Here is a 70,289-nt window from a genome sequence, read left to right on the forward strand (position 1 = left end):
AGCTTGATCTTAAAAGGATCCAGCAATAAAGTTGCTCATTACACAACCAGCCTCCAGTGGTGAAGTAAATTTCAAATTGCACGTCTACGTGTTGAAACTGTATTTGTGAGCTTTGTGGATATAATGTGCTGACAGATGCAAATACTCTTGACGTGCTTTGACTAATGAAAACAACCTGAGCAGAAACAAGAATGAATAATGTTAGTGTGTTTCAATGTGGGAAGCTGTGGAGGAAGAGAAATAAATGTGGCTTTGTCAAGGAGAGGGGTTCATTTTAAAACTGGTGGATCTAGAGGTAGCTGAGCACCACCTGGATTGTCAGTTTTTGCTGCTTTGAGATAGAGGGGAGACATTTGTTCAAAGCCTTTGTGATTTCCAGTCACTGGTCTGTGGTCATTTGTGTCGAGCATCTAGTCAACAGTTACTGCAGTTTCTTCTCTTTCAAAGCAAAGATGCTGTGGACTCTGCTGTTCTTCTGTTTGATTGGTAAGTTGCTCCTTTGATTCACGGATGCACAGAGTCAAATGTGAACGTGAGAAAGTAAATGATTGACAAAATAATACGATTAGCATGTACGTGACAAGAATGATAAAAGAAATTCTGATGTAATTCTCTGACACTTCACATTTCACAGGGAGGTCTGCTCAGGACCAAGGAGGTAGAGTTAAATGCATTTCTTTGCTCTACTCTGTTTGATCTCTCTTGAGTCATGTCATAAAGTATAACAGCATTGCTGCTGAAGATGTATATGGGTCAATATCATGAAGTGAACTATTTTCTGTTTTCTGCTACAGCTAGCTGCAAAACAGGAGAACTGATACAGGGAGGAAAAACAAATCAGTCTTCAACCTACACCCATCTCAATTCTGACAGAGCTATTGATGGGATATATGATAATTGTTCTCACACCGAAAACCAGACCAACTCCTGGTGGACAATGGATTTACTGGGTCTATATGAAATTTCCTGTATCAACATCAACAACACTATTCATCACAATATTGACCTAACGAATGCTTGGATCCTCATTGGGAACTCATCTGATGGAATTTTTTCCCACCACAAAGTGTAATGCCTTCACTCTACTATGAACCATAGTACAGCCTTTTACGATAGTCTAGTGCTGCTTGTGATTTATCCTTTATTTATTTCTGAGATTATAATTTGTAAAAACAAACGATTACAATACGTCCTGTATTAATTATATTCAGTAAGATAAGACATTCTGATATGAGTGTGATATGTGGTAATAAGGGAGAAGGATATATACAGGCAGACAGTACTCAGGAGAACTGCATTCAGTACCACTAAATATCAGTTTTAAACTTTTTTTAAAAGTCTGCTCTCAGACAGTTGCAGCTAACTTTACTCAACAACATTATGCTGTATTTGTGGGTGTGGGGAATTCTGTCTTCTATTGATACTTAATCAAACAGAGCTGGAAACAGAACTATTTCTCACAGTCCAATCTGTTTCTCTCTCTTTCTTTCACCCATCCAGGTGTACAACTATTAAAGACAACACCAAAGGACAAAATCTAACATTTACATGTGACAATGGACCAATATCTGGGCGCTATGTGACCGTACACTTAGAAAGAAAAGATTTTGTAGTGTTGTGTGAGGTGAAGATCCACGGTACAAAAAAAACAAATGGTAAGATAAAATGTTCTCAGGTAACTGGTCAGTTAATAAACAAACTTGCAGAAAATGTCTCTATTGCAGATTACAGTCCACCGTATGTTTAAAAGCAGTTAATAGTTAACTACAGAGTCTAATCTATGGTTGCCACGTATAATTTGAACACTTTAAGTTCATATTTGGGCTGGAGCTAAGCACAGCCTTTCTGACACATTGCATTCACTGAGCTGATAGTTGTAGGAAACAAGGAAAAAGATAAATGTAGCTTTGAATAAATGTTAAATATTAGAGCAGAATGTCGTATTCAGTTTGCAGTTGGACAGATCCACTTTAACTTGTATTAATAATCAACCAGAGAAAAAGCTAAATCTAATCTAACTACTAATGAGCGTTCCCTCCAGCACTGAACCTAGCTTGGATATCATCAGAGCTTCCATTTACACCTTGAACCAGTTCTACTGCTCTGCATAGTGTGATATCAGTGAGACACTGTGTGTGTTTATGAATTAATACAACATGTTAGACGACGACACTCATAGAGGAGCAAACATTCACACTGACAACTCTTTATTACTTTTCCTCCCCAAATGGCCACGAGGTTTTATACATGATTTGATTCATGATCGATTATTTTTTCTATTCTCTAAAACCTTAGGACTAGAACGTATGTTTGAGGAATCTTGCAAATTATACACCATATAATCGCGTGTAGTTTTAAAATTTATTTTTCTACTTAATTGTCAATGTTCATCTTATTAGATGTCTCTCTTTACTCAAGGCTTGATGCTGGTCAAAGAGAACAGAACCTGGGAAGAAGCCCTGTACTACTGCAGAGACTCAAACATGGATCTGGTGTCCATCCTCGATGAAGAGACCCAGGGCTGGGTTGAGTTGGAGGCCAGAAATGCTGACAGTCCCTTTGTATGGCTGGGTCTTCACTACACCTGCACCCTAGATTTCTGGTTCTGGGTCGATGATCATGTTGTATCATTTAAACACTGGGGTCCAGGAGAGAAAGAAATAGAAGACTGTGACATGAGTGTTGTCATGGACACAAACGAAAATCACCATTGGTTCAAGAAGTCTGACTATGATTCATATAATTTCATCTGTGCAGAGTAAAAGGCTTGTCTGGCTTTGCTTACTGAGAAGTGGACTTCCCTCTAATATACTATATATCATATGTGAGGGGTCCAGGCCCAGAGTAGCAGCTTTTTTAAATGTAGTAAATGCTGGCGAAATTAAATTAGTTTTTGTTTGTTTCTAACAGGTTGTAGTTTTTTTCTTTGTTGCAGTTACTTCACTCACTGATACTAATGCATTATGATGGTTGTGTGACATGAATTATTTACTTTGTGCTGATGTGTTTTTGCTGCATATTCATTTCAATTATTTTGTTGAAATTGTATTCTTGGCTGTTGGCTGTGTTTTTATTTTGGTTTATTTTAATTCTGCTATCAAAAACAAAACTCTCTCTCTGATAATACAGAAATAGTTGTAATTTGTTTAAAATTTTAATGAATTCAGGATGCAGTGTCATTTGGTTTAAATACAAAACAGTTATATTTTCATCCTTCAACGTGTTTAGCTTGAATGGGATTTGAGTGTGTTATTTAGGACTTATATGGAAAAGTATGGAGATATATGTAAATGCTACTTATTCGTGTATTGGTTCTTATCGAGTCCAAATAAAAGCTAAGATGTGTTTGAACAGTTTATTGTCGTTATATTAATGAAGGTGACACACGAAGTTGTGTCGCATCAATATCTCTCCCTTCGTCTGTCGGAAACTATCTGTCCGGAACGATAGTTATTGGACGCTGCATTAGTCGCGCAGTTTACACTGAAGGACCGAGAGACCACGAGGATGTAAACAAACAAGTGGAGCTGGAGTTGTGTAGTCCGTTTGGAAACTGTGGAGTTCAGGATTAATTTTCGCGAATAAATGTTGAACTAATTATATATTTTTTTTTTCCGGTTCCGGATGGAGATATTAGGTAGCACGTTTGACGACTCCGTGTTTTCGGAGGCCAGAGACCGAGTGTGTGTGTCTCTGTCCTCTTACAACGCCAAAGTGTGTGAACCTGAGGTAAATCTCTTACTTACAGAGGTGGATTGTGTCACGGGAAAACGCTGCAAATGTGACAGTCTGAAAGGTTGTTTCACGGTAAAAAAGCTAGTGAAATAAAGACGCCGTTATCTTTAGCTAGCAAGCTAGTTACCGCTAATTGTATTTCTCTTGAACTACAAATACAAACAGTAGTTATGTTCATATGTTTTTAGACACTGACGCATGTTTAAAAACAATCTCAAGTTGCATTTATATAATAAATACAAACTCGTCTTTAAACTGAGGGCAAGGTGCTTCATGGTTAGGTGTGAGATATTCCTTCATTATTTATTTATCCATTAAGCAGGTTAGAGTTTAGCCTGCCCCAAAAATAATCTAAAACAAAGTCAGACCTGTTCTGCAACGACATTATCTGATCAGATGAAACTGAGATCAACCACAATAACAGAGGAGGAAAAAGTATGGAGAGGTCTTGGAACAGCTCTTGATCTGACACATACATCATTATCTGAAAAACATGGTTAGGTAGTGTGATGCATGTCTAACTTCTACTGAATCTGGGTCACTAGTGTTTATACAATGTTTTCACAACGTGTGGAGAAACGCTGTCTAGATGAGCATATTTAAGGACATCCATGTAAATAAATAGTGTACAAGTGAAGAAATGTCAGCTGGCTGAAGCTGCTCCGTGATGTGTTTCTGTCTGCAGTGGTTTTGTGAGAGTGCTGCTCTGGATACTGACGATTCTTTGGAGAAGCAGAAAGTCTACAAGTTTAGAGGAGACTTGGCCGTTAGACAAGGGAACTATCAGGTAATTAAAGTCATTCAGCTCAGTCTTTCTAAGTCCAGTCAGCAGGTATTACTGAAAAATCACCAGCAACGTTGGAGGCATTCCACAGAAACACTCTGAGTTCATGGCCTTCAGGAATTTACATTTTCCCAGTCTGTTTATTCACTGCTATATTTCCCTGTATTTGAATGTTTCTATGTTGTTAACAACAAATACAGGTAGTGTTTCAGTAGCCTTGTTGCTATAATGCACCATTTCATCATCTTCAAAACAACAAGTCATGGTGTTAAACAGGAAAGTAGTTTAGTCTATATATTTCATCCAAAAGAACACAAATATAATTTAAGTTAACTTTAATTAGCAGCATGTTGCTCAACAGTAACATTTCCCTGACTGCTTTAAAAAAAACTTCTGAGCAGACATTTAAACACATTTATAGACTTGAGGGAACCAGACTGAAGGAATGAAATCCCAAATCTGCTTTATTTTGACAGCCCACCTTCTACTCTCATGATTTGAAAGCGTCTGTTTCTGTTCTTGTGGTGTGTGTGGTTCAGAAAGCCTTGGAGGCGTACAGCAGCTGCCTGCAGTGGATCGCCGACAACAACCTGAGCATCAGACGAGATGTACTGGAGGGAATGGCCCGATGCTGCACCAAACTGGGACAGAGAGACAGGGCACTGGACTTGACTGATTTGCTGGTAACTGTTTCCCTGATTTCAAATTCAGTGCTGAACAGTGACCCATACAAGTGATACAACTACCTGGAGCTGTCATATTCTTTATACTGTATGTCACATTGATTCAGTAAGACATTTTACAAGTTCTTACTTTAAATAATTTTGGTAAAGAAAATCACTAGTATACAGTAGCTGGATAAGTTTTAATTTCTTTGAAACTTATGAGCTAACAAAGGGAAATTTGTAGAATTTTTTGGATTTTAAAATAAACTAAAGCGATGTAAAGACATCAGTCTAAAAGCTTAAATTGATAACATCTGCATAATCTTTTTTTCCAGAGCAAAGAAGCCTCCAACACCGGTCACCTGACCAGCCTCCTGCTGCTTAAGGTCAGCGTTAGCCAGAACACACAAGGATGAAGTCATTCTGTTGTATTCAAACTGATTTAAACTTCTCCTAAAGGTCAGCATCTACGAGCATTTTGGAGCCGCAGGATCGAAGACGTGGTGTCTGCAGCAGCTGTGTAGCCTGCTACCGTTCAACCCCTGGCACTGGTTCAGCCTGGGACAGACGTGTTTGCAGCTGCTGGAGAATGACAGGACCTCAGGTAACGTTAACTTCACTTCCTGTCTCACTTAACACCCATAGCTGCTCTAAAGATGTTAATTATGCAGGTGAATTGTTGATCTTTGTTTTATTTTTGTTTCACTGCCGTGTTTAATTAACTCTGGTATGTTATTAGGATCCTGTTCTGCCACGAGATGTAAAACAGATCAGGAGGATGGGGCGAATGAGGAGCAGCAGGAGGAGGCAGCAGAGCTCAGTGAGGACAGGATTCATCTCAAAGCTTGCGCCTGTTTCATCAGGACGAGGTACAGCCACTGTGTTTGGATACTGTTGACCAGTTTCCTAGAAGCAGTTGGATTAAAATCTCATGCACATCCACAGGCCTACACTTAGTAAATCATTATGTCCTCATGCCTCCTCGTCTCTTTTTCTTCCCACAGACTCCTGGTGAGAATCTTTCGGCAGCAGCAGTCCTCCTTTGTGTTGCAGCGCAGTGAAAGCGTACTACAGATGTCAGAAGATGCGCTGCAGCGGCTAAATCCCAAAGAAACAACGCTGCAGGCTCTCACTGAGGTGAGGTAACACACTCACACACTTGTTCAGTGCAGACATGCTGCTCCTAGACCTGAATTACAGGTAGTTACATGTGGATGCAGAGTTAAAGTGTAATATTGTTACACACTCCCCTCCCTCTTCTCAGGTGATGTCCGAGGACTTGATCCCAGAGAAGATGAGGGAGGACTACCAGGACGGAGAGAGTCTGACCAGTGTGTGTTTGCAGAGCTTCAGAGAGCGCTGGTGGAACAAGATCTTACTGACAGACATGTTGGAGACTGACGGGACACACAGATACAAGTCCTGATGCTCCTCTGTTGAATGTTCAGTGACCTAAGTGTATGCTTTACCTTAATAAATGTTCTTTTAGCCATTTTAAAAGATCACTCCTGATTTTAACTGACATATACGTGGTTTTTAGATCCACATTTTTTAAAGCATAAACTGTGAACTCAGTCTGTTAAATCTACCATAATCCGGTACCCCTTACCCAGACTGACCACTAGATGGAGTTCTGGGAGTAAAACTGACTGACCTGTGTTTTTTTTTTTTTTTTTGTTTATACAGTGGCTCTAGTCAAAAATGACAGTCCCAACCTGTGTTATTCTTTGTCTGTGAAACCTCAGCTGTTATTGAGGCTGTGGCTTGATTTCTCGCTTGATCTTGGAAAGATTTATATTTTATACTAGGGACAAGGGAACTATCAGGTATTTAAAGTCATTCAGCTCAGTCTTTCTAAGTCCAGTCACCAGGTATTACTGAAAAATCACCAGCAACGTTGGAGGCATTCCACAGAAACACTCGATTCATGGCCTTCAGGAAATTAAAATGAAAAATTTTCCCAGTCTGTTTATTCACTGCTTTACTTCCCTGTATTTGAATGTTTCTATGTTGTTAACAGCAAATATAGAGAGTGTATCAGTAGCCTTATTTCCATAATGCACCATTTCATCATCTTCAAAACAAGTCATGGAATTAAACAGAACAGTAGTTTAGTCTATACACTATTGGTCAAAAGTTTGGACACATCTTCTCATTTACTGGTTTTTCTTTATTTTCATGATTATTTACATTTACTGAAGGCGATACTGGCAAGGAAAACTCCCTTTTAACAGGAAGACACCTTGAGCAGAACCCAGCTCATATGGAGGGACCCATCTGCCAAAGGCCAGTCGGGTAGAGACAGAAAAGAGAGCAGAGAACCGCAGGAAATCAAGATAAACATACGTCTGTCTAAAGCGTACATGTAGAATCTGATGATGATACAAATACAACACATAGCTGATGATGTTACATGACAGGTTAAGAATATAAGAGGAATCATAGGCAGGTTGGAGAATTGTTCATTCAGGTAGGAGTGGATAACTGCAGGAGGCCATGAAGACTGGGCAGGTTGATGAGATCATGACAACAGATGTAGTATGGAGCTCCAAAGGAAACACACAAATCCAGGCCAGAGACATTCACAAGAATCCCAAAGAAACAACACTGCAGGCTCTCACTGAGGTGAGGTAACACACTCACAAAGTTGTTTAGTTTCATACTTCTTTCAGGAGGAAACCCAACAAACTTTGATCGGAAGATGTTCACTTGTGAGAGGCATTTTACATGTTTTGCTTTAAATAAACCTTACTTTATATTTGACTCAGTTTTATTTAACAACGTAGCTACTTATTAGTTATTTAATGAATGATTACTCTGTTGGCTTTGAAACATACTTACTGGAATTGTTATTTTTATTCCTTCAGTCTAACAAATGTCTGTCTTTTGAACTTCTCACTAAAAACATAAAAACAACAGTAGTTTATTCAGGGGCTGGGACGATGTTCCACAATAAAATGGCTCATTACACAACCAGCCTCCAGTTGGTGATGCAAATTTCAAATATAAATATATCAAATATACTTATATGTGTTGAAACTGTATTTGTGAGCTTTGTGGATATAACGTGCTGACAGATGCAAATACTCTTGAGCTGCTTTGACTAATGAAAAGAACCTGAGCAGAAACAAGAATGAATAACGTTAGTGTGTTTCAATGTGGGAAGCTGTGGAGGAAGGGAAATAAATGTGGCTTTGTCAAGGAGAGGGGTTCATTTTAAAACTGGTGGATCTAGAGGTAGCTGAGCACCACCTGGATTGTCAGTTTTTGGTGCTTTGAGATAGAGGGGAGACATTTGTTCAAAGCCTTTCTGATTTCCAGTCATTGGTCTGTGGTCATTTGTGTCGAGCATCTAGTCAACAGTTACTGCAGTTTCTTCTCTTTCAAAGCAAAGATGCTGTGGACTCTGCTGTTCTTCTGTTTGATTGGTAAGTTGCTCCTTTGATTCACGGATGCACAGAGTCAAATGTGAATGTGAGAAAGTAAATGATTGACAAAATAATACGATTAGCATGTATGTGACAAGAATGATAAAAGAAATTCTGATGTAATTCTCTGACACTTCACATTTCACAGGGAGGTCTGCTCAGGACCAAGGAGGTAGAGTTAAATGCATTTATTTGCTCTACTCTGTTTCATCTCTCTTGAGTCATGTCATAAAGTATAACAGCATTGCTGCTGAAGATGTATATGGGTCAATATTATGAAGTGAACTATTTTCTGTTTTCTGCTACAGCTAGCTGCAAAGCAGGAAAACTGATACAGGGAGGAAAAACAAATCAGTCTTCAACCTATCTCAATTCTGACAGAGCTATTGATGGGATATATGATAATTGTTCTCACACTGAAAAGAAGCCCAACTCCTGGTGGACAATGGATTTACTGGGTCTATATGAAATTTCCTGTATCAACATCAACAACACTAATCATCACAATATTGACCTAACGAATGCTCGGATCCTCATTGGGAACTCATCTGATGGAAATTTTTCCCACCACAAAGTGTAATGCCTTCACTCTACTATGAACCATAGTACAACCTTTTATGATAGTCTAGTGCTGCTTTGTGATTTATCCTTTATTTATTTATAGGATTATTATTTGTAAAAACAAACAAACTATTATAATACGTCCTGTATTAATTATATTCAGTAAGATAAGACATTCTGATATGAGTGTGATATGTGGTAATAAGGGAGAAGGATATATATAGGCAGACAGTACTCAGGAGACCTGCATTCAGTACCACTAAATATCAGTTTTAAACTTTTTTTAAAAGTCTGCTCTCAGACAGTTGCAGCTAACTTTACTCAACAACATTATGCTGTATTTGTGGGTGTGGGGAATTCTGTCTTCTGTTGATACTTAATCAAACAGAGCTGGAAACAGAACTATTTCTCACAGTCCAATCTGTTTCTCTCTCTTTCTTCTGTCCAGGTGTACAACTATTACTGAGACCACCAGCGGAAAAAATCTAACATTTAAATGTGACAATGGACCAATATCTGGGCGCTATGTGACCGTACGCTTAGAAAGAACTTTTTTTGTAATTTTGTGTGAGGTGAAGATCTACGGTACACAAAAATCAAATGGTAAGATAAAATGTTCTCAGGTAACTGGTCAGTTCATAAACAAATTTACAGAAAATGTCTCTATTGCAGATTACAATCCACCGTATGTTTAATAGCAGATGTGCTTTATTAATACAACATGTTAGACGACGCCACTCATAGAGGAGCAAATATTCACACTGACAACTCTTTATTATTTTTCATCACCAAATGGTCACAATGTTTTATACATGATTTGATTCATGATCAATTCTTTTTTTATTCTCTAAAACCTTAGGACTAGAACGTATGTTTGAGGAATCTTGCAAATTATACACCATATAATCAGGTGTAGTTTTAAAATGTATTTTTCGAAGTAATTGTCAATGTTCAGCTTATTAGATGTCTCTCTTTACTCAAGGCTTGATGCTGGTCAAAGAGAACAGAACCTGGGAAGAAGCCCTGTACTACTGCAGAGACTTAAACATGGATCTGGTGTCCATCCTCGATGAAGAGACCCAGGGCTGGGTTGAGTTGGAGGCCAGAAAGGCTGACAGTCCCTTTGTATGGCTGGGTCTTCACTACAGCTGCATCCTGGATTTGTGGTTCTGGGTCGATGATCATGTTGTATCATTTGAATGCTGGGGCCCAGGAGAGAAAGAAATAGAAGACTGTGACATGAGTGCTGTCATGGACACAGAAGAAAATCACTACTGGTACAAGAAGTCTGACTATGAAACGTATAATTTCATCTGTGCAGAGTAAAAGGCTTGTTTAGCTTTGCTCATTGAGTAGTGGACTTCTCTCTAATATACTATATATCATATGTGAGGGGTCCTGGCTCAAAGTAGCAGCTTTTTTAAATGTAGTAAATGCTGGTGAAAGTAAATTAGTTTTTGTTTGTTTTAAACACATATTTTTTTCTTTGTTGCAGTTACTTCACTCACTGATAATAATGTATTATGATGGTTATATGACATGAATTATTTACCTTTCGCTGATGTGTTTTTGCTGCATATTAATTAAACTAAATTTTTTTATTTTTTATTTTTTTTTTAAAGTGTATACATTGCTGTTGGCTGTGGATTTAACAAAACAATCTTATTGATAATACAGAAATAATTGTAATTTGTTTGAAAGTTCAATGAATCAAGAGTGTAGTGTCAGTTAAAAAGACATTTCTTTGCCCATGTGTATCTTCTACTTATTTGTTTATACAAAACTGTCATATTTGCATCCTTCAGTGTGTATATTAGCTTGAATGGGATTTACAGAGTATGTTACTTCTCACATAGACCATTAGGACTTGGATATGCTACTTATTCGTGTATGGGTTCTTATTGAGTCTAAATAAAAACTAAGATGTCTTTGAACAGTTTATTGTCGTTATATTAATGAAGGTGACACACGAGGTTGTGTTGGAACCTGAAGAAGATGCTTCAATCAAATGTGAAAGTGTTAATCCCAGTGTCACACAATTTAAAATGTTTGTGTCTCGGTTCAACTGAAGAACTGCTCTGGTTTGCAGTAAACAGGAAACAAAGACAGTCCATTTTTTTAATGTTCTACCTAAAATCTAACTTACGCCTCAACTTGTTAATAAAACTTTAAAATGTAGCTTTTGCCAGTGGATTATGAATTAACGTGGACATCATTATCATTATTCAGAACATCAATATATTCACGTTTTGTGCGCCTTAATCATTAAAGAGAGGGCTTCCACTTGGAAGTGGATCCTGACCTCTCCTTTTAACATGGACAGTAAAATCCCCAACACACCCATGTAACAGATACACAGTCGTTTTCCCTTAACTGCCTGATAACAGTTCTCCTTGGAGATTTGTTGTGTCTAATTTGACCCATTCAAATCAAGCTGAAGATGAGTTTATCTTATAATGGAAAGCCCCAGTGTGGGTGAGAGGCAGGCATTGCAAAATCACCTTGAATATTCCACCATATACCATATGGTCAAACCATATACCATATAAGCCAAAAACAACTAACAATTTGTACATGCATTTTGTATGAACTTGATGATCAGGTATTATTTCATTAGCTTTATGTTGAAACGTACATTTTCTATGAACTGTAGCTCCTGAGTGCATGTCCACAGTCTGTCAATTTCTCCACAGTCTGTACATTTCTGTCAGGTCTAAGTTCTGTTCGGATTGACTCCTCTGAAGCCTGCTGCGTGTCTGTCGGTCATGCTCTTGCCCCTTCCAAGTGATGTAGTCATGCCGCTCTGGAACGACCTCCATCCTGGCTGTCCCCCTGTCTCCTGTCTCGTCCCATGGGTGCCGCTGAAGGAGCCCTGCCGAGCCACAAATCTGAATCTTGCAGCCTGAAGATTTTGGGGAGTCCAGTTTAGCCCTGGAGGGGGACTCATCTGCTCGGAGTGGTGGTGCTGTAGATGCATCTTGGCTCCTGTACCCGTCAGAAACAGAGATGGATCTCTGTGGAACTGAGGCCAGAGGTGAGATCCCATGCCTCCACATGCTGACTGTGAACCTGTGGGATTTGTGTTAGGGTGCGACTGTAGGAAGGGCTGATCTAGCCTCCTGGTTTCGAGAGAGGAGATTTTGTTTTGCAGTCCAGACGAGTGCCCTCTCAGATGGGTCACAGAGATCTGAAGATTAGTATTTGCTTGCAGGAAATTACCAGATGATAGTTCAACATTTGGTTTAAAGTTTAGTGAGTAGTTCCACTGTCCTCTTTCTGTGTTTAAGCCCGCAGTGATCCTCGATGGCTTTGTCAATATGTTTCTATTGTTTGGCTGAAAAAAAAGTCTTTCAGGGCCCACATCTGGGTGATCAAGATTCGAATTCCTCTCCAGAGCTGATTGATAACGTTGAGTCCTGTGCTGTCCATGTGTCGCCGAGGCAGCATGCGGAGGGTGTGGCTCTTGAACACTGGCTTTGTTTTCATCTGCGGTGGTGATGGCGAGGCTGCCCAGCTGAGACTGAACGTGTGAGAAGTGGCTCTGGTTGTGAGGGTCTGAGTGACCGTGGATCTGGTTTTGATTCTTTTCCAGATGTTCCACATTTGTTCTTACATCAGTCTGGGCGCAGGCAGCTCCCACTGCGGACACTGGCTTTTCCACAGAAATACTCTGCACTCTGCACTCTGTTCCTGGTTGAAGCAAAGGATACGGTTGTGTTGCCGGTGAACCGGTGCCTGCTCCTGCTATACCGCACTCCATCTCTAGGCTCTGGGGATTGCATAAAACTGTCATTGCGGCTTTTGACCGAGTGTTTTCTGCACTTTCATCCCAGGCCCGCAGGCACATTGTTTTGGTCGGGTTTGATTTCTGCCTATTGATACGGGTGTTATTATTCTGAGCTGCATGTGATGTGGAGTGGAGAGTGAGTGGCAGAGTGATGAAGGAGACAAATCCAGTGACTGGTTTGGAGCAGGAGTAGAGTCGGTGGAACTCCTCAAGGAAAGGTGCGACTGAGCTGCCCTTTATGAGAACAGCAAGGCTCCGATGGACCTGCCAGGACAGCCAGGAGAAACTGAGGGGACCACAAACACACAAACTAGATTATTACCCAAAAACAACAATCAAACATCAAAAACACATAGGATACAATGAGAATGCTTTATGAATACATACACAGCATACACCGATCAGGCATAACATTATGACCAATCCTAATCCTAATATTGTGCAGGTCAGGACAGTTGTGACTCATCAGAGAATGGACATGGGCCTCCTGAGGGTGTGGTGTCTGGCAACAGGATGTTGTTAGTGGGGGGTCTCTGTTGATCATCCCACAGATACTTGATCAGTTTGAGATCTAGGGAATTTGGAGGTCAGGTCAACACCTTGTGCTGTTATTCATGTTTGCCCCTAAACTGCTTTTGTGTCAGGCTGCATCCTGCTGGGGATGGCTGCTGCCATCAAGGAGTGTCATTGCTATGGAGTGGGGGTGCCTGGTCTGGTCTAGGTGGGTGCTACATGTCTAAGTGACATCCACACAAATGGCTGGTCCAAATGTTTACCAGCAGAACATTGTATTGTCACAAGATGGTCAAGGATATTTACTTCTTTTAATGTTGTGGTTTGTGCTAGCGTACCTGTATGAGCCAGTCAGCACCTCCGTCCAGTCAACGATGATAAAACTCTCTGCAACCTGACCCGTCAGCTTCTTGCCTGTCTTGGCGCAGTAGTTCTGTCCACAGACACTCCTTACTGACAACTTCTATCCAACACAAGAGTCGCAAAAAAATAAAAAATTAGAGACAGAAATTAAAGCAAGTCAAATGGGAAACTTTTTATTTCAGATAAAATAGGAGTGAGGCAATAATTTTGATTTCATTGCGTGTATTTGGCGCACATCGAAGGCCAAGCTGAGCCATTTTAGTTACATGAGGCAGACTCTTTCACTGGACCTGTGCACCAACACCATATGAAAATTAAAAAACCGGCTTGTGAAACAGAGCAAGAACATAAAGAGACACAAGAGACATCAGCCACAGTTTGTCGCACAATCTTTCCATGTAGAGCATTTGCATGTGGCAAGTAGAACTGTGCTCTGTTGATGTCAAATTATGCAAATATATGAACAAATGTTGCAACGGAGAGGACGATTATTGGTTTGATGATTGGCAATGTAAAAAGAGAAACAAGAAAGAGCCATGATGTTTTTTTTTTTTTCTGGTACTTCTTTGGATCACCTTTGTGTAACCAGTGCAAATGAAAACACGGAGCTTGCATGAACTACTGGTGGCGGATGGAAAGCGGGGGAGGAACTGACTCACGGGGAAGCTTTTGCTGTCCATTTTGACGTCCTGCCACATGCTAACGAACAGGCTCAGGTTGAGACGATCCAACAGCAAATGAACGGACACGTTTCTCTTCCTGCTCGCCTCCAGAAGATCGCACAGCAGCTCTACGTCGGTGAAGCTGTCCACCACTATGGCCAGGGCCTGAAGACACACGCAGACAAGTGTTAATAAAGATGTCGGTATCCACCCACAGATGTTCCTAAAGACTTCGACTCTTCACAAGTGATAGACTCATAAAAACCTGCAGACAGATAGCACTCACTGTGCATTTGGCATTTCAGCACAAAGGGTCAGGTACTGACACGTTTCCCTCGCAGGTAAAGAACGGCACGCTTGCTACATGCACACACACGCACAAGGAAACACACAAATATGTACCATTTTAGCCTTTCTGATGAACTGTCTAACCAGGTCTTTCATGCCAGCTGCCCCGCTGTCAGACGAGAGAAAAACCTCAACGCTGGGATCATCCAGGACAGGGTCACTTGATTTCACATCTGGAAGTACAAAAACATTATAGAAAAGCTGAAAATGTATACCCTCTGCTTATAAACCCACAGATGTATTTGCATTTCTCGAGTAATTTTCAGGCTACCTTGGTCCAAACCTGTCACAGTAGGATCACTGTCTATTGACACTGCAGGGTACCGTGTGGGACTCTGAGAGCTAGCGGATAAGCTCCTCAACTCTTCATCATCATCTGATGCACCAGGACCACCTGTGTAAAGCACACAACTGTAAAGCCCAGCAGGCTGCAAAGAAGACATTTTATCTATAGACATGTAACGAACATTTACAACCTGTGTTTCCATCCCTCCTGTGTTCCAGGATGTAACTCTTCTCCAGCTTTGACAGAAAGTCCACCTCTCCCTCTTCCTTCAACACCCGGTGGTATCCCTCCAAGCCCTGGCTGAGAAGGCAGTCCGCCGCAAGCCGAGCGCTCTCGTTGTGGCTCAAGTCCAACGTGGGACTGGTGGCTATTAAGTCGAAGCAAGAGGAGGAGGAGGGGATGCGGACGTCTTGAACCCGTCGCCTCACCTTACCCAGAGGTTTGGACCTCCTGTACTGCAGTATGGACGCCATGTTGCATGCATCCATGGCAGATGGAAGTAAATTCAAGTCTTATTTTGTGGTTAGGGAAAGCTTGAGTCTTGAATGCCCTCAGAGGAGCTACAGCAGCTCTGCAGATCACTTTCCCCAAGAGAGATCTACTGATTGAACAGACTGAGGTACAGATAGGTGGATCCGCCCCTGCTAAGGGCAAATGGTTTCCTAAGACATGATGAGATGTGACAGGTGAGAACTGGGAGTAAAAGTCACGGTCTTAGTTTAAGACAGGATCAGGGTGAAGGAAAATTCAGGAGAGTAGGTTTAACTGTATATGTGATCAATTCATCTGCCTAAATAACTGTGAGCAGTTATTATTCAGAGATATTTTGAGACTTGGATCTATGTTTCTATCAGGTGTGATAGATAGTGATAACGAAGCGTGAAGGACTGATTTAGCAGTTTACTTCTCAGCATCTGAGACACACAGTACTGCAGAGCGAGTGAGCACAGATAAAAGATAGGTGGAGGGATAGAAATTAATGAGTGACAGGAATGGAGATGGATGTCACTTCAGCTCATGTCAAACGCCACCTGGATGTTTACTGGCACACCCACACAGAGCAGTGAGGAGTAAAGGTACACAGGTAAACTTTAACTTCTGGTCTTAAGAAGAATCTAACAATTGCTTCTCAACTCCTTTACTGTCTTCATTCAAACAACAAACGTCTAAACAAAACAGTTTCGTTCATCTTAAGTCTAGTCCAACCTAATGGCAAACGGCTCCTGCAGACACACATTTATAAAACAGTTTTCATTGATTTCCAGAATAAAAAAAAAAAAAAAATAATAAATAAATAAGTGAAGGCCAGAGTCACAAAGAAAACATCAGTCGTCCTGATTCCTTTTTCAATTCATTTTATCCAAACAAGTTTTAAATAAAAGCAAATATAAAATTCATTACAATTAAAAAAAATTCTAAATATCTCATCATTGCACCTTTTAAAAACACAACAACTGTGAATGGAGGTAAAAAAGAGGGATGCGATTGTCTGTATTTGTGGTTACCGTGGAAACAAGATTTCGTACCGCACTGTGAACAATGTAAAGGAAAACAGTGTTTTATCACAGAGTTAGCAGAGTGACTCAGTTCGATGTGCTAGCTACAGTGCTACTCACACAGGAATGTTCACTGGCTACAGGCAGACTGCAGAAGAGAACTGATGTACAACACACACAGCTGCTAATTACTCGATTATTAGAGCTCAACCATGCATTTCAGATTGACTTGGATCCAGGTGTACGTCGTATGAAGCAACAACTCAGCTGTAAACCCAGAGGATTAACCCGTTTCTGTCCTGGTGTTTTCATGGAGACAGTGGTTGTTTATGTGCGGTGGAGAGCAGTGAAGAAAGCAGATAGATGGTATGCTCTTCAGTCTGAGTCACTTGAGAGCTTGAGTTGAGATTATGCTGGTCACTGGGAGACAGAGGACAGCGTGTGGACAGACTGTGAGGAGGCAGAGCTTCCCTCTTTGCCTCTGGCTGCCAGCCTCTGTCTCAGTTCGTGGATTTCCTTCAGCAGTTCTCTCTCACTGCTGTCTAGCTGAGCCCGGCCTCGGTCCAGGGAGACTGACAGGATTCAGGAAAGGAGAGAAAGACAGGATTATTGACAGTACGTAATAATAAACATTTGTGACCGATTATCACATTATAACATTAATGTCTCTGAAACGGATCATCATGACTCATCAGAGAATGGACATGGGCCTTCTGAGGGTGTCCTGTGGTGTCTGGCAACAGAATATTGTTAGTGGGGGTCTTTGGGTGCTATGAGTTGAGGGGAGGGGCCTCAGTGGATCAGGCTTGTTCCAGTGCATCCTACAAATACTTGATCAGTTTGGGACCTAGTGAATTTGGAGGCCGGGTCAACACCTTGTGCTGTTCTTCATGTTTTTTTTTTTAGTTGTTGCTAAACTGTTTTTGTGTGTGTGTCTGTGTCAGGCTGCATCCTGCTGGGGATGGCTGCAGCCATCAAGGAGTGTCATTGCTATGGGGTGGGGGTGTCTGCTCTGGTCTAGGTGTCACCGATTAAGTCAACGGCTTGTTGCAGCCCTACTTCATCAGTTTATTTATTTGCAGTGAAACGTGACAGTTAAAGAGACTTACAGACGGTGGAGGTGCTTTCTGAAGGTGAACTGCTGTTCAGACACATCAGCTTGGTTCCTGTCTGCTTCGGAGTAGCAGCAGAGTTGAATCGGAGGACTTCAGGTCCTTTGGTTCCAACAGAAACAACAGGGGTGGGACTGTGTCTGTGAGGAAGTCCTCTGGTCGAACACGGTGGCCTCATCTTTGTTTGTCTCCGCCCATCTGACACAAACCAATCACTGTAGCATTAGATACACGTCTGGAATACAGACTCTGTGTGTGTCTGTGTCTGTGTGCGTGGGTGTGTGAGGTTGTCCTACCGGTTTCTACTGAAGGCCAGGGCTGTTGCTGTTCCTGTAACTGAGCTCTGGTGTTCATCACTTCGTCCCACTGAAAAAATAACAAGTGCTCATTGTCTAAGTGAATGACAGTAACCACAGGGTGCACAGATACTCAGACAGAGATGGTCAGATAATCTTACTGGCTAAGACAAGTATCAGTCTTTTCTTTTATTATTATTAATTACCATCAATTATGTCGCTGTGATTCTTTATTTAATGAACAACTCAAAACATCACGTACAGAGCTACATTGACAGACACACTGTTTCTGTTCTCACCTTCTTCCCTGCCACATCTCTCATGGTGTCGACCAGTCTCTCCTCCTCCGCCAGGGTTTGCCCGTGAATCTCTTCAAGTCTCTCCCTCTTCCTCTCCTGCTCAGCATCGACCTGCTGCAGGCGCTCCACCACCTCTCTCTGCCAATCCGACTCCAAGCCCAGCTGGCACGCCTCTGCCAGAGACTCCTCCAGAGCCTGTGTATTTTTTGAGAAATTTGACGAGAGGAACAGACCATAGGTATAGGGTCTGGACAACTGCAATGCTTTTGGTAGTTTCTTGTGAAGTCAGATGGATAGACGCGTGCTGAGGAATGTTTTACTTATACAGGAATGTGTCACTGTAATGGAAATTTACTAATAGTCTATATAATCTTTGTGCCTTGCACTTCCTCTGTTTAGATGAACCTATAAGTATTGCTAATTCTCTGTAAAAATCAGAGACATAGCAGGCTCTGGGTCTCTCACCATCTCTCACCTTGTCTCTTCCTGCAATAAAATTGTAAAAGACACTGAATGCATCCAATCTCCTCTGTGTTTCTCACCATCTCTGCACTGAAGGAAGCTGAAGACTTACTTTTCTACAACAGTCACTAACCTGCATGTTTGTCTCTGCGTTGTTTAGCAGCTCGGTGTATCTCGCCTCCTCTCTTTCTGCCTCCCTCATTCTCATCTCCACCTCCTCCTCAACGTCGTGCCCCATGCGCTCCTGCTCTTTCAACAAGTGCTAAAAACAAAACAGTATTACATTTATTATTACACAGTGTAGCTTTTAGTAGCAGAGGGAATATTGGTAGTACAAAAAATAGGAACATCTGTGAACACATGTGTCATGCCTTTAAAGTAAAAAGGTCACATTATCAAATTGTAAAGCTTCCACATTTAGAAAATATCCTCCAGGTTAATGGGCTTTGAGAAGAAACTGAGAAACAAGTGACAAAAACAGATGGAGGAAAGTGTGGACAGGTCAGGAAGTTGTCGTCACCTGTTCAAGTCGCTTCCTTTGAGCCTCCATCTCCATCTGTCTGACTTCTAGATCCTGGACTGCTGCGGCCGTCTCCTGCTCACGGAGATCCATCTGCAGCACAATTTAAAGTTTAGAAATTTGACTTTAGAAAGAAAACTGATGATAGTTTTCACAAATATCAACAAGCCCATGAATCTGTATGAGCAGCCTGACAAGACTTACTCACTTTGGGATTAAAGCCTAAGATCACTGATGTTAGGAACTTCTACTGTATAAACTAAACTATAGTCAAAGTGATGCAGCAGCCAGTTGGGGAGATTTACCATAAACATTTCCTATACACACATAAACATTTTAAATATACTGAGGACAGATAACCATGTTTTAGGCAGGGCACAGATTAAAGGAGTTTTAAAACCCTACTTAGTTTTGAAATCAGGTATCAAAAATATGTGTGATGGTGATCTGCAGCCCAACCTCAGTACCGAGTAAGATCTACCGTACCGAGTGTTGCATGGTGAGCAGATTTTTCTTGTCTTCGGCTAAAAGAATGCAAGACTTGTAACAGATATAAGTGGCTAGTTTGAGCTCTTTTACAGAAAAACCGACAACTGACTTTAGATATTATGGAGTTAAAGTTTTAGTGTAGCCTTAAATCCCATCTGGCAATGACATTTCAATTTCTTATTTAAAGACATATATGAATCCACAGACAGACATCGCTGTTTACCTTTCTGCTGATATCCCGGTCTAGTCGGTGTATCTGGGAGGCTCTCAGGTCCTGCTGGTGCTTCAGAAAGCGTCTCCTAGTTGCATCTAGCAGCTGTAACTCTTTCACCTTGAGCTCCCTCTTCATGGCTGCCAATCTAAATAGAAATCACCAATGCCAACAAACAATTCCCTTAAAAACACATCATTCTTTGGGGTCATACTTTAAAAATAAGGTGAAAGTGTTTTGTCATTTACTTTGTCCTCTGCTGCGTTAGTTTTTCTTCTTCTTGCGCCAGGATGTTTCTGCGCTGTTCTTCTGCTTTCTGCAGCAACTCCTGTATTCAAATCAATGAACACAGTCAACTGTAGTTCACTTTAATTTCCAATCCAGGGATTTTAGATGCTTGTTTATTAATTCAACAAAATTTAGCATCTGAAATGATCTACCTGTTGTGCATAGTAGGCCTCCTCCTCAGCTTGGCGACGCACAAAATCTGCACGCAGAGCTGACACCTCCTGCCTGAAGACAATATACAGATATTTACACGTGATGTGCGTTTAATCAAAATAAGAGTTTCGGCTTCTCTAAGTTTCATCTGTAATCTCACCTCTCACGGAGATACTCCATCTCCTGCAATCGTATCCTCTCCTTCTCCCGGCTTTGGTATTCCACTATGAATTCTGGGTAATGGTTGAAGATGGGGTACTGGCCTCTGGTCAGTGGTGTAAAGTCAGACAGCATAGTCCTGGGATGGATGTCAGCAGGTGTGCTGCCCATGAGTCGGTAGGCCTCCTTTATCATGGCTCCAACATCCAGGTTGTTACGATGGTGAAAGAAATACTGAAGAAGGGAAATGAGAGTGAATTTCATGGACGAGGACAGAGAAGTTAACTGTAGGATGGTGAAAACATAAGAAAGAGCAGGGCAGCTACCTCAAAGTCTTGTTTCTGGGAGCACATCAGCAGAGGCTCACGACAGCAGATGATGTAGGCGACACAGGCCATGAGCAAGAATGACGGATGATTGGAGAAAATGTTGTCAAACAGTTTGAGCCACTCATCACGAGTCAGAACCTCTGAGAACAAGGTCTCCAGCAGAGGCCACACATAGAGCTGGACACAGAGGAAAAATATGTGCATAAATAAGAACGGAGACATGTGGTCCTACGGATGTAAAACTGAGAGCATGCAGTTCTAGGGCTGCTTGTCAGGCAGCTCCTCCAGAGACTTGTAGTACATGTGCTGCTGTTACCTGTGAAGTGATGCCACAGTCCACCAGGTGCTGCAGCAGCTCCTTGTCATGATGAGCCAGAACGTTCTCCGCCATGCTCAGGATGTTCAGAGGAGGGTTGGGGAAATACTCGAACCAGTGCTGACACCAATTCACTAAACAATCCAATCCATAAAAAGGCCACAATTGAAAAACTTAAAATCATTTTAATCAAAGCTCAAGCTTTCAGGAGAAATATTTCAAAAATAAGCATTGCTGTGTTAGGGAGTACTGTAAAGTGTACCTATGACAGTGGCCACCACCTCAAAGCAGAGCAGTGGATTGTTCTGGAAGAGCTTGACGAAAGGAAAGGCTACGAGTGGAAGGTACTCCACCTCTCCAAAGATGGCTGCCCAGTGAGCTAAGGCAGATAAAACCCTGTGGAGCACACAAAAGCACCAAATAACTAATCAGTTAAAGAGCATGCAGTTCAAAAACAAATAAAAATCCTGCAATCACAATAGGTCTCGAAGAAATATGTGCACTTGTGAGTTGCAGTTGTGTAGAGAGTACCTCTGCAGTCCTCTCTGCAGTTTGTGGCTTTTGATGGGGTATTTATCGTGCAGTGTGAGGTAGGCTGAATGCAGGCCTTTGTCTGTCAGGCTGCTGTATGCTGCATGGTTCTCTGGTAGACACAGCAAAGACCGCCACACAAACATCCTGCAACACAGACGCATAAATGATTCATATAAATCCAGTTGCTGTATGATTTTCAGTCACCAGACGCACGTGTGAATCTTCCTCCTATGATTTTTACCTGTACTTTGCAGGATATTCTCCAAATGCCTTAAGCAGAGCCACCAGTCTCTTTTTATTCAGACCAGCTGGAAGTTCATTCTGTTCAAAGAAAGACATACAGGCTTAATACGCCATCATGTTAGACACTCGCTACTGCACATGCGGTCCTATTCTCGGAAATGCTGTAGAACAGAAAATCCTATAGAACTTCAAAATATATAAAATAAATACGAAAAACGTGAATAAAAGCACACTGGCAAGAAAAATATGCTTGGATGACTTAGGAATGTAAATGTTGCTTCTACCTCTTTATCCTCAGCCATGGACCCTGCCGGAGGTCTAAGTGTCTTCACTTGTGTTCGTCTTCCTGAGCTCTTAGCTGGTCTCTGAACGACCGCTGACCTCACCTTGACCTTAAGGTTAGACAAGTCCTGGTCTGCTTCACCACCAGAGACTACCGCTACCTGAGATGGAGGAGGCTGTGAAGTAGACGACACACACGATATGAATCCACAAATGTGCCCTTTTCTTCCTTTTATCAACAAATCACGTATTTGTTGCCTTAACAGACTCTCACCCTGTTCAGTTCCTGTGTGAGACTTTGGACACTGTAGACATTGATGCTGCCATTATCCATTATAGCTACAACATGTCGGCCGTTAGGGCTGACGGCAACTGACGTAATGGCATCATCGTGGGAACCGACGTGGAAAAGAAGTTTGCATGTGTGAATGTTGATGAAGCGCATCATTCCATCCTGGCTCAATACACCCAGCGTCTACAGGGATTAAACAAAAGGTTATAAATACATATGTTCCAAATGAGCAACAAGCCCTGAACTTGTGGAGTCAGTCTGGCAGAACATAGAGATGGAGTTGGCATTCAAATCCACAGAGGATGATTTACAAAATGACGGCCAAGTAACCTTGAAAAACTGAGACTCAAAAAACGAACAAGATATGGTGCTTTATAGATTGTGTTTTAAATTAAAATTTGGTAAAGGTTTTCTCTTTAGTGCACAGTACATTAAAGTTTTTTGGCCCTGTACTGTTAATAGATACAGAAACAAGAACAAATACGTGTGTTATGGACAAATGGCATAAATGCAACTGAAAATATAAGAAGTTAGATTTCAAACACAAAATTGAAGACAAGTTCCACACTGACAGAGAAATTTTGCTGGTCCTGCTGTGTCCATACCTGGCTGGCTCCTCCATCAAAGCTGTCATGCAGGAATTCCAGCTGTCTGACGGTTCGAACTTGTGTTGGCATCTGAATCACCCTGACCAGCTGTTTGCTGTCCAAACACCACAGGTGCAGCAAGTTGGAGCGCCCGCCTGCTGCAAGGCTCTTACCATCACTGTCAACAAAACACGTCTGTGATTAGTGTTGGTATGTTTATTTATTTTTAACTTTTATTGTGCTTGTTAAGTTGATAAGATGTTATAGAGAAATACACTGAAGTCCACTGAGATAATGGCTGTGATGTGAGAGACTCACCGTGTGACAGTGAAGGCCTTATAGGAGATTCTGGGTCCACAGTCAGGAACAGGGAGCTGGTACTTGCAGAAAAGTGTGTCACTCTCCCAAGCAAAAATGGAGTCATCACTGAAACAGCTGAGGATGGTGTTGCTGAGGGGCAGGAAAAACACCTGCAACAAACACAGCAGCAAAAGAAAGAAGAATGAATTAAGTTCATACCATAATTTAAACAACCACACATCGGTGGTATTAATTGTTTAAAATCAATAAACAAATACATATGAATAGATATAAATATGACAAAACCTCTCTCTAAGAAACACTGTCACTCTTTAATGATTACATTCACGAAATGATCAAACGGCGATATGAATTTCTTTTGATGAAACAGGCAGTTACTTTGGCAGTATGGCTGCATGTTTACCCTCTGTATGCCAACAGACTGTCTGATGTTTAGCTTCCTCTTCCTCTGGAAGGTGTCCAGGTCCCAGAGCTGAGCCGTATCTAAGGACGTGGTGATGGCATAGCGTCCTGAGCTGTGGACAGAGATGGATGAAACTGCTCCCTCATGACCTCGCATCCAGCTGACCAGCTGCTTTGTGTCTATGTACCGAAACATAGTAGAGAACAGGTTTATTTGTAGTTTATGTGGTGGTTTTTTTAAACTGACCAGCTGCTTTGACTCTGAAAGAAAGATCACGCTGAATGTGGGTAGTCTGTTGTTACAAAGAAGGACGTTCCAACATGAAATTAAATGTGTAAAGTCAAAACAAACAACAAATTCAGAACTAAACAATATGTTTGGACGATGTGCCCATCCTACCTTTGTCAAAACATTTGATAGTGTAGTCAGCCAAAGCCACAAGGAACTCCGTGGTCCTGCGGAGGCTGAATGCTAGAGCAGTGCATGCCTGCCCTGTCTTCTGCACCAGGCGAAATCTACCCCCATAAAGTGGCAAAGAAAAACAAAAAAGATCAGACAGATGTCAAAGGATGCTGGATTTTAGTCCGAGGGCAACTTTAAACACAGAGAAGTCCACGTAGAGGAAAATAAGAATTAGGAACTAGATAGAAGTGTGTGTTATTCTTTCACAGCTAAACGGACCATATTCAACAATAACCATAATCAGTTACCTGTTTCTGCTGATGTCAAAGACATAAATGTTTCCGTGGTGATCTCCAGCCAGAAAGGAATCGCCTGTGGTGTCAAAGGCCACATGGAGGAACCGCACGGTCTTGGCCTGCTGAGCGGTACGCACCACCGTCACTAACACACTGAGGAAGACAAACAACATGCATTCAGGGGATGAGAGATGAAAAGCAACACATCTGAGAGAATCATGGCTGCTCTCTAGTGGCTACAAGGAGAAACTCTGTAAAAGGTAGATGAATAAATAAATACTATAACTACTGCTGCTGCACAGTGTGCACACTTGTACAATTAACAACCACTCAACCCTTTATCTATGCAGCAATGTACAGATACAGATGGTTGATGAGACAGTGGTGAAAATAAGTCTGTGGCATAAATTGTTATGAAGAGAAATTCCTGATTTAAAAAATATATATAATCCTCATTCTGCATCTTGATGGGGGTGACGGCGGAGTTATGCACGAATATGTGACTTTCAACTCACCACTGTTTTAGATTGAATATGATATTAAAATACTATCATCCACAAACTAAATAGTATAACAGTGATGATTTCAAAGCACAGCAAAATTATATCTGATGTGCTCTTATGTCGCAGGATGTTTACAAAGCGACTGTCGCACACAGGTGCACACGGGTTGGGAAACTAATAGTAAACAAGAACACTTAGGGTAAAACAAAACCTACCTCTTCCCCGGTGTTGGTTTTCGATGCCATATTTTACCCTCCTCTTTGTTGCCGATGTCAGTCACCTCCATTTTAAAGACGTCGATACAAATTCAGGGCGTTTTATTTAGTTAACACCCCGCAGTTAACTTGACTCGTTGACGTTACATGGTTGCTAAGCTAACGGGTTAGCCGGCTAACCTCCTCAGAGGCGGAGCAAACAGCGCCAAATTTAAAAGAGCAAAATTCAGGACATTTAGCTTCAAGTAACGACGACAAAAGTCGTGCAGAATATCGATAAAAGTTTAGCAACATGCATAGTTACTCGGAGCTCAGGAGGAATGTCAATGTTTAACAGACCTAACGTTAGTTTTTTCTTCTGTTTTGGGGTATTTTAGGTTCAATTTTGAAGACGGTTATTTTGTCGCCCAAATGTGACGTAATAAGAGAAGGCACTCATGCATTATGGGAGTTGATGTTGAAATTATTAATGAACATAACATTTTCTATTTTTTTTATCTTATTTTCCAGTTGTGTGTGAATGCTATTTATAATTATTCACACTTCCAGAAATAATGTTTTAAAATGGATACCCTTCATAAATCTGCTGTTTCCAAGATGTCTTTTTACATGTGCCAAAAATTAGAACAACCATAGCACATACTGCATGAATGCATATTTTTCCACACTTATTTATATGCAATGTCTGCATATTTTTGCGTTTTTAAATGTGCTTTGGGGATATATTTTCACTGCAGTCAGCGTAACTTGTACTATCAGTCTGTATTACCTTCGAGCTGTACCTCCCTGCAGAAAGCACTACAAATGGGACCAACTAATGCAATGCCTGAACCCCACTGTGTCAGTGTATTCCCCTTTTAAAAGATTTCAGAATACATCTGCCACTGCCCTAAACACATGGTGAATTTGAAAGACTGTAAAAGCTAATCACTTGGTTACTGGGTTAATACTAATGAAAAAGACATATCTTTCTGAAAATGAAGTAAAAGACATCTTTTATAACTTCATCACTTTTCTTCCAGTGTGAAGTCTGAATGAATTAAATTAAATTAAATTACAATAAAACAAAATAAGACAAACAAATAAAACAAATTATAATGAAATAATACAAATCGCATCATAAAAATTAACTGTTTTATGAAGACTGGAAAAAAAAAAGAAAAAGAAATAAACTACCGACTCTGGTTCACCACTTCGTCTGCTACGCCTCTTTCTGTTGCTGGCTGCCTCTGTATGGTCAAGGGGACGCTTTTGCAAATTCAACAGGAAGTACAATAATAATACAAAGCAGGAATAAATGTTGGCGAAATTAGATAACACAAATACATCCGGCTTCAGCATGATTCCTTCAGATTAAGAGCACGCCATAAACATACATCTTAAATAACATACTGTATAAATAAATATAGATGTCCAAAGCTTGCACTAGTCTCTGTTCAGAAGTATCCCTTTAATTAATTGTTTTGTTGGTTATTATTTGCATGCCTTCATATCGGTGGCAGTAGCAGAAGTAAATTCGTGTTTTACTTTGAAAAGCTAAACCGGATGTTTTCCTTCTGGCGTCAACAACTTTACGATACGTAAAACTAGCTTTGACTGTAGTTAGCCACGTCATGTAAACTTAGCTGTGGAGCAGTTGTGATATAAAGACAGAAAAGGAGTCGCAGTTTATTGGGGATAGTTGGATACTTTCAAAAGAGGGACTTTTATTGCGGCTTCATAATTTGGCAGTAATCCTATGGAAAGATGTCAGATATTTCGGACTGGTTCAGAAGTGTCCCTTTCATCACCCGGTCATGGTTTGCTGGATCGCTTGGCTTGTCCCTCATTGCCAAACTGGGATTGATTAATTTCAGGAACCTCATACTGTTTCCGGATATGATCTTCAGCAAATTTCATGTAAGTTTTTCAGAGCTCTGTTTACTTGCGCGTTTGTTAAAGTGAGTGTCAACTTACAAACGAGGTGTTGTTGTGTTTCGGATGTAGTCGGTTTGTTAGCAGGTGGCTAATACTGTTCAGTTAGCAGGCCGGAGCTGTACGACAGCCAATGAGAATGCGAGACGTAGGTTAGGACTTCCGGGTGCTGTCAAAATGCCACTTCACGTAGTGATACCTCTTTTACATACAGGGTTATGAGTGACACTGATTTATGGGTTGAATTTAACTTAAAGATAAACAAATAAGTGTTTAAATTACCACACAACGTGGTGAAATAGTGCACGGTAGTATTTGATTATATAAACTAATTAGTTTTAGGTTGCTGTTCTCGTGCGCACCACAAGGCGGAGACAGTATATCGGAGTATTGTTCTGATTTTTTTAATTTCATTTTCATTTATATAATCATTTATATAATCTTACACTTGTCATTAAAAAGAACAAATAATACCAGATGAGTGCATGGTCTTAAGAGTCTTTTTTAGTGTTTGAGTAAATTGAAGTCCTTTGAAATAATTAGTTATTGAATGATTAGAGTTTTTGTGGTGCCATAATGTTTGTAGATACAGTATTTGCCAAGAATGATTAAAATATTATAGCTAATATATATTTATTTCCAACCCCCCGAACACAAAATATAACATAAAATTCATAAATGTGTATACTGACATGTTAAACCATATGTGTAGTCTTGTCTGTATTTACCTTAAATCCATCCAACACTTCTTTGACCTGATCAATTCGATGTAAAATTTGGAAGGATACTTCTTAATGCAGTATTTAAATCTACCCTACGGGCTCTTTTCTACAGTTACAGGTATTGCTAATTTGTAGTATGCTGTCTAGGATGTGCGGTATGAATCGAGACCCTCGGGCAATGTTTGGGTGCACCGCTTTCCATACAGCCGGTTATGAGCCTGCAGACCTGTCAGAGCAATCAAGATTTAGTGTTACCATGCTGGAATCTACGTGAAGTCTTGAGTTGTTTTCCAGTTGTTTAGCAAGCGTCATGATATAGGAGGTGTAGTTGTTCATGTACATCCTGGCAGTTAACGTAACTGTCAAGTATAATAAAACACAATAATTAATATACGAGGAGTGCGAATTCAAGCAGGGACTACATAAATTTTCTTCCAAAAAAATGTTTACGTTTGGGAGAAATTCAGAGAACCCTGTTGTATTTCTATGAGCAGTGTGTTAAACGTTTAAACTGCCTGAATTGTGGGGAGCAACCAGCGTCGTCTGAGTGGCGTTCAGGCTTCGGTGAGGTTATTCAAGGTTAGGAGACAGAATATGAATATGTAATCAGACACAAGTCTGGGAACAAGATAGCCCCCTTAATTGTACAAATAAAATATTTTATTTATACAGAAGATTCTTTGCTTATTTGTGATAGAAAAATAGTCTGTATACAGCATGAGTATAACATACTAGTATATTCTTTAAGTGTCAGTATCTATGTGCTGTACCTCTTAGTATAGAAAGTCTTTGAATGAGTATTTTCGTATGTACTGGGCTGTTTTTATGGAGCTATTTTCGACAAAGGTATGAACAGACGTCTTCTTTCTGCACTGGTCACTTGAACAATCGTTGCGCTTTCAACAAACTTACATGACTGTGTACTGTTTAACCTGCGTGGCTGCTCTGGTCATTAAAATAGGTTTCACACATCTCAGAGGAACACAAACGTTGATGCTGCTCAGTAGCTCAATTCACTATTATTCTTCCTCCTCGGAGTCGTTAAACACTGGTGCTCGGCAAACATTAAGAAATTGAATCTCACCCTTGTGACTTACTGCAGATAATTATTATTGTTAAGGGAATCTTATCGATTTAAGCCACGATGAATTTCATTATTGCAGTGTAATGTACTGCATGTACTGTATATACAGAGAGCCATTTGTTTAGCCAGCTATTTAAAACTGTGAAATGAGCAGAAACATAATGGCAATACAGTGAAGATATTAGACTGCGATATATAAACTCCTGACATTTATAAGTCTATAAGATGCCAAAGGCGTAGGAAAGGACGTCCCCGCATGAGTGGTGGGTAAGCGGTGAGTTCAGAAGCTAGAATCGGAGAAGGGTTGGCGACATCTTAAAATAGATTAGTCACTTATCAAAACTGTTGAGGGTTAACGTTCCGTCAAAACAGGACTGATAATAATTTTGACAGTAGTAAAACTGTATGTATGTTGCTCTTGATTGAAAGAAATTAAGTATTTGTCTTTTCATCAACCCTTAAACGTTGTATTGATCTGACTTCTGTTGCCAATTACTCTTTGAATCTGAGACGATCTGTTTTCATCTAGTTTTAATCGCTTTGTAGTTAGCGTTTCAAGTTAGCAACCTTTCTATTAAGTTAAAATTTCTTCTGTTTGTTTCAGATCTGGAGACCAGTGACGGCCACCTTTTATTTCCCAACTGGGTTTCAGTACCTGGTCAACCTGTATTTCCTCTATCACTACTCCACTCGGCTAGAGACAGGTGAGACCTCGGGCCTTCGTGGTTTAAGTCACGTTACGTGCTCTTTACATCTGTGTGCAAATGTTTTTCCCTCCTTTTGTCCTCCAGGTGCGTTTGATGGCAAACCTGCAGACTATATCTTCATGCTCCTCTTCAACTGGATCTGCATTGTTGTATCCTTTGACTGTGATTGCAAACTGTCAGTCCCTTTAAGACCTTATGTTTAGACGATAGATTTGAATCGACCTGCAGTAAATCATTCCCGCGACATCAAAGTTAGGTGCTGCTTTCGTTTGCTGTCTGCGTTTCTCTTTCATCTGTCTTCTCTGTACCCGACTCCCTCTCTGCAGTAGTGTGCCATGTCAGAGTGGCTCTGTGCCAGTGGCCCAGAGTCAGCCTACCCCTGCAGAGCAGAGAAACCTAATCTAGGTCACACGCAGCACCCGCAGAACAGTCCGGCCCACATCCCAACACTGTGCCGCTTTGTCGGGAGTTCAGCTTTGATTGTCTGGCTTTTCACAGACGTTCCTGCTTCACGGGACAGAATTTGGCATAATTTTGTTTTGTCTACATCTCATCTTAAGCCAAACATTTCAGTCTAATTCTGGAATTCTGGAAATGAAAAAAAAAGGGAGGCGGGGTAGGTGTGATCTGCCAAGGTCAGATACCTTGCTCAAGTAGAAAAAAGGCAGAGGCGACTGCCAGCTCCTTTCAGGGCTGGTGCGGGGTTTTGAACTGGCAACCCTCCAGTCGCCAGCTGCTCTGATCTTAAGGCTCCATCTGTGATTGTACTGAGGTTGTCGTCCTTGACTCCATGTCTGTAGATAATTGGGGTTCTGATGAACATGCAGGTGAGACTTCTCCTCTGTATTTACTGTTTACAACAACGTGAAAAGAAAAGTGTGTACGCGTATGTACTTGAAATCTTAAGAGCGTTTCATAATCCAAGATACGCTCTTACACCGATCAGCCACAACATTAAAACCACTGAGGAGTAAATATCACGTTTCACCTTGAGACGCTGTAATGTTCTAGCTGGGAAACGTTTGGACCTGGCATTCGTGTGGATGTTACTTAGACATGTACCACCCACCTAGACTAGACCAGGCACCCCCACCCCATAGCAATGACACTTCTTGATGGCAGCAGCCATCCTCAGCAGGATGCAGTCTGACACAGAAACACACACAAAATCGGTTTAGGAACAACTCAACAAAAAAAAAAATAAAACATAAAAAACAGCACAAGGTGTTGACCTGGCCTCCAAATTCACTAGATCCCAAACCTATCAAGTATCTGTGGGATGCACTGGAACATGCCTGATTCATAGAGGTCTCTCCTCAACTCATAGGACCCAAAGGCCCCCACTAGCAAAATTCTGCTACAAGGAGACTAAACAATATTAGTCCCTACTTGAATTCGCATAATGTTATGCCTGATCAGTTTATATTCTGATTAACACTTATGTTCTTTCTGTAAGGTAAGTGTAAGGCTACCACTTACTGCCTCACGCTTTATTACAAAAATGATCCAAACTATATCCTTCTGGTCACTGCCAAGTTTTTGTAGAGATTAAAGATACAGTACTAATCTAATGAGACTCCTCCGGTGTTAATGTGTAATATTGTTGATGTTTTCAGCTGCTGATGATCCCGCTGGTCATGTCAGTGTTGTACGTCTGGGCTCAGTTTAACAAAGACAAGATTGTGTCCTTCTGGTTCGGAACACAATTCAAGGTAAAATGCTGCGAACGCCTCATCATTTCATGCCATCTCGTGCTTCGTAGACTTAACAGAACTCATAACATTCACACTGACACCATTCCTGTCCTAGGCGTATTATCTGCCTTGGGTCATCCTGATCTTCAACTTTTTCATCGGAGGCTCGTAAGTGCAAATTTAAAACCTCCCCCTGCTCCTAAAAGGCGGCTTGTTATGTCGTAACAGCGGCACTTTGGTAACGCTGTTATTCTTCTTCCCTTTGTTATCGCGCAGCTTTGTGGATGAACTGACAGGAAACCTGGTGGGCCACCTCTACTTCTTCCTCATGTTCAAATACCCCATGGACCTGGGAGGACGCTGCTTCCTCTCCACACCAGAGATCCTGTAAGTATTTTTGTGTATGTGTGCATTTTTTTAAAAAACGCACATTTTAGCCTTGAAATGGTGCCTTTGACCGTTTGATATCACTGGAGGAAACTTGATATACTGGTATTTGTGGATTTTGAGCGTGTGAAAACGTACCTTTATTTGTTTTAATACACTTTGCTGCTACAGCTTTACTCTATCTTGTAAGGCCAGTTACTTATTGTGGCTTCTCTTGCAAATGTTTGCCACTTACAGAAGGACGCGTTAACGTCTTACTAAGCCAGCATGCGGACGGCTTGACTTCTTGCTTCTTTGCAATGTTTTGGCTATGTCTTAGCATTTTCTAATAAGCTGTAATATTCACTTGTGTCCATGGGGGAAAGCGACAGTTGCACAGTGTCCCATTGATAACACACCGAGGTGCAAGGTGCAAGCAACCAGAAGAATAACTGTCCAGGGCTTTTGCTATCCAAACCTTTATTATGAAAGATAAAAATTTAAAGTTTAAGATCTTCAAAACTTCTATTTCAAATGTTTATTTCTCTACTCAAGCTACTGTTTGGTTCAGCTTGCATTGCTTGGTGTGTCTGTTGCTGCATTCACTCACTTTTGGTTTCAAGTATCTCAAATACTTGGTCAACCATGTACAACCAAGAGACTCTTATCAGACAAAGGCTCTGCCACGGTACATTTAGAAATATTCCAGTAAGGCTGTGGGTACAGGCCACTCTGCCATGTCGCCAGATTTCAAATCTTTAATTTTAGTATATACATACGCCAAAGTTTTCTTCTCATTTCTTGATAATTTAACATACAACGTTAACATCTCTCTCTAGGTATCGATTCTTCCCTAGCAGAAGAGGAGGGGTGTCAGGCTTTGGAGCCCCTCCCCCCAGGAGGCCGGCTGCCGAGGGGCCGGCGGGAGGAGGAGGAGGGGGACGCTACAACTGGGGACAAGGCTTCCGCCTCGGGGGTGAATGAGAGAGAACCACACCGCCCCTCGCATCCCAGTCACAAAATGGCGCGGCAGTTGATGTTCCGGGTTAAAATGCTTGCTTTCTCACATTTTTTTTTTTCCTGCTTGAACCTCGACTTCTAATTTAATTTCGCGTTTAAGTTTTAAAAGAGACAACAGGAGAAAAATATGTGAAAACGTGTATTTTAACCAAGAAGTCACCCACACAGCAGGACTCAGACTCTGGCCTTAGGCTCAAAAAGTAAAGCAAGCTCATCTAATACTACTACTGTGGATGTGTCCATGTGAAGCAGATAGATTTTTTAATTTTATTTTTTTGTGATGATTTCTGAGCTCTCCTCCCATTTTCCTTCTCTTCGTCCCTCCTCCGCCTTTTTTTTTTTTTTTTTACTCCACACCCCGCCATTGGACTGTCAAGACGAGAGACGTTGCAGCTGCACACCAGCACCCTGTTGATTTTGAGTCTTGCGTTCCTCCCTCTCTCCCTGATGCCATATCAGATTACATTGTAATTACCAACGCACTGGGAGCGTGCTCTCAGCCGTCCCTCGGCAGAACGTGGGCAAAGCTGTTTAGAGAGCTCTGTTTCCAGGTCTGAATTTAAATGGGTGCGAAATGTTTTTTTGAGCCTCTGTGGCACTGATCTGATGTTTTATCTTGTTATGAAACTTGATTTGGGCCATAATGAGGTACAGATGGCTCTTTCATTTTTTTGTAAATATAACAATTGTTTATTGAAAGAATGAACGAGTCTGAGTGTAATTATCGTACTGTCTTTGTTTCCTCAAAGCAACACCAACATTTAGATTAAAAAAAAAAATAATAATCACCAAAACCCCAAAGCTATTGGTTTTACTCTGACAAGGGTTAAAACTGGCAGTGCTGCCGATGAGATAGAGTTTCGAACAACTCTGGAACACTTTCAAGGTACATTTTCAGTAATTATTATAACAGCTTTGAACAATGTTTTTGACCTCTACAGTTCATTAGTGGAAGAGGCCTGAAGAGAGTTATTTAAATAATGGATACGAGTAATTTCTGGACATGAGATGTGTCCTTCGCAGAAACAAAATCCGTTCTCTGCGTTCCTGTTCTGTGTGTTTTCAGGAGATGTTTCAGCGTCGCGCTCAGATTGAGGTTCTGTGCCATAAAACTGTCAACCTGTGAACGGGAAAGATTGCCAAGATAAACTTACTGCCATGTGTGCAACATAATAATTTATGATGGATTGTTGGAGGGAAGTAGCCTGTTCTTATCCTAAAAATATTATTTCTTATCCTGCACGTAGTCACATATCAGAGCTATCCTGGTGTAAAGAGGCGCTCAGATGAGGTGTATGATTTCGTCGCCGTTACTCTTATGTCCATTACCGCTTAAAGTCCACCCATACAATTTGATTGGGCCAGCAGATCTTTCTTGGGGATTAATCGGTTCCCAACAAAGCCACTCTAGACCAACTTTCCCCCGACAAACACTTTGTGTGTGGTGAAATTTAGGGCTGCCTGCAAAATGTTGGTTAGGGAAAACTGGTTTGGAGTCATTCGGCTTAATGCGTTGATGAACAGGAGAGAACAGCGACGTACCCATACACATCATCTGAGCGCCATTTACACCAAAATGGCTTTGATTCACTGTAAGACCATCCAATTGTGTGCAGGCCAGGAAGGAATATATTGTTCTTGTACACCGATGAGGCATAACATTAAAACCACAGGGGAAGTAAATAACATTGAGCATCTTGTGACAATTCAATGTTCTGCTGTGAAACTTTTGGAGCTGGCATTCATGTGGTTGTTACTTAGACATGTACCACCCACCTAGACCAGACCAGGCACCCCCACCCCATAGCAATGACACTCTTTGATGGCAGCAACCATCCCCAGCAGGATGCAGCCTGACACAGGCACACACATGAAAATGGTTTTGGAACGACTCAAAAAACATGAAGAACAGCACAAGGTGTTGACCTGGCCTCCAAATTCACTAGATCCCAAACTGATCAAGTATCTGTGGGATGATCCACAGAGGCCCGTCCCCTCAACCCACAGGACCCAAAGGCCCCCACTAACATTCTGTTGCCAGACACCACAGGACACCCTCAGAAGGACCATGTCCAATGTCTGATGAGTCAGAACAAAGGAGACCTGCACAATATTAGGAAGGTGGTCATAACGTTATGTCTGGTCATGTATATATAGTCCTAACAGTCCTAACCAGTCAGCTTGTACCTGGTTAAAATCCTGGTGGTTTGTCTTTCTAATTTTTCTGCACGTCAATCACACAACAAAGAGGACATTGGACAGTTGGTTGTGTTTTTATTGAGTTACAGCAGACTTGGAAGTAGAAAATGAAAATGCAAGCGGTATTCTGTATTAGCCAGCCAAACGTACAGTATCCCAGATACTCGTCTGAACATGAAACTAAAGCAGCAGCAGCAGCAGCAGCAGCAGAAAGAGACATTCAACCAGGAAACAGTCATACACCTGCCGTTCAAACTAGGGTTAAAATGACTTGACTTTCTTCACCTGCACAAATAATGCATGGATTTGCACCTTGAACCGGAAATTACAAATATCCCTTCGGATAATTTTTTTAAAACTACTTGAAGCACATGCCGGCAGTTCACGACAGCTTTGGCTGCTGTGATATTGCCGCTTTTTGCCTTTTTTTGTAAAAAATGAGCACGTTTGGTCATTTCTGTATCAAGACATTTGTGAACCCTGATTTTGATTGTCCTGAACTGTCTGTACAGAAATCAACTGAGCCCGGTACTGCTTTAAGTAGAAAAACCCAGCCTAAAGCCAGAAAGCCCGTAGAGAAGACGAGAAATGTGTTCACAGATCACAGCCGAGCAAAATGGACATCTGAAACGGTTTAAGTAAAAGGAGCTTTGATTACTGATTATTTTTTCTTGTCGTCATGCGTGAAACATTTTCACCAATTTGCTCTTGGCAAGTTCAGTCAAGAATATTTCAAGTTTTTAAAACAAAGAAGTGATGAGCTGAAATCGTCAGCCATTCTTCTGAGGCAGATGTCAGATAGGAGCAGAAAAGGCAGCGTGGTGCGATCGAACAGACACTCCGCTCTCTGTGTTTTATCGTTTCTATATCAGGAACGTGAACATTCTGTGCCGTTTCGGCCTCTTGAACATGCCTCAGGTACTGATGCAAGAGCCAGCTGATGAGAAAGGAATTTCTGATGTGTGTGTTCATGCATCCGCCCTAATCTAATGCCGTTAGTCTTGGTCTGCCCGTGTGGCTGTTTTGTGTTCATTCTTGCAGCAAGCGAGGCTGTAGCTCTGTTCATATTGTCCCGTCACGCTTTCTACTAGCCCCTCCGGGCACTTCCGACTTCCACTTTCTTTGTGAGGGCGAGGCGAAGTGATGCTGCAGGAGTAAAGGAAAAGCTAGTTTCCTAACAGTTAGCAATGAAGCGGCCTCGTAGGAGGATATCTATCACTACCGTATATGCGAGTGCCATTGAAGTCTACTCTTAGCCGAGCAGTGCGGATGTATGATTTCCAAAAAAATAGGACTGATTTTCAGCAAATAACAGACTATAATACACTTTGATCTTAACAACAAAAACATTCCAGGTTTTGGGGCAACAGTCTTGACTTCTTTTTTTTTTGTTAAGTTTTTTTTTTAATATATATAAAATGTAACAAAATCTGCCCTCCAAGTAAAACTGTACAAAGTCCTTTTTTTGTTTTTTTTGGAATACATAAAAATATTTACAGACGTCTTTCTATGAACAAAAAAAAAAAACAACAACAAAAAAAAAAGCGTAGTAGTAAGAACAATGCATCAAGTCCAGCTTTGGCACTCCTCTCAATGTCAGCGTCTGCACCTCACATCAGTCAGTGCTTTAACAGGGGGACTCCAAAGCCCCTGGCGCTTTGTGATGACATCACAGGCAGACTCTTTCATCACTGGTAGCGTGTTAGGTCATCTTTAGTCGTCTGGTGGTGGCCGGTGACTCAGCAGGGCAAATGGTGAACTCTACCTGGAGCAGAATCGGACAGAAAGATCGACCGAAATTAACATTTGGGCTCTCCACGCAAACAATCGTTTACAATGTTTACTACTAAAAATCACAGTCCTCCTTCAATATTCTCCAACAAAACACATGAATCTAAGCGAGCCTCTTCTGTTTTTCAGGCTGTGAAAACAAAACCGCACCGCCTACAAAAGCACAAATGATTAGAAAATGACTTTGAAATTTACCCTCATTTGCACCCTTTCCTTCAGCCTTTCAGTTACCGTAACGATGTGTGTGTTCATCTGTCTGCATGCACAATGCTAATGATGGTGTATGCCATCTTTCTGAAGGACCAATCAGAGGTAATTGCACACTAATAACTTCCTGGGTAGATGGAGACTGCAGCTGTGGCATCTTAAAGGAACAGTTCGCTATTTATTTACGCATTTATTCAAGCCAAGTTGCAAAGTGAAGCTTTCGAAATCCGTCTTTCTCCATCTCCGTCCATCTATTCTCTGGAGTTAATCATGCCTGTTATGGGTCACGGGGGGCTGGAGCGTGTCCGAGCGTGCACTGAGTGAAAGCACCATAGCCTATAGAGCAGCCATGTGCACCTTTGTAGTAGACTTTAAAGCTGCACTAAATACATGTGATCAAATGTGTCCTTGTAATGAAAAAGGTGTTGCTTGGAAATAAAAAAACAAGTCATAAAAAATTATCAGCCAACTTCAGGCTGTTCAACCACTTCTAATATTGCTCCATGTCTGCTGGATGTATAAACAGGAAACATAAAACAACCAGCTTTCTTCACAGCTTTAAACTTATAGCTTAGCATAGCCAGCCTCAAATCTAATCAGAGTCTGGTAATACGTCATTTGGATTTCATTATGGGGCATGTTTCAACCAATACAGAGAGAATGAATCCAGATTTTACCCACGATTCACAGTTGGGCAAAGTCGGCACTAGTTGGGGACAGTCGGCATGGGTAGTTGGCACAAAAGGGGGTGAAGACGTGTGTGTCGCAGTCAGAACACATTCGAATTTTTTGAGCCGAATATGGACAGAGCTGGGTAATGTGAACTGATTACCGACCCAGCTGCAAACACATGTTGCCAGCAGCCAATGAAAAAGAGAGGGTGGGACACAGGAAATGGCGTCAGAAGACGGGAGGAAGTAGCGGGAACATCAAAACAATGATGGAAGTGTTTGCACAAGAGTTTGATGCGTTCAGTTGGCTTTAGTTGGTTTGACAAATCATGTAGTCTGTGATCCCTCATCAGTTGTTAAGTGTGTGACCTCCAGTCTGAAATGTGCTGAAGCCAGTCTGTTAGTGTGTACTCCTAGTCTTTTGAAAATCTGTTAAGACTGTTAAAGTTGTGTAGTGTGTCCCCAGCTTTAGTCGCCATTACTCTTCTGTTCATTATCTGCATAAAGTACAGGAACCCCAGACCAACTTTCCCAAACAAAAACTCTGCAAGCAGGGGAAGTTCGGGCTGACTTCCAGGCTAATAATCTCACCAGTATTAGGAACAAAGAGAATGAAGTGTCTTTTGTATTTACATAAACACCTGAAGCTCATCCCAGTCTCTTCAAACTTCATCCTTCTATCATCATAGTGACACATTAAAGTTTATATTGCCTGCAGTTAAATAAGCATTTTGCTAGTTCAGCCTACCATCAACCAGTGACCCTCCCCGGTTGCTCCAAGGTCAGAACCTCAGTGTCCGTCGCCAGCCTCTGTCTTTCCACTCCTGCTTCATTGTCCTCCCCCACCGCCACAGTCACCTTTACCCACCTGGCAAGAAATCAGACACAGAGTTTAAACACAAACAGACTCCTTCTAGGAACTGGGCTCAACTGAGGGCAGCACTTTGAGGAGCTCGAGGAAAGATGAAAAATCATGATGATGCAGTCAGAAAATAAATGAAGTCATTAACAGCTTGCTATGCCCTAGTGGTGCTGTATTTTCAGACCATTTTCACACACAAAAAAAATCTTAAAATAACTGTTTAATGTGAATTCGACCCCAGGAGATAAGAGACTTGTTTCCCTCTCCCTCTCTCTCTACCCACCTTCCTTTGTCAGCGGTGTTCGAGCTGGTCTGGTCCTGTCTGGTCCGGCTCAGGTCCGTCACACTGTTGGCTAGTCTGTCAGTCAACCACTGGACTTTGTCTTGCTCGTTCTCGCCAGCCTCCTCCACTGAACACGGTGTAGAAAATAAGAAATTGGAGGAAGGACAAAAACAGATTTGCAAAAAACAAAACAAAACAAACGCCCCTTCACATTCTCCTCCAAAACTCACCTTTCGCAGCCTTGACATCCAAGGAAACACTCTGGCTTTTCTCAGAATTCTGGCCGTTCTGTCCCTGTGCTTCTTTCTGCTCCTCCGCGAGGCTCTGGAGGTTTTCCATCCACTCCAGAGTTTCGCCGTTCTTCAGGGCCGAGCGGTGTTCCTTGAACCAGCGGACGATGTCGGTGCGTCCCAGGCTCGTCTGAACCTCCAGCTGGCTGTACTCCTCGGGAGATGGCCACTGGGTCCGGCAGAACATCTGCCAAGGCAAAGTTGTGTGAATAAAACACATTTTTTACACCATAAAAATTCGTATTTAATTCAATTTTATGTGGTGCTTTATTGGGCCTCAGCTTCGTAGTACAGCAATTATCATTTCGTACACAAAACACATGATGCTTTTATTGATTTGGTAAAGCCCACAGTTTATGTACAAAGCTATTAAATCTAGTTCCATCTCTGCCAACTACAACTCCTATGCAATAGCTTCTCAAGGTTATCTTAAGGTTCAGCCTTATATAATCTGATCAGTTTTAACGGATATGATTTCATCCACTCTTCTTACCTCCCTGAGCAGGGTGAGCGAGTGGCTAGTGATGGGCGCCGGGCTGGTGGAGGCCGACAGGATGGGAGGATGGGGAGAAGAGGAGCAGGATGAAGTGAGGAACGGAGGAGACGCTGGGGAGGAATAGGTTGGCGGGCGAGGGGAGGAAGCTGCGAGCACAGGAGGGGAGGAAGAAGAGGACGAGGAGAGGACCGGTGGGTGAGGAGAGGAGCGGGGAGGCTTTCCCTCCTGCTCCCGATGAGAAGCCCCGTTCAGCAGCGCTCCCGGCTGCTCCGCCCTGTTCTCCGAGTTCTTCGAGGCCATCGTGAGTAAAGCCTTCTCCATGTTGTCCCTCAGAGCCCTGCGCTCTGAAAACCAGCAGTCCACCTCTGTCTTGGACAGCCTGGTCTCCTGGGCCAGCTGGTCTGCAGCAGAACAGAGTTCAGTGGATCAGATGAGCCGGGTGGTAGGCTTTTTATAGAAACCCGGGAATTCAGTCTTTCTCTAGGGGACTTAAAAATGGGCTCATTAAAAACATTTCTCCTATTCCTGTCATGCAGGCATCCACCAGAGACGGGCCTGCAGCTCCTCTGGGGTGAAAGAAAATTAAGTCCTCATGCTGTGAACCAGTACAAATGGAAGAAAACACCACTGGATTTCCTAAAGTAATTTAAACATCTAAGTAATAAAGTGATGATCCTGGTAAGAACTTCTAATGCTTCAAGTGTTATTTTCCCACTTCACTTTTTAATAAGTGGCTTAAAAGTTCTGTAATAATTTTTCTAAGGGCCTTCGCAACATTACTGGATCCCATAGAGAGATAGAAACAGTCTCTGAAGCAGAGGTTGGGCATCATTAGTGCTAAATCTGCAGGAGGCCTGTCTATCTGAAGGCAAAAGAAAATGTGACATGCTCACATCAGGCGTCTAGATTCAGGGCTAGAGCACGAACCCCAAAGAGACTTGAACTTGAACTTGAATGCAGAGACACACAGTCAGCACATGACGGTGTTTTCACCACGTTTAGCAAGTTCTAAGGAACTTTCTTAAACTGATGTTTTAAATTTTTTATTAGTCATCCTGACTAATCTGAATGACCTTACTGTTCACTGCAAGATGATGGAAATTAGCCTTTCACGTGGCTCACAGTTCACACAGAATAGAATATACTGCATATGTTAAAAAAGCTTTCATTGCTCCCCATGACAGAAATAAGAATGCATACTACAGTATGTACAGTATATTAAAAAAGAATTAATGCCTAAAATCTAAAGAATTCTGAAAAAAATTTTAACGGCATCATATAAAATGTGCTCACTCAGACTCTTTAGCACTCTGTATTAAAAGGGACATACAAGCAAGTGCTGCATCCAGTCTTATTGACAGCCTCATGGATTTTAATTTCAATAAACGACAGTTGAGGACTGCCTATTGCCAAAGGAGGCAACACAATGGTTCACTTGGTCCTTGCTTTTACAGTATTCAGAAGCAGGTGTCAATGGAAACATTCCCACACAAAATCACAAGCCAATAAAAATCTTTCAGCCGGACAAGGTAAAGCTCCCATTCAAATGTTTGACTGAGAGATAGTGACACACTGTCGGTGTCAGGTGACTAGCTCTATAAAAAAAACACCAGCAAATACCGCTTACTGCCACAGGGGCCACACCTTTTTAACCTTTGATTACACTGGCGTGAACGGATCACGTGACGTTGTTCAAAGCGTCAAAAATAACTAGGTCACCTGAAGCGCTGATGTCATCTTAAAAGTGAAGTTTAAAACTCTCTCTCAGTTTTTGTTTGAGGTTGACACTGACAGACCATGGAAAACCGGTGATATCATTTGACAATACAAAAATATTTGCTATATTTTTGCAGAGAGTTACATTTGGGCTATTTGGAGCTCTGGGAATACAAAGGACTGGTGTAACTCTCTATATAATTTTGCCCATAAATTTGTTGCAGCACCTAAAAACGGCTATAAATATAACTGTTTTTGTGGAAAATATTAGTATATAGTTTTACTATATTACAATTTTACCTTTATATGTTCATATTTGCAACCTATGTTTACCTTTTCAAGTTTCAAAATAGTTCATTGAGCATTTTATTGTAATAAATGGTATGTTTTTTCAATTCAGATTTGATGATTTTTGTGTATTTTTGGCCCTAATATGTTAATACTAGGTTAACAAAACATCTCTTGTTAAAAAGAGAGATTGTAACAAAATTATGTGATAAATAAGCATGAGTTGAGGTGGAGATCTTTTTGTTTTTTGCAAATGAAAATAAGAACGAGTGAAAACCAAATGAGCTTTACCAAGTTCTGCCTCTGTTGGACAGTTGCTTCTCTGGAAACTCTCCTCCAGCGCCTTCAGCTGCTCGGATGACTTCCCCTTCACTCTCTCCAGCAAGGGAAACTGGTTGGGGACAGCTTTCTTCACGGGGCCCTCTTTAGGTGGTGGCGTCACCTCCGCTTTCACCAGCACGGGTGGTGGAGGAACACCTCAAAGAGAGACAACATCTATTATTAAAGGATGCAGCATAAACACAGCATACAAAATTCCATATTAACAGGTCAATTGTATAATTCAGAATAATTTTCTTACTCAGTCTAACATTTAGCAACTTAAATCCCACCTAAAACTGTATTTCATCTTTTCAGCACAGATCACCACACACCTTTGAGATTGAGGAGCCTCTGTTCACTGAACCATTTCTTTATCTCTCCTCTGGACAGCCCTGTGGTCTCTATCAGCCGGTAGATCTATCACAAATAAAGTACAGAGTAAAATGTAATAGTGCATTTGTGACATCTGGGTAAAAGAAAGGGTAGCGGCACAGACTTAGAAAAAGTAATCAAGAGAAATCTTTTCCCTTTGAGCTAGCACAAGAGATGTCATTTCACTCACATATTCTTACCTCATCTTCCTCAGGGAAAGGACACTGTGTGTAGCTGGACCTCAGCACCGACAGCTGCTCTGCCGTTTTACTGGGGTCGACTGTGAAACTCAGCACTTTGGGCGATGCCACCTTGGTTGTGGCCATGGGTGCAGAGATGGTTTGAATGATGGAGGGTCGTTTGCTCTCCGTGGCGATCACAGGAGAAGCCAAGGGTCGTTTGAGCGACTGCGCCACCTGCAATGACAGACTTATTCTGTAACGCAAGCATGTTAGAATGACCTTCAGATGCATTACCCTGCAGTAGTATACATGCAGAAATAGTTTTTTTTTTTTTTTTGCATTTCTGTCCACAGTTTTCTACCTGGTTAGCTACTGTGAGTGCCAGCGGAGCACAAGTGACAGTAGGGCCGTTGGCTACAGGAGTCAGAACAAGGCTGGTCTGTCCCAGGAGATGACAGGGGAGGGATTGAAGGACAGAGGCCGCCTGCTGCATGGATTTGGAGGCCGCGGAGGGGGCAGACTGGATGGTGGATGTGTTGAGCTGGGAAGCGACCACGGTGAAAGCCTGAGGCACTGAGGAGATTGTACCGTTGAACATTTTCTTCCTGGCTTCCTCCACCTGTCACAGAAGAAGGGACTTGTTGTTACAATCAGTCTTTTTAACAAAAAATTATACCGTGCACTGTAATTATACTGCATGTAAAAAAAAAAAGTAAACAGTTTGCTGTTAAATGTAATTAAAAGAGTAATAATTATGTATAACTCAACAAGTGTCAGTAATAAAACAATAGCCCACATCCTATCAGTGGCTCAGGATTAGCCCACTTGTGCAGTGACTCATAGCTAATTAATTCTTCTTTCTATTCTATTTGGAATATGAATGCATGTTGCAAGTGCAAGAATATTTTTAAGCCACAGCTGATCAGAGCAGCTGAAATATTATTTTGTCGCCGCCCTACCTCCTCAGGCGACCAGCTAATGCCCTGTTTGAGCCTCTGTGTGGTGAACCAGACTTTGATTTGCTCCTCTGGATGTTTCGAGGCGGCGGTGAGCCACGAGAGCTCGGCCTGCGTCGGGTAGGGGAACTTGTTGAAGGAAGAGATGAGCGTCAGGTTGTCGTCAAGGGAGGGGTTGTATTTGGTTGTGTTGAGGGGCACTGCAATCTTCGGCACCTGCAACAAAACAAGTAGATTGGTCTCCCTTTTTGGAACGGCATAACGTGAATAATGACGGGTATTAAAAATAGAAAAGCGAATGGTAACAACCAAATATGCAATTTCCTTTTCCTAATAATTTCCTACGACATTTGGAACCAATTATAGGAAAAAAAGGATGAAACAAAAATATATTTAAACCTAAAATATATCTGGAATATGTTTTAAACTGTATGCTTGCAGGGCTCAGAGTGAGATTTTGGCGGTGACTGCGGGAATTTGGTTGGGGTGGGGATAGGGCTTTGATCTGATAAATGACACATACATTCGCACAAATAAAAATATTGATTTAATTCAGCATTTCTTAGTGCAGGTGTGTGTGTGTGTATTTGGAGGAATGTGATAACAAATTACACCAATAAAATAACTGATACTGTCTGAGCTTATCAATAATATGGTATTACATAATTTAGCCCCCTGGGAAAGATATTTCTGCAATTGAGTCGAATATGCAGCATTCCTATTGTTGTTGTTGTTTTTTTGTGTGTCACACTAAAAACGTGTTGGTCACTGACACCACTCAAAAGCTCAGTACACATTCTTTAAAAACACATACAAACTCATACTCATATCAAAACTCATATTGTCATAGTCTCTTCTCGCATGTCGATCAGTCCGTAGCTAGATGTGACTCGATGTGACAGTCCTTTTCTCAGCGAGCGTCTGAACCGGGAAAATCTAAATCTCGCCCGGATACAGCAATGCTATTTCTTGATTGGCTGTTCAGTAAGTATATTCTTTTTATTTGATTGGCTGGTGCGCGACAGGCGCCTTCGGAGCTCTACGGGAACCTGCTTGAGTCGTACTTGTTCCACTGTTTTGAAAAACTGTTTTGGTGGGCGTTATCCTGGTAATTTCTCTGCGTGAGAAATACAAGGTGTGGCGTGTGAACGGGTTGAAATGTGTGTGTCTCACGCCCAATGCGTTTTTGTGTTTTGTATTTTTGTATGATGACCTGACCTGCTGAGCGCCGACTCTCAGTAGCAAAAATAATAAGGATGAACACATGAGGATGATCATTTTTAATAACTGACTTTTCCTGAAACTTCCACTGACACTATTGAGCCCTAAACACAGGATTAACTTTAAAATGTTAATTAGTCTAAACTTAAAAGCTTAGCCACAAAAAAGTCTAGTCTGATATTTTATGCTCTTAGTTGCTAGAGTTAGATAAGAAGATCAGTTTGACTCTGGTATCCATCCATTAAACATGGAACTAGAGCCAAGAGTTACAGTTAGCTTAGTTAGCTAACAAGGCTGCTAATAGCTATCCTGCTTATAAATCCTGCTGGCAACTCTGAAGCGTACTAATTATCATCTTGATTAAATTGTAGTAAAAATACAGATGTCACACGTTATTTATTGAGTTTTAAAGGTGCTGTTATAGATACTTCTTTTAATCTGTAAACACAGCCAGATTAGCTGTTTGCAGCTAAGCTAACTGCCTGCTGGCTGTAGCTTATATATATCACAGCATTTAAACTAATTATATGTAATTAAATAATCTAACCATTAATTAACTAATTTAACTCTTGTAAAGCAAAGAACTCAGAATCAGTACATACATAAAAGAAGGACCTCTTCCTCCTTTCTGACCTACCTGGGTATAGTTTAGAGGCCGCTGCAGGGAAGGCATGATGTGAGAAAGGCCGTCTGCTTTGAGGAGAGTCGACTCTGGGATGATGACCGTCCCGTTCACGTTGACCGCCGTGATTGGTTTCTTTGCAAGATCGGTGGTCAGTTTGCCCAACTGAGACTCTGTCCGTTTGTTGTCTGACGACATTATTTTTGGTTTGCCAATCTTGACTGTGGTGGGTTTGCCCAGTGGCGGAGCGCCTAGTTCGTTGGACGTGTTGTAAATGACTGCGTTGTTACTGCAGCCCTCTATCGTCTGTTCCAGGATTGTCTGATTGTTCATTTTGATGCGTTTAAACTTAAAGTTGCTCTCCCCTGGGTGGCATCGCTCGTTGTGTTCTGTCAGGGTGTCAAACTTCTTCGTGTTGAAGTTGCACACGGCGCACAGGTACAGGGGGTTGAGGATGACGTTGGGGTGGTTGGCGTCAACGTGTTCTTTGAAAGTGTTCAGGTTCTGCGTGGAGAAGGTGCAGTATTTGCACTCGTAGCCCCCCTGCTGCCTGCGCTGAGGCTTGGAAAGGTCCGGCGGCTCTGTTGCTGGTTTGTCAGGAGCCGTGGGGGGGTCAGAGGCCTTGCCCATTAGATCCAAGCCCATGGATGGCTCGGGTTGCGCTGATAGATCTGTGTCCATCGGCCCCTCCTGGGTATGGTTCTCTGGAGTTGCCTGGCAGAAGGAAAAGTCATCACAAATTAGTTCAGTCATTTCCAGCTGTATGACTTCAGAAACCAGCACAGATTCACTGAACTCCACACTGTTGACACAAGGCAAATTTACAAAAATCCCAGGGTAGAGAAAGTTTCCTGGACTGTGCATTAATCCTCGATCAGCTCCATCCCACAAACTATTTAAATTTGAACTAATCAATTTCATGCAGTGTAGCGTCTGTTCTGTTAAACACAGCCAGTTAAAGAAAAGCTGCATGCCCTTGCAAGACAAACTGAAAGTGTACCTCCATGTTGTGTGATTCCTCTTCCTCATCATCAAGCTCCACCATCGTCTGCTCTGGTCGGATCATACAGGGAGTGGAGGCCTTACGTCGACTGGACATGATGGTAATAGATTCTGAGTTTTCCCTCGTGGACAGCCGCCCTCACTTGATGCAGGGGATTTTGTAAATGTAAATGAGCTGAGGTTCCCAGGGTGCAGACCTACTGTGAAAAGACAGTCTAAGGTGCTTAAAGTGTGGCCAGCAGCGGACTGGAGAATGCAGATACTGGCCCAGGCTTTAAGCAGAACCAGCAAGCGCAGCACAGCTTCTGGGATTGGACTCAACCACGGACTCTGAGATTAGCGGCTGGAGACAGAAGATGGCAGCGGGAGGCGAAGGTCTGCTAGAGATGGAGCTGTTGTAGTGTAGGCTGGGCTCGCCGACAGTGTCAGCTCCACTGCTGGATGACTTCCTGGAACTGCATGACAGGATGTTACCTGGACGGGAGGAAGGAGAGAAAAGCAAGAATGCAAAAATTAGAAACAGTTGTTGTTTGCGTTTTATTCCTTTTATCCGCTTACCACTAAGAACGCGGTGGTCGACATGATTGCTCAAAACACATGAAGGAAAAGATGCAACTGTCCAAATAACAATTCAGTCCAAGTAAAATTCATTTAAAATGAACGGTCCTCAATCAGTTCCACAATTTGAGCCCCATTTAAAACGGCAAAATGCATTTACACAACTGAAAAAAAACAAAGAGTTTTTTTCCTTCATTAGCGGCAAACACCAGGCCAGTTTGATTGTGTCATAAAATGCAGCATGCTGGGTTATTTTAACTCAGCGGTGTGTCGTGTAGATCCTTAACAAGCCAGTGATGAAAAATGGCTCAAAATAATAATAAAACAAAAAAAAAAGGGAAGCGGATAAACAAACAGCGCACCACAGCACAGCAGACAGCCTTAGAACGGTAAAATACTAGTACTGGAAATAGAAAAAAGGCGTAACAAGCTTTACAAAATATCATACATTAAGGAGCAAAGATTGACTGGACAATGGAGGAGAGAAAAAGCACTGCGCCGCTTAATGAGCACTTGTTGTTTCATGCTAACAGACTCATTTCAGCACTGCAGTGACTCAAACTTGCAGAAATTCCTTAAAGCAAAACAATCATTATTAGATGCAAAGCAGCTTCAGTAGCTTTGGTGTTTTTTTTTGTTGTTGCGTTTCTTATCTCCTGCAGATGCATGCTTTTTCCATCTCATGTGGAAATGCAAATAAAAACCGCCTACATATATATTTAATAAAAACCAATTATTGTTACAAATAAGCAACACTTACTGGAAGCATACAGACTTCGACTGTTTCACACACTTGATAATCACTTTGCAATTTATTTTTTAAATGTATTTTAACTTCTACAAAAGTACTTGTAGCTGTTTATTTATACGCAGCTAATGGGTCTGCTGCCGTCTGTAAGACAAGTCGACCTGAGAAACATTGACTAATATAAAACCAGAGTGAAAAGAGTGAGAAAGCCGAGATGAGAGAGAGCTTTAGATCTGTTTCTTAAAAAGGGCCCAGGGCTGCTTTAGTTGGGGGTTTTGTGGACGTGACACCTTCATCGTGAAAGAGCATTTACAAAAAAAAAAAAAAGAAGCAGAGGGAGGGTGAGAAGCGGGAACTTTCCTAAGGTGATATTGTAATGAGTGGAGAGGGGGGAACGAGAGGGAAGCTTATCTGACTGAAAAAAGTCTATTGATATTCTGGAGGCCTCACGCCGAAGCTTCATACTCGCATGAGTAAAAATCAAATGAGTCGATGCGGCGGCGGCGCTCTTCTATCAGGACATAATGAGGTTCCATAAACCGAGAGAGTGCAGAGGACAAGGGTCCCTGGTCTAAATTAACACACCACAACACCACTGTAAGATATATATGAGTAATTTAAACTAAATATAGACAGACACAATGTAATCCTACCAAACAAAGATGTTACTCAACTATTTTGGTGATGGAGAGTATTTTTTCCAGGTTGATGACATTTTTTTTTTTCCCTGTGCTGCGTCACGTACCTAACGTGGGCAGCTCTCACGGCGACGCGTTCGTCAAATACCACCGTGCCGCCTTCAAGGCTCGAACGCCGTTATTGGCGAGTCAACTAATTGTCCCGAGATATCTCAACTCCTCAAACAACCCACTGAGGCATCATTAGAATGCAGACTCATTACCATGGTGTCGCTATAGCAACTGTGGACGTAGAGCTGTAGTCAAGTGGCAGCAACATCCGTGTCACTGGCGGAGTCTGTACATACAGCCATCGTCCGTCTGCATGTGGGACTGTGTTTGTTTATTATGGGCAAACAAATAAAAAAAAAGAAAAGAAAGAAAGCCTCAGGAAAATAGAAATAAATGTCAGGAAGTGCGTTTTGACCACTTGGGAAAACCCCTGTTCCTGCAGGATGCACTGACCGGCGCCTTTCTGTTGAGCTTCCAGAGCTTGACTCACAGAAAAACTCTACGACGGGGAAGGTCAAGAACACTCCTGAGGAAGAGATGTCACTTTTTACAGTAACCAGAGCAAGGCCTAAAAGCACTTTGATGAGATTTCTCAAGCAGCGGACGCTCTTAAAAAAACGCCTTATTCTTTCACCTTGCTATTGGAAAAGATGTGAACACCAGAGCACACACATAGCATCAAGCCCACGGTTTAAAAGTATAATAAATAAGAGTAACATTTGCAATCGGTGCCCCTCAAAGTCTGGCCTGGCCTGAAAGCCAGCAGCGTGGCAAACATCTGGTGAGGAGACGCATCTGTCAGCTGCATCTCAAGTGCCACTTCATGTGGCCAGCTGAACTTCTGCTGCCTCGCTGCCGACACAGCCTGAGCGCTATTTATTTATTTTTTTTTGGATGTGCTGATAGGCGATCGAAGCGGAGTAGAAGAGAGGAGAGAGACAGAGAGAGAGATCGCCGGGCTGTGGCTGGATTTCTACCTCCTACAGCTGTGTTAAACCCACACAAGCAGAGCGGAGCGAACCTGAGCAATTCCGTTTATGCAACCTCTGTGTTACTGAGTTATAGCAACTTCTATGCAACTTAACTGGACGGCATCAGATGTTGGTTTGCATACCAATGAGCTGCTGTCTGGGTCATTTATCGAAATAAAATCACAAAAAAAATGATCTTACAGAATATAAACACAAACAGCTCTGCAGTCTGAGCAGTTGCAGTCAAGTCAAACATGTGCACTGACCGTCTCAAACAAAGAGAAAAGCCTGTGTAAATACTGGTGAACATCGAGGATACACTGGCACCGACAGCCTCTTCCTCTCTCTCCCTCTCTCTCTACTCTGTCATTTTCTGTGCAAGAGGGAGGGGCGGCGCTCCCGCTGCTTTGGCTGGCTATTTGGGAGCACCGAATGCCATCATGGAAAAGAGAAGTGTGATTAATAACCATGGCAATGCACAACTCTATTCAACGGTCGCCCAGACTTGATCAAAATAACTTGTATAATACCTTCACACAACAGCCTCCTGTCTTGTGGAAGAAGAAAAAATAATAATTGTTCGGTGTCCTTGAGCGAAGAATTCTTTAGTCTGAGCTGTAGGACTATTCGGCTGTAAACCTCCCAGCTGCAGAGCTGAAAGAAAACGCGCACAAACTACCGTTTCCGACTGACAGTCTCACGTCTGATCTTCCCACATGCTAACTTTCACTTTATTCTCAACACCAAAACCGTTAATTAATCGTCTGCGTTGTGCTCCGACTTGGCTACTTTCATAACCCGGGTCAAAATGCCAGACTCCCACCTGTTCGTTAGTGTGTCTAACCTCGTCAGCCAGTCAGCTTCTGTGTGCACAGTGAGCTCAGTGCTGGAGCCACAAACTCCCTACTGTCTGGATGCTCATTAAACTTGTATGAATACTCGGGCTGGCAGCCTCTTGCCTGCCCGTCTGTCTGTATTTTCCTGTTGTCTGGCTGTCCGTCCGATTGGTGCATTATATTAGTGGAGCCATCTTTCTGGAGGAGTTCCCATTTATTGCAGCCAGGCAGCAAATGCATTTATCAGCCCTGGCAGTAATCAGTTTAAAGCTACACACTGGCATACATACTGGGGAGAACACATGGGAAATCAATACAAATCCCGCGTACCACGCTGAGCAGGCCTCGGCGTATGAAGACAGACATACGATCTAATACGACAGAAACATAACGGTCCTATAGGAAGGACATCCATCCATCCAAAAGGCAGCGAGAAGGGAATGACAGTCAAGTGAAAGGATGAGTCACAGCAGCAGACTCTCACTCAGCTCCTATTTCTGGGTGTCATTAACGTAATCTCGATGTGGGGTGGAAGGGGGGATAAAAGTGTCTCAGATTGCGCTTTCTTTCTTGCAGATATTTACTATGGAAAAATCTGTCAGATGCAAATAACCCAACTTGTCAACACCCACAACCCTGACTAAACTCCTAACGACTGACTTTTATAATGTCATCACTAGAAAAAGAATCTTCTAGAATCTCTTTGGAAACTGCACACAGAGGTTAAGGTAAAAGGCTGCATGTAATTTCAAAGAGAAGATTGTTAAATACGTAAAAAGCTCATAAACATAGCTCTGCTACTATAAAGATTCTTGCAAGGCCATGCTTGGGATGTGAACCAAAGTCTCAAAGGAATAAAGCAAAGCGAGCGTCAGAGTTTGCAGGCATGCGGTCACGAACACAAAAGGCACATGAATGGCAACCTCTGCGGCTGCCACAACTGAAGCCATGCATGAAGTACGAACCAACCAGTCACACTGGAGCTCTAAAATAACAAGCCCAGCGGAAGAAAGCCGCGCAGGAACCTCAAGCTCAGGCTCCTCAGCTGAGCAGTAACATTTTGTTTTAACCATAAAAAAAAAAAAAATAAAATCTCTCAAGTTCAGTCACACATTTTATTTTGCAAAAAAAAATTTAACATATTGCAAAGAGGGAACGCGCAGACACATCTTAGCTGCTTGTTTTCCCTCCTGACTGTTTGTTCCACAAGTCAGCCACTGCAGCGAGGAGGACAATGCGCGTGTCTCTGACTCGTGTGGGTGAGGAGACACACCACCAACATTAATACAACGTGTCCCAGCAGGAGGGGTGGTAGGTGGGTGTGTGTGTGCATGTGGGGGGGGGGGGGGGGGGGGGGGGGTTGAGGCAGAATTTCGGACCGTCACAGAATTAATTTAAATCTCATCACGCGGCTCCTCTAGAGCAAAGCAAAGTGCTGCACTGTGTTTGAGTGCCTGGTATGTTCTGCATAGCAACAGAGCGGCGCTACTTTTGCTGGGCTGGTACGAAGGCTAAACGTGGATCGATGATGGAAGTGGTCATTTCGCTACCAGACGCTGATCTATACTTGGGTTTCGAAAGCCAGTAACTGTCTGATTGATATTTGAAACGATACGTCAGATGATGAATGATCAATTCCCTTAATTTACAGAGTTGTGATTAAACTAGCGAACATAGGGGGGGATTTAAACTTGGGACACTTTGAGCAAACACTGAGGTTTCTAAAACACCTACATTTTCTGTGCATTAACACACATTCAGATATTGAGACATTAATCAATGTGACAAACCGGTACATACTTTAACCTTGGTGCATGATTTGGTCACATCAGCAACTTTTAGTGAGCGTATACAGCCTAATGTAGTTTCACCTTTTTCTTCCCCCCCACTTGCCGTATTTTCTACAGTAGCAGGGACACCGTCAGCCGTCCCGACAAGCTGCCAGACTTTCACTTGGAAGTTCTGGGAAATTCAAATCAGTCCATAGAGACACAGCAGCCGTTATACATCATACTGTTAACACCGTCAAGGAGCCTATACCGCATTTTAATCCAGCCTTTTCTTTTGATTCCGTTTCGGACAATGAACCTACACTAGCCCCGCGCTGCCAGACCCTTCTCCTCACTGAACACACACACACACACACACACAAAGGGCAAGCTTTAAAAATATCCAAGTGTCACCCACTCTGCAGCTGATGGTTGTGTTACTATGGTAACGCTGTAACCAACTGAAAAGCGCGCGGGAGTGTGCGCCTGCATCCAGGAGCAGAAACCCCGCAGAGGTCAATCGGTTTCACGACGGCAGCGATGTTTGACGCGCAGCTCGACCTTTTTTTTTCTGTGTGTGTGTGTGTGTGTGTGAGTGTGTGGACACATCTTTTACATTATTAGTGTGACATATTCGGGGGAAAGAAACCCGGTGTTGATTCGTGTTTTTATGGAAATAAAATGTCACTGGCGGAACAGATGAGAGTGCCAGCGTGCATTAACTTACAACGCCACCAACTGCTGCCCGGGAAATTGACTTGAGATAAGAAGTTTTTTTTTTTAAAAACACAAGAGTCAAACTACTCCACTGTGTTTTTGCGTCGCCTCCTGAAGGTACTGCACACAGCAGCACACACGCTGTCAAGCAACTCGTTCTAAACTACTAGAGTTCAGCTTGTTGCTGCAACACCCATGCTCGCGCAAACTGGCCAAGGCGACAAACGCCGGCACGTCGGCGAGCATCCATTTGACACAGGCGCAGAATTTCCTCAAGAAATATCCCTCTATGCAGCTTCACATCATAATAGCACAACTTTTGCTGCTCTGTATGCACGCCGCTCTTCTGTTCTACTCTCCCTCCTGGCCTTGTGCACATCCAGCGAGCCAGAGACACGCACTCACACCGCATTACTCTCGCTTAAAAATCTTGTGCTCCGCAATGTCGAGCTTTTAAGAGCTTAAACCACTTCAGCTCTCGTTAGGCATGGGATGAAACGCGACTTTTCTGTTACAGTAAGTGGAGTGGGGTAAAGGTCGACCACCAGCTGGCAAATTAGGTCAACAACGGGACGCGGGAGGGGGTCTGGCAAAAGTTCACTCCAAAGTTCACCACGCCGTAATCAAATGATATCACAGCGTAATGCAATGTGACGTCTCTATACAGTAAGCCCTCTACATGTGTCTCCATGCATGAGATGTAGGATTAATGTCAAAACCATCTTGCCGAGTCCTACTGAGAAAGCCTTTTGTGTTTATTTATTAAGAGCCTCAGCGAGCATTCAGAGCTCCTGTGCGGCTGGATTTCCCACCTGTCAATCTCTGCCTTCCCTGCAGTGGGTGTGGCTTGTGAACTGTCGCCAGCCTTTCCTCATTGGTCACAGGCTGGAGAGGAGGGGCGTGTCTGAGCTCTGCCAGCGGCTGACGTGGTGCAGTGCAAAAGGCCTTTTTTTGACTGAGCTCTCCTCTTTCCTCTTTTCCAAACCCCCAAACTCGAAATCCTGAGGACACAGTAGGGTAGCCGCATGCTCAGGCATGACTGCCCTTCAATACACACACTCGTTCAATGCAAAACTGTAAAGCTAACTTCTAACAACTTCCATGTCCTGGTTGACACAAGTTCTAAAACACTGCACTGCGAGGAACGAGCCGTGCGTCCGACCGGTGGATGATGCACACTCTGTTGTTTTAATAAATGCTTACACATGCAGAAGAAGCACGCTGCTGCACAAATTGCTAGGCACCCATATGCTTAAATAATAATCAATGCAGCGATGAAGCAGTGAGGTCTTTAATAAAACACAGTCATCCACTGCTTTATGAAATGACTGACTGCAGTTGCTAATGGTGGGTTCCAGTGTACACGCTCGTTCTCCCACACACACACACACACACTTATCCTGCAGTCTAACGCTAGGCCGTCTCTTGTTTCTCATTCACGCCGCTCAGACATTCTGACTCTAGTGTCGCTTTTCTTTTCTTTGTCACTATCTGGCTCTCTCCGTTTTTCTTTTTCCCCTCTTCTGTTCGGGTCGAATTTCCCGACACGTTAAGTGCCACGGGCGATCGTTCAGTTCTATCTAATTATTCGTGTTTTTTTTTTTTTTTTGTTTCCTGATAAGAAAAAGCTGGCGACACCACATCGAGTGCGCCATTAGAGGTGGGGATTGTCCTGGAAGACACATGAAACCACCAAACGTAAGAAGGAACGCCGTGACCTTTTGTGTGCTTTACCTGGAAATGTTGCTGCTGTGGTGTGGAAGATTTCCAAGAATCCGACTAGGTCCTGAGCTAGCAAAACGCGGCCTTTCACGCTGGAAATCGACCTGACACTAACATGGAGAATTGCTTTAACAGGTTAAGGTGCGTGTGGGGCTTTAGTCTCCATCGGCCTCTCACTTCCGCTCTCTTCTTTCCTCACTCTAATGCCATGCCATTCAATCGCCTCTTCCTCTGTGTCACTCTGTTTTTTTTTAATCTCAGACATCACACGCGGTCTCTGATAGTGTTGATTTCATGCTCCCTCTCCGCATGCCCCTATGTATCGCCTCTTCCTCTGCCTCTCTAATTGTCTCCTTGCCTTGCCTCCATCACACTCGCCCTTCTCAGCCCCACCTACAGGTGATGAGCTCATCTCTGTGGTTGCCTTAGTCACCTAACAACACGTCTGAGAAGCCCGGCGGAAGGCGCGGCGGAGAAGAGGACCTGAGCCGAAAAAACACCGGAACAAAGCACAGTGTACATGATGCCGACGTCACCGCAGAGCCAAGCTGAGCACGACAGGCCCGCGATGACAACAACCTCCGTCCTCCAGCCCGCGATGACTCATTCCAATCTTTCACCAAGAGAATGGACAGCCATTATATAGCCCTGGACTGGATGTGGTAATGTGATGCGAGGACAGGAAATGGGGGACAAAACCACAAGGCAAACACAACATTATACAATCACTTGCAAGTTTATTAGGTACACTAAGAAAAAAACGAATGCATTCTAACATAAACAGTCCAGCAGGAAATCTTGATTTTAAGCTGTTGATTCATCTGTGTTTTCATGTTGGTGGCTGTGGTTTGTAGTACTATTGAATTGTATCATGCTGTAGAGTCACATTCTGGTCCCATTCTATTCAGTAGGCTAGGCTAAATAACAGAAACACGCTTGTGTTTAATTTAATAGATTAGCAGTTTAGCAGCAACACAACTCCAAAATGATCATACATACAGATTACCACCTCTCTTTTGCCGTTTGAACATTAGAGCTGTCATGAAGATAGGATTTAGTGCAAGACTGTTACACTGAAATGCATTTATTTTCACTGGTGTACCTAATGAACTGGCAGGTGAGCGTATAACCAATTAACTGATGGTTCTGTCTCACATATAGCAGGTAAAGGTACATTGTACAATGAAATTTTATGGTCGGATGGAGGGTTAGTCCACGCCGCCACTGTGGGCCGACCTGACCCGGAGCCTAGGACCCCTGTTTTTTGATGATGGTGGGAGGAAACTGGAGCGCCCGGAGGAAACCCATATGGAGCAAACTCCACACAGAAAGGCCCTGAGATCCGAACCGAGGACCTTCTTGCTGTGAGGCACCAGCACTAACCACCGTTCCACCGTACTTCTGTCAGTAATGCCCGCACAAGCAGTGAAAGTGGAGAAAAAGAACACAGCTTTATAGTTCTCCGTAATACGCGGCAGTAAAATCAACCTCAGGCCCATTATCAGCAGCCAGGGTTGGAGCAAGCCACTCAGAGTGCTATTTTGTTTAACACAGCCGCCATCGCTTCCAACACCCTGCGCTCAATTATCCCTATAAAAACAAAGGGCAGGATCAATGCTGCTAGCATGCTTCTGATGTTTTTACACTTTATTTTGTTGGTAAGCCAAATGGAAGAATAAGCTATCGGCAGCCAACGGGGAAACCTGCTTCACGAGCCTGTATGCCTGCACTTGTTTTTGCCGTTGTTGAGCCATAACTCTGCGTTGGTTAATGAACAATCTCACGTAAGCTGCTTGTGTGCGCGTCGTGTTCTATCGACGCGTCTACTGATCAGAGCTGTGCAGCAGTCTGTAATGACGGTAAAATGATGAAGTGCGCTTACGTGAGGTGGTTAGCCTAGCAGCTGCACAGCAAATAGAGCTGTCAACAGGATCTAATAATAATAAAATGATTGATGTTTATTTATAAGATTTCACTTAACAGCAGTCATTATTATCATAAGTGGAATATTATCCGTTATATCAGTTATAATCTGTAATATAATAATTTAGTGATGCAATGACTAGAATCATAAAAAGGTCATTAAAGGTGTCCGAGGTGAGTAGTTCCTATGAATAAATATATTTAAAACACAGCAAACAGGTAAAAATTATTTGCAAATAAGATTGTTTTTATTAAAATGATTTTAGAAAAGCAAAGGAGGAACATCCAGGGATTTTTTTTTGTTACTGTTCTAACATTGTTTTGTAGCGCCGGCTGCACAGCTGGAATCCGAGACCCTACAAACAAAACACTAATTTAACGCGCCTCAAACCATCCTGCCTCCAACACCAAACAGATATCGGATTCGCAGCACTCGCGTCGCACATGCTACCTGCCACCTGTCCACTTTCATTTATTCAAAACAAACAGAATTCTTCTCAGCACGGAAATGTGTTTTCTTGTCAATCTTCAGCTCCACGTCAGTTTCACTTAACAGCCAGACAATTTCGCTGGATCTCGCGAGCATGATTGACGCGTGCAGCATCTGGTGGCGTTGTGCCGACTGTCAACAATTAGATGGCGGAAGACATTTGTAGAAATCACACACCGATCAGCCACAACATTAAAAACACCTCAGTGGATCAGGCTTGTTCCAATGCATCCTACAGATACTTGATCAGTGTGGGATCTAGTGAATTTTGAGGCCAAATCAACATCTTGTGCTGTTTTTGTGTATGTGTCACGCTACGGCTGCTGCCATCAAGGAGTGTCTTTGCTATGGGATGGGGTGGGGGTGCCTGGTCTGGTCTAGGTGGGTGCTACATGTCTAAGTAGCATCCACACGAATGAATGCCAGGTCCAAAAGTTTCAAAACATTGAATTGTCACAAGATGGTCAATGTTATTTACTTCTCCTGTCAGTAGTTTTAAAGTTGTGGCTGATCAAAAAAAACAAGTATTGGTGTCACGGTCATGATCTTTGCAAAAACACGGGCCACTAATTTGACATTACCGCTGTAAAACCTCCATTTGATTTAATTCGGAACAGCTTGTGTACACGCTGCCTGAATAAATCCAAACAGAATATATTTTTTTTATGCAGTTCCTCGTTTACGATCTGACGCGATACTTGACGCCGTTTTTTTTTTTTTTATTATTCTTAAGAAATGTGTCAGACTGAGTCTTGTTCATTTTCCACCATGTGACTACAGTAACAGAACAAACGCCTTTAGGAACAAGTAGAGCGGATCACCTCACAGCTGGATGTTTTGGCTGTGACATTCTAAGAGGTCACAGTACATTGAGGAAGACGGCACGGTTGAGCAAGACTGGAAAAATCTGCGCTTAAATGAGGGCCAGTTCGTTTTATATTCCGTCTTACTGTAAATCAACCAAATCATTTCAGTATGCACGTATCATTTCTCCTTGCGAAACATGCTCTCTCTGCCTTTTGCTGTCATGGCGCAGAGGATTCCAGACCAATCAGATGTGTTATGGACAACGAGGTGGGATGCTGACATCTGTGCATTTCTCTAATTTCTTCTTGCAACTGTAAAAACAATTCAGCAATGTTATCCCATACACCTGACAACTACAGGGATTTTAAATTCTCACCTTTTTTTTTTTATTCCCACGTCTTTCTAATGCACACTCAATTTGTATGGGCGCACCAAAACATGAATAATTCACAGCTAGTCTGATTTTATTTAGAAGAGCCAACAAAATATGGTAATTTCTAATATAATAACAAGAACCGTTTTAGCTGCGTTTCCTAAATTGTTCTGCAAAAAAATAAAAAAATAAAATGAAGAGAAGCTTGGCTCCACAACTGTCGGCGTGCGATTTTAAAACCGTGTGCTTTCATCAACACGAGCAGGTACGCGCTTTGAATTGTTCAGCCGCCGCCGAAAACGAGCCGGCCGTCGCTCCAAATTATATAACATGATCTCCTGATTTGTGCAGATCAAAAGTGGGAACCATGTGAAGAACAAACACGAGCCAAATTTCTCTTCACGTGGAAAGAGCAAGAGAGCGTGGCTCGGAGAGCGGAGCCAAGTTTATACCCAGAGGAATCACTGGTAACGGGTCTGACAGGAGGGTTAACTGCACTGTGATCAAAATCACTCACATCTTTAACAGGGGAGGGGGGGGTGGAGTGGGGAGGAGGGAGGGAGGAGGGGGCTGCTGATCAGAGAATGTCTAGAAATACAAAACATCGGGTCAACGCGGTGCTGTGCGAAAACCGTTTAATGAAGATGTTTCGTAAGATCCTCGCCAACAGAACACGACTGGGTGCGAGCTTATAAAAGGAGCATCTACCTGTAGTGACTGAGTGTGCAAATCATTAACAATACTGTACAGATGCTTTGAATTGCTGCGCAGTAAATCTGTTTATCGTGACGAGAGACGCTTCTTTGATTCCAGTCTCCGTGCAGACGGAATCAACATGTAACTGCAGCGAGCACCGAGAAGCAAGCCGGTGTCTCCTGTCCCCGAATGACTCCGCTCTTCAAAAATCTATCAGTCGCGTGCTACTTTTTCCTTGCTTATCATCACCGCCAATATTTATGCTGCATATACGCTCACCTACCAGCTCATTAGGTGCAGTCCTGCTCTAAATCTCAGCTTCATGAGGGTTATGGTGTTCGGCCCTTAGTTTAAAAAAAAGAAAACAGAGAGGCGTTGATCTTAGCGTGCTTTCATTTTGAAGGAAGTGGCTTGTAATACTATTCAATCATTTTGTGATGTACATGTTCACATTATTTTGACATCCCCATTTAGTCAGAGGGCTAGGCGAAATAATAGAAGTGTTTAATTCAAAGCAGTTGGTCATTTAGTAGAGTTGACACCGTTCTTGCGTCACCTCAACGTAAACCAAACTTTATAAAAGTCACAAAGCCAGGGCTGTTACATCAGAATGCATGTGCTTCCACTGGTGTACCTAATGAACTGGCAATCGGGTGCGTGTTGTTTATGACGGGCTGAAATCAATCATTTATACTGTCCATGCACGGAAACCCGATACAGATTCTCATGCCTTGGACTTCAATATTAATCTGAAACCGGTGCTTTGTTATTCTAAATATTCAAATTCACCACTGCACAGGATATACTGGAATTATTTTTTATGTGCTGCTGCAGCAATGACAAGTGAATGAATCAAGAGGAAATTATGCATTTACTGTAAATAAATCGTCTTGAGCGTGTGCACTGTCCAAAAGGCGTCCGATCCCCCTAGTAAACAATGAGACGCCACACTTTTGCAAGGTATAAGCGAGACGCGTGTTGGTTTTCACACGGACATGTGGCAAGATCTGTGAGTTTGTAGTGACGAAACTTTTACAGCAGGCGGTAATAAATCTATGACACAGCACTGTGTTCTGTGATTTACTGTTACATGATAGGAGATGGCATGGATGTGTCAGTTCAGAATAACTATATTTTATATAAAACCCGCCTCCCTTTGTGGTCATATCTCCCTTCAGTGTCTTCTTTGATGTATTTCCAGGCGGTGCAGCACACAATAATAGAAACCAAACAACCACCAGCCTTCTAAAACGTGTTAGCGGGTGAAATGAGGACACATCCACCTCCCCCCTCCTCCCCACCCTCTCATGTTTGAAGCAGACTCTGCACACAGGCTGTTTACAGTCCAGGGCACCGGCTCCGTGGGCAAAGTTGATATTCAGAGTAAAAACAGAACCACGCCTGGACTTTTCCAGCGGTTCCAGGCCCACTGCAACGAAAAAACAGGGCTACGGCACCGTCTGCATGCAGCAGGAGCCGTGGTCTCGGAAGGGGGAGGAGGCATCACCAGGGGTAACGGTACGCCTACATCGCAGAGTCGCGCAAATCAAAGTCTACACGAACAACGTCAGACTCCCCAAAAGTTGCTCTCTCCCAAGAACCTCCGCACCGCTGAAGGCGAGCGGCCACGCCGGAGCGGGAGCGGGCTCCGACGGACCCCCTCTCTCCCCCCGCCGGCCAGCCCGAGATGTGACAAGAGGGGCGCAGAGAGAAGCACTCTCCCCAAATGTTCCCCCCCTCTCGCCATCGACGTAACAACATGTCGGCAAAGGACGGCCATGTTTTGCTGGTTATGTCGACACACGGGGAGGAGGAAAAAGTAGACACGACGTTTCTCCTCTCTGCCCTCTCCGGCCGCCGTCACAACGCGTCAAAGTGAAACTTAAAACACACCAAAAACGTCCAATTAACAACTCGGCGGGGACGCTGTGTCGGGTACGCAGGTGTACGCGACAGGGGCGGGCAAAGTTCACGCGGCGAGGCAAGTTAAAATATTTACGCAGAGGCGTGTGGGGTGTTTTTGGGAGCCACGCAAGAGGAAGAGCGCACCGTGAGAGGGGGGGCGCAAACAAACAACTACATGCAGCTTTAACTTGAGGGGAGTTTTGAGAAGGGAGGGAGCCGTGGCGAGTCGTGCGAGGAAGAGGAGGAGAGAGAGAGAGAGAGAGAGAGGGGGGAAAAAAAACACACACAGAGGAAGAGTTTATCCGTTTCTTACCTGCCCAGCGTTTTGGCGCGACGCTCAGGTAGCGCGGTACAATCCCAAAAGCGACGCCTAAAACCCGCAAACACGCTGAAATCCGCTTCAAACACTCTCGCGGCGGCCCAATAGCCGAGCAGACAACAGGCGACAGGAAAGAAAAAATTGGCGATCACAAGGAGGATCTACGCCAAAAGCCACATGATCGCCGACGTCAGAGTACGTATTTGCATGCCGTACCGGAGCGCCGGTGTCCGTCCATAGCGGGTCCATAGTGCTACAGCCGCGAAAAGTTTAGCGGCAGGCTGAGGGAAGTGAAGCAACTCTCCGTCCAGGCGGCAGGAGGAGTGCTGGTGTCTCCATGAAGCATGCCTGCTGCTCTACATTTGAATGAAGTGCGTCTTGTTGCCGTCAACTCGCTCCCGTGCTGACGCCTGCCTGCCCCTCTGCTCGGAGCTAATTGAATATTAAAGCAGCGGAGGGGGCGTTTGTTGCCCCCTCGAAGCCCCACCCTCTCCTCCGTCGCCCCGCCCACCTCAGTCTCTCAAATGTGTGCGACGTGCATGTGATGTGAGGAGGCGTGGGGCTGCTGCAGTGCTCTCTCTCTCTCTCTCTCTCTCTCCCACCCTCTCTCTTTGCTAGAGTCTCTCCCGCGCTGATGCGGAGGCGAGCACATCTGTCTTTACGTCACGCAAAAACACACTCACATCTGGATCAACGCAGGTTATCGTGAGGTCAGATGATGCACGGAGCTGATAGTGGTGCAACTGAGGTGACTGAGACAGCTCAGCGAGCTCTCACACACACACACACACACAACAGTGACCTCCACTGGCTCCACTTCAGAACTGATTCTGACCTTGGCCTTAAACGTGCCTCCCATCCTTCCCATAACTAACTGTGATGGATTCCTGCAGTTTTCGTCGTTTTCTTTAGGGACACGGGCAGAATTTGTGCCATGGCAGCTAGCTCAGATGCCCTAAATGGTGTTAGCTACATGGAAACTTTAAGATTAAGATTCCTTTTACTGACATTGCACGGTACCTGCAGTGAAACTCAGGTGCACGGCCTGAAATGCTACTTAAATATGAAAGAAGAAGCACATGTACACACATAGTTTATGTGAACTCCATGCAAGTATAGGTATTGTATAATATTTTTATGCACAGGAATAAATAATATTGCACAGTTTGAGATAATATTGCGCAGGTTAAATAATAAAAAGCGGTATCGTGGTATGAAATATAGCCTAGGTGTGTCTTATGGCACATGTTCTGATGGACCTGTATCTCAAACTATGTGTGTGATGGGTGTTAAGAGTCATTTGAAATGCTTCAGGACATGTAGATGGCATCCAGAGAAGGCAGATGTGCGTTTGTAGCCGCATCAAACATTTAGAGAAATGAAAAATATTTGAACAGTCACAGATTCTGTCCTTCTCGTTTCCTGGCTATACCTGATAAGACATCTGAAACCAGTTATACAAAGCCTGCTTCTGCATTTGTCGCATGATTGTGCCTCAGTGTGCGAAGGCTATTTGTGCAAACGCACAGTCAACAGTGTGCCGACGCTGTCTGAATACATAGCCTGTGGGTGACTACGTGAAAAAAAGTTACAGTATAGAAGTATAGAAACAGTCAGATCAGACAGGTTTCATCAGGGTCCCCAAGCCTTTTAAAGATTTATTTTTTTGTTGTTGTTGTGGTTAATCTAGTGAAGTTTTATCTGGCATGTTTCATTCAAATGTGTCTCTGCAGCCTCAATATTATGCATATTAAGCAACTATGAGCAGCACAGTTGCTCTTTCGAGGCCGCCGAGAGGTTTGGATTTCAATTGAGACAGTGAAATGATATGTTGGTTGACTAATGACTCAAATTTCAGTAACAAATCACTTTAAATACCAAGGTCAGAAATACTCAGCTTAAAAAAGGTGACGGTATGTTGGTTTCCTTCAGACCTGAACATCTGCACAAAACTTTATTCAAACTCCTTTTTTCTTACACAAAACAACTATAAAAAAAAGACAGACGTCACGTTTTTTTCAAGGAGAGGTAGGACCCAAATGCAGGACTTAGAGGACTGAGGCAGTAGTGTGCAAAAACTGAATTTAATTAAACAAAAATGAAACAAGACTAAACAGAAAGCGCTGCTGAGACAGCAAGTATTCCAAAAACAAAAATCAAAACTTTCAAAAAGACAAAAAAAAAAAAAGTAACATCTCAAGACTAGGAATCAAGAACACTGGGAACACTGGACAAAGAGAAACAGAGGAAAACAGTATGACGCAACCATGAACAAAGGGGAAGGCAGGGCTATATATACACACGCGAGGAACAGAGGGGTGACGAGACACAGGTGACACAAATCAAGACAACACAAGGAGAAACCAATGACATAATCAAAAGGGGGGAAACACAGGGAGTAACACAACAGGAAATCAAGGACTTAACAAAATAAAACAGGAAACTGGAAAACATGAAACATGAACGAAACTCAAAACATGAACATAGGAATCAGAAAACCAGAACCATGACAACAGATGCATTAAATGTTCCCCCAGAATAATATGAAATGTCGAGAGCATAGTTAAGATGAACTGTAACTTTTTTCTCTGATCATCTGAAGGACTGTTTCTATTGTTGTTCCGACATTTAAACCCCCCACAGTTCATAATTGTTAATATCCAAGTAACAGTTGTGACACATAAAAGAAAAACTTTAAAAGCTATATGAATGAGTGCCCTTCCTAAACCCTTCCTATCTTTGCTTCAGCTGAGTCTCAATGTTTTTAGGACTGTCCGTTACTATTGACTTGACATAGTGTCACAAGCCTCCTTGATCTCCTATGGACCACTGAGAAACGACTGATACGACCCCTTAATCAAAATGTAGATAGTAGAGGTTAAATAGAATTGGAGAAGTTTCCTAACTGACCTGCACTGACACTAGTCAGGACAAATTGACCACTCTGTAGCTGAATGTCAGAGGTCACCCACAAAGGTTAGGCCAACCGGGCATTAGCCTTTAAACCATTTGATATTTACCATTTATGTGTTGAAGATTCCTGATGTAGCCGGATTCAGTTCTTGTCAAGATATAAGTCTGGTAACATGCCATTTGGATTCCATTATGGGGCATGTTTCATCTATAGACAGTATAAATATGGACGGCAGGACTGCTCCTCTAAAGTGAAGCCAAAGGTCAATAGGTCACGAGCTCCACCTCCTTCATGTTAGCGGATGGGACTTGGGCTGAACTAAAACACTAAAATATATGTCAAATAATATTTTTAACATTTCCTTGTAACTGATGTAGGTAGAGTGCAGTATTAAATAAATGAAAACGCGAGTGAGTCTGGAGGAAGTGCAGTCAGGTCATCGATTTCACGGCTCCGCATGGCTCCACTCTCAGACTGTACGACACAGACTCTGGCTCTAAACTCGCAAGATGGTGCTGCCTGTAACCCAAGGGCGTCAGTTTGACCAGTGCAAGGAAGTGGTGACACGTTGTCCATATTTATGCAGTCTATGGTTTCAACCAATACAAAGAAGAAAAAATACCTCTGCATGCAGCTGGATTGTCTTACATCAGATCCATTTTGTTGTAAATAAATTAAACTACTCAGCGCTCAGATGGCATGTATGACTACGTGGCTGCTAGTCTTCTGTCCATCAACCCATGAAGCCCACCTCAAACTATTTGATCTTTGCAGGAGGATAATCAGGTCCCAATGGAGAGACTCCAGACCAACTTTTCACCACAAAAAAATGTGGATGGGGAAGTTGCGGTTGCCTCCAGGCTACATCACGCTATAGCAAAAACAAAGCTAAAACAAAGGCAACGTGATTTGTTTTAATTTTCTTGAAGAAAAATGACTGGTGGAGAGTTTAGGTCTCTATTACATCACTTGACCTTGTCCATTTTTAATAATGTCACATTTAGCAAACTAGTCTGTAAATGTATAGTCATGGTCCGGTATTGTTCTTACAGTAAAATATTACACTGACTAATAATTTATCCAACAATAACGACACAAAATATTAAGTGTGTTCCCCTTTTCATATTAACTTTAATGCTCATTTCTAAAAGTGAATCAAAACTGAGAGTTTTTATCTGTTTTTGTTGAACCTTTTTCCGTACCATGTGTTGTATGCATTGTCTGGATACACCGTCTTAGTTTAGTTTTTCCTCTTAAAACTGTTCAATAAAACACTTCAATCAGTCTTTTTTCTTTATAAAAAAAACCATCCCAAAACATATAAAAGAACACTTAAGAGAACAAAAACTCACAAGGACAAAGACACGTCAGCTTCACTCGTACAAACAACAAGCACGCACACTGTGTAGCCAAGCAGCATTACAGAGATAACAGGGTTTTAAAATGTAAGAAGGTATTTCAGATGTCCCGTGCTCTCAAAATACAAGTCATTAGTTTTCATTATAGATTATGTCGGAGCTCTCCCACGTCTTGGAAGAGCATCAAACACAGAGCAATTGCATTAGGAGACATCTGGTTCTTTGCTAAAACGCTTGCCTATAACTAAGTGGAAAGTGGATAATTCTGTCACGTGTACTGTTAATGACAAACCAAGGCTTAAGTTTAAATCATTTTTCTTTTTGTTCCTGTGTTAGTTACGGATCATTATCCTCCTCCAACCAATTTAGCAGTAAAGTTTTGTTTTTTGAAAAACTGATAATAAACCCATCTTCTTATGTTGAGGAACATTGATATCTGTAAGAGTGGAAATCAGAGATCACACATTCAAACAGTGAAATACGGCTATGCAATGCAATCTGAAGGGAAAATACAGTATTTTCACACCTCAGAATTTTCTACATCTCTGCATAAAAATCACTCTAAACATCAGCAGATTTTCACACACGTCCTTAAAGTAGACAAAGAGACGCCAATCAAACAAATGAAACAGAAATATTATGCTTTTGTATTTGTTTATTGAGGAAAATGAGCCAATATTACATATCAAGGGTGCAAAAGTAAGTGCACCTAAGGACTACAAGTTATTTTCAAGGCCAAACTGGAGTCCATCAGTTTAGTGTTTTAAGTGTTTCCAATCAATATAGTGAGACTCAGGTATCGCTCAGTGACCATTTTGTTAGAAATAAATAATTTTAAAAATTTGGGATTTGTCACAGTCTGATCTCCAAAAGGAACATTTCTGCCTGTCTGTAGTTTGCTAAACAAATGTTTTGTGGACGGATGAAACCAGAGTAGAATTATTTGGTTTAAATGAGAAGCTCTCATGTCTGGCGATGAAACGACGCTGCAATCCAGCATCAGAACCTCATCCTGTTCATGGAACATGGGGGTGGTAATGTCCTTGTTTGGGCCTGTTCTGCTTCATCTGGGCCAAGACGACTTGCCATCATTAATGGAATTATACCAGCGAATTCAAAAAGATGAAAAATGTCAGGATAACTGTCCATGAGATGAATCTTAAGATAAACTGGGTCATGTAGAGAGACAACACGCACATGAACACAAGTCAATTTTCAAAATAATGGTTAAAGAAAAATAAAATTAATGTTTTGGACTGGCCGAGCCAAAGTCCTGAAGTTAATCCAATAGAAATGTTGTTGAAGGACCTGAAGCAAGCAGTTCATGTGAGGAAACCCACCAACATCTCAGAACTGAAGCGGTTCTGTTCTGAGGAATGGGCTAAAATCTGTTCCAGCTGCAGTGAACGACTGATCAGAAGTTATCAGAGACATTTAGTTGCTGCACAAAGGGGTCACACTAGATACTGAAAATAACGGTTCACTTACTTTTGCACCACACATATATGTATAAATGATTCATACAAGAGCATAATCGTCTGTTTCATTTGTTTGACTGGATTTTCTTCATCTTTCTCTCTCTTTGTCTGGACTCACAGGAGTTTGGAGTCACAGGTTTTTTACAGAACTCTTATTGAATTCTTGTGTTTACATTCCCTTTAATTTAAAATGAATAATGGTTTTTGTTCCTCTGTCATTTTTTAGCACACATTTTTCTTTTGACACATCCAACACAAGCAACATTCATTTACTATCCTTAAAAGCTGAATTATATATGCCACTTTATATGGTAAATTCTGTGTGAAGATCAGAAGTTGATGACCGTTTCTGAGGATAAATGTGATTGAAATAAAAGTTCACTAGGTGGTGCCAAATGGCTGCATCATCACACCTAAAACAGCGCTGAGCTCAGCTGAACTGACCCATGCTTGTTGGACTGCACACAGTGGAGGTGCTACCAACTCATCAGAGAGGGTAATTATCGTGTTTTTCTTTGTACAACAAAGAGGGACGAGTCTTAACTTAATCATTATGTTTGGGGTTAGAAAGTTTAACTTGTTACTCTACTCATTCTCAAACCAGGTAGATTTATGAGTGGATTAGAATCACTAGAGGAAGTGGAGGGTTGAATAGAGTGTGAGTTTGAAGGTAGTAGTTAGACTGGCATTGTGTGGTCCAGTGGAAGATGGAGGTTACACTTGGGCAACCTCTCCTGCTCTACATTTATATATCCCCAGGATGAAATCTGTGGAGATCTTTCCTTCTGTTTGTGTGCTTTACCATGTGGGTTTTCTGTTGTTGTGTTTTTTTAAGCACTAATGATTGCCAGTTGGCTTTTGAACTAACCCACACCTCTGAACAACAAATGTTAAGCAATAGGCAACAAAACAAATAAAAAAAAAAAATGTGTGTAAAGCTTTTGATTTCCCTAACATGCTCAAGCAGACTACGAGTAAAGCTAATTCAAATTGTCACAAAAATGCTAACAATAACAATAAAAGTGACTCTACGTGTTTGTATGTTCTCCCATATTGGATTTTGCCAAAACAGCTCTAACTCACTGAGGATGTACGGTGGATCTATGCACTGGGAGCACTGGAAGTTCGATCCATAGGAAGCTATGGGTTGTGGTTTGGGGCCTCCATGGATTTGACTTGTTTCAGTGCATGGGTAGGATTTTCAGTCATGATGATGGCATCCCAGGTCAACACTTTGGTCTGTTTCTTGTGTTCCTGGAGCCGTTCCTGAGCAGATTTTGTGGTATGGTGTGGTGTATTGGTCATGAGTGTCCAGCAACAATGTTCAAGTGGTGGTACCTGTCAAAGTAACATCTAGATGAAGGCCAGGACCCAAGTTTCCCAGCAGAATACTACATTGTTCATTTCACTTCACCTGGTTTTAATGTTGTGGCTGATTGGTGTTAACAAGGCAGCGAACTTCTTTTCTACACCAGTAATTCAAGGAGATGGGTTTCGTGGAATTGACCAACTAGCTTTTCTACAGTTACAGTCATAATTTACAGTTAAATATGTGTCCTAATTGATTTGCCGTAGCGTTTTATTGTTGAAATGCTTTGGAAATACTGTAGTTCAAAAGACTTTTTTACGCGTGTGTTGTGTCTTCAATTTCCCACGCTCCAGTTTAGGCCCATTCAGTCAGTCGGCAGACAACTGGAACGAAATCAAGAAGCTGTTTTGGTAACAATACATTCACAGACGGCTCATCCGGTGGGAGCTAAAGTCTAAATCCTGATTCTGCTGCAACCTCAAACCTACTGTTCTTCCCATGTTCAGGTCCCAACTGTGATATAGTAAGTGAAAGGAGGGAGAAAAGAGATGTGGATGTTATTTAGAGGGAATGAACGAGACAAGGGATTGCTATTTATTTTTATATTTACATGTCATAAGAGCACAGTGATAAGCAACAGATGACCTAGCGGTTAAAGAGAATATCGGCTCACAGCTGTGCTCCCACAGTGTGCGCTGCCAAAGTAGCTTGCTGAAGAGCTAGAAACCAAACAGGATGAGGAACTAAGCAAAAGACATGATGCACAGACTCTCTTTCAGTCTCCGTGCTTAATTAATGCCAGAAGCTCTAGAGGTCAATTAAGTTCACCCTGTTTGGTAGATTTGGTTAATACATTGAAGGCTCGTTTTACAGAAAAGGACCAGGCTTTGTGTACGTATTAAACTACTTTACAGTGAAGTTGTGCCAATACTAAAAAAGCAAAGCCAAAGAGCCTGAATCCATGCTTCCCTATTGACGACAGATTGTTTCCTCGGATAGCAGAATGAGTTCATATAATGTGAGAATATACAAATGCACAATTACCAATGTGTTTCAGCAGCATCCCGTCTCCTCCCATTAACTCGGCAAAGATAGATCCAATAACCTACAAGGCATAAGAAGGAAGAAACCAGATCACAACTCTTCCTCTTCTCCCAGTCCCTCTGCTCCTACCTCTCATCTCTCTTTGCCTCAGCTTTCTTTGATTTTAAATCTACGTAACTCTATTGTTTTGCAAGACAGAAAAACAGCATTCTTTTTAATTGAGCAAGGCAGCAGCACAATGCACAAAGCAAGGCAGTATTATGTTCTCCCAGTGCACGCAAAAAAGAGGAAGAGGACAATTTACCCAAAGATTCATCACCCCCATTTCCATTTCTGTGAAACACTTATCCTTGCGGTTTATGGTACCGTCACTTCACAAAACCATGATATGAAAATATTTACCGCAATGACATGGACAGGGGAGGAGACACTTTGAAATCGCCTCCCTTACGCGTTTCAAATGTGCGTCTTTATTCCGTCATCGCCAGCATGAATGAAAGTGTGTGTTTGTATGGGGAACATGTCCGTGTCTGTAGGTGCCACCTCTATGTGTGATAGTAAAGTTTCTCAGAGTCTGACAGAGCTACCACTGTAATCATCAAACACACACACATGGTTGCAATTACACCATATGGCTTCAAGAATCAGGGGAGGGAGAAACAAAAAAAAGGAAAGCCGAGGGAGAGAGATAGCAGAGGCAGTAAAATTAAGATGAGATAGATAGGAGAACAGGGGAAGGACAAGAAGATCAAGGGACAGAGTGGAAGACGCTGGAGTTGGAGATGGGAAGATAAAATAAAAAAAGCCAGAGGAGGATGAGAAGAAAAGGGAAGTTGGAGAGAAATCTCTCAGTATCCTCTATTTGTTTTAGGTGAGGGCTGCAAAGTGTAAAGATCAGCTCCATTCACTTCTCATTGCATGTGGCACTTGTGGCAAACTCACGTCTGGTGAGCTCCGTTAAGCCGGCCTGAAAGTGTTAACCTTTGAGGGGATGGAGACGGGGACAGCACTCGATAGAGGATGCTGTTGTTAGCAGGTTATTCAGGTTTTTCACTTCAATTTAACCTCCTCTGACGGGGTATAATCTGTTCCACACAGTGGTTGGCAGACAGTTTCAGCTACAGGCGTCTTTTGAATCAACTATGTAAACGTAGTTATCCTGTTGACTTTGCTAAATGACCATTAGATGAACAAATGTTTAGTGTGGCGGCTGCTGGAGTTCAGGTATTTTGTGGCCTTCGTGACTGGAAATAAGGGTTGGTTTTAGAAATGTGGCAATGATGACTAAGGTGTTTAGCAATACTGTTGAGTGAGTGTAAAATGAGTTTTATTTCATT

The 70,289-nt window shown here is 42.4% G+C and overlaps 7 protein-coding genes across 8 annotated transcripts; 4 read left to right on the forward strand and 3 right to left on the reverse strand.

Annotated features, from left to right (window-relative positions):
* Positions 1–2,423: 2,423 nt before the first annotated feature.
* On the forward strand, positions 2,424–2,762 carry LOC311496543 (C-type lectin lectoxin-Lio3-like; the record flags this gene model as incomplete). The annotated part of the gene is made up of 1 exon (XM_084556430.1): positions 2,424–2,762. One exon carries the CDS (start codon positions 2,424–2,426, stop codon positions 2,760–2,762), a length of 339 nt encoding a protein of 112 aa, XP_084412556.1.
* A 711-nt stretch (positions 2,763–3,473) lies between these two features.
* Positions 3,474–7,305, forward strand: LOC311497277 (uncharacterized protein C8orf76-like). The gene is made up of 8 exons (XM_084557518.1): positions 3,474–3,729; positions 4,421–4,522; positions 5,059–5,202; positions 5,520–5,570; positions 5,644–5,788; positions 5,924–6,053; positions 6,189–6,321; positions 6,449–7,305. The coding sequence occupies exons 1-8, from the start codon at positions 3,625–3,627 to the stop codon at positions 6,608–6,610; spliced, it is 972 nt and encodes a 323-aa protein (XP_084413644.1). The 5' UTR covers positions 3,474–3,624; the 3' UTR covers positions 6,611–7,305.
* A 2,855-nt stretch (positions 7,306–10,160) lies between these two features.
* Positions 10,161–10,499, forward strand: LOC311496544 (CD209 antigen-like protein 2; the record flags this gene model as incomplete). The annotated part of the gene is made up of 1 exon (XM_084556431.1): positions 10,161–10,499. The coding sequence occupies one exon, from the start codon at positions 10,161–10,163 to the stop codon at positions 10,497–10,499; it is 339 nt and encodes a 112-aa protein (XP_084412557.1).
* Positions 10,500–10,507: 8 nt separating this feature from the next.
* Positions 10,508–15,605, reverse strand: LOC311496545 (uncharacterized protein; the record flags this gene model as incomplete). The annotated part of the gene is made up of 7 exons (XM_084556432.1): positions 10,508–13,246; positions 13,812–13,936; positions 14,496–14,663; positions 14,785–14,799; positions 14,901–15,019; positions 15,118–15,240; positions 15,323–15,605. 7 exons carry the CDS (start codon positions 15,603–15,605, stop codon positions 11,887–11,889), a joined length of 2,193 nt encoding a protein of 730 aa, XP_084412558.1. The 3' UTR covers positions 10,508–11,886.
* Positions 15,606–16,046: 441 nt separating this feature from the next.
* tbc1d31 (TBC1 domain family, member 31) lies at positions 16,047–25,732 on the reverse strand. Its single transcript, XM_084557970.1, has 23 exons — positions 25,341–25,732; positions 24,635–24,775; positions 24,324–24,439; positions 23,925–24,103; positions 23,519–23,670; positions 23,219–23,378; positions 22,596–22,796; positions 22,324–22,497; positions 22,038–22,117; positions 21,794–21,940; positions 21,525–21,658; positions 21,263–21,396; positions 20,944–21,123; positions 20,619–20,851; positions 20,458–20,530; positions 20,266–20,345; positions 20,030–20,165; positions 19,318–19,410; positions 18,931–19,059; positions 18,336–18,530; positions 18,037–18,106; positions 17,738–17,938; positions 16,047–17,200 (listed from the first exon to the last, which is right to left on the reverse strand). Exons 1-23 carry the CDS (start codon positions 25,409–25,411, stop codon positions 17,046–17,048), a joined length of 3,234 nt encoding a protein of 1,077 aa, XP_084414096.1. The 5' UTR covers positions 25,412–25,732; the 3' UTR covers positions 16,047–17,045.
* Positions 25,733–26,942: 1,210 nt separating this feature from the next.
* On the forward strand, positions 26,943–34,113 carry derl1 (derlin 1). The gene is made up of 8 exons (XM_084556633.1): positions 26,943–27,239; positions 29,665–29,764; positions 29,852–29,916; positions 30,568–30,594; positions 31,384–31,479; positions 31,577–31,629; positions 31,738–31,848; positions 32,667–34,113. Exons 1-8 carry the CDS (start codon positions 27,087–27,089, stop codon positions 32,809–32,811), a joined length of 750 nt encoding a protein of 249 aa, XP_084412759.1. The 5' UTR covers positions 26,943–27,086; the 3' UTR covers positions 32,812–34,113.
* Positions 34,114–34,999: 886 nt separating this feature from the next.
* zhx2a (zinc fingers and homeoboxes 2a) lies at positions 35,000–46,470 on the reverse strand. 2 transcript variants are annotated; one of them, XM_084556805.1, is made up of 12 exons: positions 46,325–46,470; positions 45,340–46,038; positions 43,485–43,697; positions 42,887–43,144; positions 42,544–42,759; positions 42,304–42,388; positions 41,942–42,127; positions 39,644–40,047; positions 39,091–39,337; positions 38,861–38,987; positions 38,464–38,583; positions 35,000–36,807 (listed from the first exon to the last, which is right to left on the reverse strand). In XM_084556805.1, the coding sequence occupies exons 1-11, from the start codon at positions 46,421–46,423 to the stop codon at positions 38,466–38,468; spliced, it is 2,652 nt and encodes an 883-aa protein (XP_084412931.1). In that variant the 5' UTR covers positions 46,424–46,470; the 3' UTR covers positions 35,000–36,807; positions 38,464–38,465. The 2 variants fall into 2 exon arrangements, with proteins under 2 accessions (XP_084412931.1, XP_084412930.1); XM_084556804.1 differs by having other exon boundaries at positions 35,000–36,811.
* Between the last annotated feature and the right edge of the window lie 23,819 nt (positions 46,471–70,289).

The sequence above is a fragment of the Chelon labrosus genome (assembly GCF_963514085.1).
Source record: "Chelon labrosus genome assembly, chromosome: 12".
NCBI lineage: Eukaryota > Metazoa > Chordata > Actinopteri > Mugiliformes > Mugilidae > Chelon > Chelon labrosus.

Bases quoted from the DNA above. Each gene is read 5' to 3' on its own strand.
- derl1 (XM_084556633.1), top strand. From the start codon at position 27,087: ATGTCAGATATTTCGGACTGGTTCAGAAGTGTCCCTTTCATCACCCGG. The intron at 31,480-31,576 runs GTAAAATGCTGC...TTCCTGTCCTAG, and splicing joins GGTTCGGAACACAATTCAAG to GCGTATTATCTGCCTTGGGT. The intron at 31,849-32,666 runs GTAAGTATTTTT...ATCTCTCTCTAG, and splicing joins CTCTCCACACCAGAGATCCT to GTATCGATTCTTCCCTAGCA.
- LOC311497277 (XM_084557518.1), top strand. From the start codon at position 3,625: ATGGAGATATTAGGTAGCACGTTTGACGACTCCGTGTTTTCGGAGGCC. The intron at 3,730-4,420 runs GTAAATCTCTTA...TTCTGTCTGCAG, and splicing joins CCAAAGTGTGTGAACCTGAG to TGGTTTTGTGAGAGTGCTGC. The intron at 5,203-5,519 runs GTAACTGTTTCC...CTTTTTTTCCAG, and splicing joins TGGACTTGACTGATTTGCTG to AGCAAAGAAGCCTCCAACAC.
- zhx2a (XM_084556805.1), bottom strand. From the start codon at position 46,423: ATGTCCAGTCGACGTAAGGCCTCCACTCCCTGTATGATCCGACCAGAG. The intron at 42,389-42,543 runs GTAAGAATATGT...TATTTGTGATAG, and splicing joins CTTTCCCTGAGGAAGATGAG to ATCTACCGGCTGATAGAGAC. The intron at 38,988-39,090 runs GTGAGTTTTGGA...CACCGTGTTCAG, and splicing joins GGATGTCAAGGCTGCGAAAG to TGGAGGAGGCTGGCGAGAAC.
- tbc1d31 (XM_084557970.1), bottom strand. From the start codon at position 25,411: ATGGAGGTGACTGACATCGGCAACAAAGAGGAGGGTAAAATATGGCAT. The intron at 24,104-24,323 runs GTAGGATGGGCA...TTCGGTACATAG, and splicing joins TATCAAATGTTTTGACAAAG to ACACAAAGCAGCTGGTCAGC. The intron at 22,797-23,218 runs GTATGGACACAG...TAATCCCTGTAG, and splicing joins TTGATGGAGGAGCCAGCCAG to ACGCTGGGTGTATTGAGCCA.